This window comes from Trichosurus vulpecula, chromosome 1 (assembly GCF_011100635.1).
Source record: "Trichosurus vulpecula isolate mTriVul1 chromosome 1, mTriVul1.pri, whole genome shotgun sequence".
Taxonomy (NCBI): domain Eukaryota; kingdom Metazoa; phylum Chordata; class Mammalia; order Diprotodontia; family Phalangeridae; genus Trichosurus; species Trichosurus vulpecula.
Window position 1 is genome coordinate 173941843 of NC_050573.1, and position 72089 is coordinate 174013931.

Here is a 72089-nt window from a genome sequence, read left to right on the forward strand (position 1 = left end):
TCACTGAACCCAACAGTAGTATTACTTTTAGGAGTTTAGGAGAGGAAAGAGCAATGAGAATGGCACAAATTGAGGAGGTGGATAGTAGGGGCAGGAGGAGAGTTTCCAGAGAAGGTTATAAGTTAAGTTGTGGCATGTTCATAGAACAATAAAGAGACTGCTCTCTAATTGAAGTAGTCTGAGGGAACATAAGAAGAACTCTACTTATAAATCACTTAGAGGCTTTTAGTTTACTACTCAGATGCAATAGTGTGGTTAGCGGAAGGAACACTGACACCTGGGAATCAAGAGATCTAGATCCTAGTCAAAGACACAGAAAAGTAGTGACTAGCTTAAGGTCACACAGATGGTAAGTGGAAAACCAGGGCACTGCTTTGTTAATTAGAATAGAATTTAAATTATAACAAATACAATACCCATTGCCAGGTTACAGAAATTGTATCTAGAACAAAGAATACAGCTAGGTATTTGATAGTAAATTAGGAAGTTAAAAGTCCTTTGAACCCAGTAGAAAAAGAGGTGAGTTGTTATGTACCCACCACCATGAACAGCTTTCCTTCTCCAATGTTTTTAATCGTTTTGTGTCCCATTGCTAATTTTTGATTATGTTTGGGGTGAAAGGGAACAAAGTTGAAAGGTTCTGTTTGAGATCAAGACAAAAAAAAAAAGTAAATTTAGATGGAGCTCCTCCATTTTTCCTTTTCTTCTCCTTGTTTACAACACAAAAAGCATACAACCAAGTACTGTTGTTATACTTTTATTGCTATCTGCGCAAGAACAGTGAAAACGTTTATTAAATGGATTTAACACATCAAATGAATTGTAACCAGATCAAGATAATACTGTTACTCTTGCCATGTGCTAGCATGTAGAAATAGTTTTGCTATATAGAATCATTCTTTATAAGGGAATTTTGTATTTATTCACTGCCTCATGATACTAAGGTATCATTTTGTACCCTACATCAGTGGTGGCAGTTTTACACTTTTGAATTTAGATGGCAAATTTGATATGGACATCTTTAATCATGTGTGTGGGCTATAGCTTGTGTGTTAATAGTTCTATCTACAACAAAATATTTATCTTTAATCACAAAAGCATGAATCTTCTGAGTGTCAAACTTCATAAATCCTGAAAATCAATATTCATGTTACATATCAGTGTTTCCAAACAGGTACAGCTGCAAAGGACAAAAACATCTCTTTGCACAACTGAGATTTGTCTATTCGCAGTTTTAAAGAGAGCTGCACTCAATAAAATTAATTTTTTTTAAAAAAATTCTGAACTTAAACAAAACCAAGTCAAATAGGCATGTATACAAAGTAGAATAGAAAAAGGATTGTACATGAAACTGCAAATCTCTATTATGTAAAAGTGGCTTTTCCTTTTTAGTATGCATAAATTTTCAATATGTAATTTTCAAAGTTATCCTGCTTGTCAGCATTTCCTTCTGGCCTTCCGTCGGCTCTCTTTTGTGCATTAAAACAAAACAAAAAGCAAGACAAGACACTTCAAAGATCTCCTTTTGTTTCTTTTTCTTTTTAGCTACTCTCTTATTAGCTCCCCCCCACTTCCTTCTAGCTCACTTCTAAACTGAAACAAAAATAGAAAAAAAGAAAAACCAAACCCTTGTAACAAAAACAAAACAAAAAACTTGTAACAAATAGGCATTTTCAAGCAAAACAAATTTCCACATTAGCCAAGTCCAAAAATCTGTTGCATTCTGTACCTTGAGTACACTATCTCTCTGCCTCAAATAAATTACAAAATTAGCGAAACTGAAGTTTTCCCTTTCTGCACACCATTCATACTCAATGGTAATTCTACTCCATTTAGCCCAAATTGGAGCTGCCCAGTGCTCCCCTGTTTCTAACCCTTTCACCCTAGGAAAGTTGGAAACCTGAAAAGATATGATTTTGTTTATTTTCAGTCTGATCCTAATTCTGTAGCATTTAATCTCTTAAGGACTAACTAAATGATAAATGGTCAAAGGATATGAACCAGCAGTTTTCAGATGAAATCAAAGGTATCTATAGTCATATGAAGAAGTACTCTCAGTCATTTTTGATTAGAGAAATGCAAATTAAAATAACTCTGAGGTACCACCTCACATCTATCAGACTGACTAATATAACAAAAAAGGAAAACGATAAATGTTGGAGAGGATGTGGGAAAATTGGGCCAACAATGCCCTATTGGTGGAGCTGTGAACTGATCCCACCCTTCTGTACAACAATTTGGAATTATGCCAATAGGGCTATAAAACTATGCATACCCTTCCTTTGCTCCAGCAATACCACTTCTAGGTCAATAAAAGAGACATTTTAGTAACCAGTTTATTGTATACTTGGAGCATAGTTCCATGGTAAACAAAAAACAATAGGCCATAAGTAGCATTTTCAAAAACTCTTATATAGGACAAAGCAGAATGGATATAATTAGAATTTCTACGGAAGGCAAAGGAGAAGGTAGAGGTTTATATATCAAAGAACCAATAACAGAAGGGGAAGATCTATGTAAGCTAAAATAATAAACTGATCAGCAAATACTGGGTTTAACTGGAATTTGTGGACAGAGCAGGAACTAACCAGATAGCACCAGAACTAGAGTCAATTTCTCAGATTAAGTAAATGGGGGCAATAAAGTTGAGCCCAAAATTATTTTCTTATTAACCTCTTAATTATCTAAGATAAAGTTTGATGTTTCTGATAAATTCTGCAAGCTTAAGCTTGTGATGTAACTTTCTCGAGAAAACTGTGACAATATTAAAATTCTCTTACCACATTTATTATTGCACATTAGTGTTCTATCACATTCATATACTGTAATTTTTCAACCATTCTTCAGTCACCGAGTCTTTGTTTCCCTAGCAGAGGGTAATCAGTTTTTGATTCAGAGGATCTCAGTTCAAATTCCACTTCTGACACTACCCATGTGACCTTGGGCAAGTCACATCAGTTCACTGGGCTTCAATTTCCCCATCTGTAAAAATGAGGGAATTGAATTAAAAGACTTCTGAGGTCCCTTCCAGCCTTTGAACTCTGATCTTTTTGTTTGTGCAACCTTATTTTGGCACTTTTAACCCTTTCCACGTCCTGAATATGTCTTAAAAAATTTGTTTGAGGGTATGTATTGTGTTGGTTGTCTTATTTTCTTCAATTAATTCAGGTATTCTTTAATTCATCTAGCATTATTCTACACAGGTGTATCCTGAACCCAGTTTCTGGAGCTTTTCCCAGGTGCCAAAATTGCTAATTATGGTTGTAGAATTCATTGTTGTGATCATTCCACCCCCAACACTTTCTAGAAGCTGATACTGACTATTCTATTAGGGTGAGCATTCTGACAGAAATTAGCTTACAGTCAAAAACGTTCCTTCTGTTCAAGGCACTTTGAAAGGAATAGGGTTGGAATACTCCAATAAAGGTCCTACTTCTAAGATATATAGAGAGCTAATTCATATTTATAAGAATAAAAGCCATTCCCCAGTGATAAAGGATATGAATAAACAGTTTTCAAAAGATAAAAATCCAAGCCATCTAGAGTTATATGAAAAAATGTTCTAAATCATAATTAATTAGAGAAATGCAAATTAAAACAACTCCTACCTCACAACTATCAGACTGGCAAAGATGACAAGACTGGAAAACAACAAAGGTTGGGGGAGGAGCATTGCTGCAGGAAAAGAGGCAAATTAATGCACTGTTGGTAGAGCTGTCAATTGGTATAGCTATTCTGGATAGGAATTTGGAACTGCACTCAAAATGTCACTATATTGTGCATAACTTTTGACCCAGAAATACCTCAGCAAGGTCTATACTTCAAAGAAATCTAAGAATGAAGAAAATTACCTATATATAGACATTTATGGCAGATATTTTTACAGTGGCAAAGAATTGGAAACTAAGGGAGTGCTATAAATTGGGGAATGGATGAACAATTTATGATATGTGAATATAAAGGAATACTATTGTGCTGCAAGACATGATGAAGGAGACAGTTTCAAAGAATCGTGAGAAGACTTGTATGAATTAACATAGAATGAAATGAGTAGAACCAGAACAATTTTTGTAATAATAATGTTGTAAAGACAAATTTAAAAGGTTTGGGAATTCTAATCAACCTAATGACCAATTGCAATTCCAGAGGATTTAAAATAAAACATGCTCCCCACTTCCTGACAAAGGCAATGAACTCAGAATGCAAATGGAAGCATTTTTTTTTTTCCTTTTGGACATGACTGATGAGGGATTTTGTTTTGCTTTACTATACATGTTTGTTACAGGGTTTTTGCTTCTTTCTCTTTTGGGAAGGGGCTGGCAGGAGGGAAATTATTTAAAAATATAAAATTAATTAAATTAATTTAATTTTTATTAATTAAAAATAAAATTTAATTTGAAAAAATGAAAGTTACAAAATTGCAAAAAAACAAGCATGGCAAAGAAGAGAAATGAGAAGAGAGCCCCACTCCACTCTCTTGCAGAGGTTAAAGGTCCATGAGAGTCATTAAATTTCAGACTTTTTCAATGTATCAATCAGCTTTACTGATTTTATCTTTTTTCCATAAAAATATTATTTATTATATAAGATAGCCCAGAGGAGAGGTACTGGGGGGCATTTTGGTAATGTAAAAACAGAAGATAATCAATAAAGTTTATTTTGGACCTTTCTTTACATCACCAACCCCTTGGTGATCAATTGATATACCATGTATAAACCTTAATACACTACATAAATGTTAGTTTCAGAGGCTGTTGTCATTCGGTTTTTTCTCTTAAAGACCAGCCTTAATCCCAAATCACTCTGGTCCCAGACCAAGCCCTACTTGGTCACTGTGGGGTCCCTAATTGGCTCAGAATGAATGTAAATAACAATTATTTTGGTTTTGGCCAGAAACCCTCTGGGTCTTCCACTCCCAGATCTATTTTTTTTTTAAAGAGGCCATTCTTTATCTCATTTTATTAAGCCTTAATCACTGAATGGGTGTTGCCTCAGTCAAACTAAGACTTGTTAAAGACCTTAGGTTGAAAAGGCCAAGGTCCCCCACTGCATCCATGGCCATCTCCAGTTGTCTTGATCAATATCTGGTCACTGGACCCAGATGGCTCTGGAGGTGAAAGTGAGGCTGGTGACTTTGCACTGCCCTCCTTCCCTTAAATCCAATTCACTTGTATGTCGTGGCATCACTTCCCTGATGTCATGGTCCTCTGAATGAAGGACAGAAAGGAAAATGTTAGCTATTGTTGTTGTTGTTGTATTGGGGGTATATACCTAGGTGAGATCTCAGGGTCAGAGGTTATGGATATTTTAATCACTTTCTTAGCATAATTCTAAAATCCTTTCCAAAATATTTCATACCAATTTACAGCTCCATTAACAGTATATTAGTATGTTTGACTTTCCACAATCCCTATAATGTTGACTGTTTCCATCTTTTGACATGTTTCATATACCATTTTAAAAAATATTACATATCCCCTAGTACTTTTGAAGAGAGGATGGAATTGTGTCTTAAATAAAACCAAGAAAATAAGTCTAGCATTGAGACTCCTCAGCTAGACCCCCACATAAAAAACTTAAAAGTAGGCATTAAGAAGATTCAGTGTCTTAACTTGTAACCTTTGCTGGGAAGCTAATATTTAAACTTCATCAGACCATAAAGCAGTTGCAAAATTGTGAATTAGTCATTTTACATTTCATCTTGCAATGGCACTATCCAACCCTTCCTAGTTTTACTTGTCTGCTGGTAAAATGGGTAAAATTCCTCTTGTTGGTGGCTATCCTCTCCAGTGCAGGCGTTTTCTCTTGCATCAGTCACCTCCACTTTGGGCAACACCTCCACTGCCTTCCTAGTGAACCCTACTGCCACTACACTCTCGGAGCTCTAGACCTTTTAAATTCACAAGGTTACTTCCTGGACACATACATCTCAAGGTTGTTGCTTGGTCATACTCAAGAAAGGATATGCAAGGCAATGGCAGTCATATGTTTATGATTTTATTGAAACAGGAGTTGGGGGGAGGTAGGATTCAATTTCATCTTGAACCCAGAAAGGAAAACTCCCATACCAGGAATTTACCACAGATAGCGTGGTCACAAATGATGATTTAGTTAAAAGACCTAAGAAACTAATCAAGACAATCACTAACTCAGTAATGAAGTAGCACGTAAGATAAATCCACAAAAGTTATCAACATTTCTGTACAGTACTTACAAAAAGAGGAAGAAATGATAGGAGAAATTCCATTCAAAAGAAGTAAAAAATGTATAATATCTTTGGGAGTTAACCCATGAAAATGCCCTTAAGATATATAGGTAGGACTACAAAATACTCTTTAGAGAAATAAAGGATAACAAACAATTTAAGAGAGATTTGTTATTCATGGTTAGGCTAATCAAGTATAATAAAGAAGAACCCATTTAGATTTTTGTACAGACTTAACGCTATGCTAAACTTATCAAAGAGATACATTACAGAACTAGAACACTGACAGCAAAATTCATTTGGAAGGGAAAAAATCCAAGAATTTCAAGGAAAATAATTTTTTAAAGCAGGAAAGAAGGGAGTCTACTATTACTAGATGTCAAGTTTTATTGCATAACAATAATCACCAAAATAATTTGGTACTAGTTAAAAAAAAAACAGAAAAGGAGAGCAAAGGAGCAGACTAGATAAGTAATACCTAAATATAAACAAATATAAGTGGATGAGTTACCCAAGAATACAAACTACTGGGGTAAGGATTCAGAATGCTATACCATATATTGCAATAAGGTCCACATGGATAATTTTATTTAATGCAACAGTCAGTCAATCAGCTAGTCAATAAATATTTATTAAGCACCAGCTAGATATTATGCTATGCGTTGGATACAAAGAAAGATGAGAAACTGTCCCTGCTCTTAAGGAGCTCACAATCTAATGGAGAAGACAACATGCACGTAACTATGTACAAACAAGCTATAACAAGACAAATTAGAAATACTAAAGAGAGAGGCACTAGAATTAAGTGGAATTGGGAACAAACATTTGTTAAAAGCCTAATATGTTCCAAGCACTAGGAATACAAAGACAGAAATGAAACTCAAAGAGCTTACATTATACAACATGCACAGATACAAATATATGAACTTTATAAAGAGCAAATAGAATCACCTAGAGTTATGCTACAAAAAAGATGGAAGACTAGACATTTTCTCTGATCCTCACAACCTTCAAATATTTCTAAAATAGGAATTCTATGCAAAAGACAAAGCCACTTCAGATTTACCTTTAGGATCTAGGCTACTACGAACCCTAATGTTAAAAATCCAATAAATCCAATCTCTAATCCCTAATATTCATTCATCATTCACTCCATCACTGTCCACCACACTTTGGCAGGGCTACAGAAGCCAACCCACAGACTTGCAATAAAACTCACATCTACCTACCCCCTACTCCTCATGTGTCCTAGTGCTACTGAATCAAAAGGCAGAAGCTTGCTTTGGCATGGACTGTAATTCTCTGTATTGCAATAGTGCTAGCAAACTGAGGAAGAGAAAACTGGGCTGGGTTGCCACAGTGTGTATGGATCCACCAGGCCTGCCAGGCACTGGGCCCAGCATCCAGCCAGGGCTGTACCCCCAGAAATCACTTGGGGCAGAAATGAGACCAGTAAAATGTGAATTGCGCAGCATAGGAGAAAGCTGAGACAGCTTTGAATGGAACCAACATCAAAGAGGAAAAAGTAAAAAAGTGAGCAATATGGGGATATATGGGGAAAAGAAGCCCCTGAAATTACCTAAGATCTGAGGAGGAATAAAACTCAATTAAAGACTTTGAAGATAAGCAGATAAACCAACAGGTAAGATAATGATTATAGAAGGGAATTTGGCCTCCAGATTAACTGAGTCCAAACATCTACAATTAAATATTAACAAGACAAAGGAAAATTAATCAACACCAGGTGAGACAGAGGACCATGTGTATTACCAAGTCAGCATGGAAGTACAGCAGGATATCCCTGAGTGATTTAAAAGAGAAATGAGAATTGTGAAAGCAAAATTTATGGTCTGCACAGTGGAAAAAACTTGAATCCATCATTGTGAGTTTCACCAAAGAAACAAAACTGAGAATAACTGAATGGTAATGAAAATACATAGAAATGAAAGACAATCTAGAAGAAGAAAAGAGAAAAGCAATGAAGTGTTAAAAAAAATCACCATAAAATCAAAGCATATTGATCTTGAAGAGAGGATACAAAGAGACAACTTAAGGATTATAGGTCTCCCACAAAAATATGACAAATCAAAATACTTGAGCACCATAATGCAAGAAATAATACAAGAAAATTGCTCCAAACTTCTAAACACAGAAAATAAAGCACCAAATGAAAGAATCCACAGGTTGCCTCTATGAAAAAACAAACAAAAAATGCTGCAAACTCTAAGACATACATTAATTAAATTCACTATCTAAGGACAAACAACAAATTCTTCAAGTGACCTTCAAATCTAAAGGAAAGGAAATTTGTATAACATGACACTATTTTGCACCCACCACACACTGCAGGAAGGAATAGAATAATGTGTTCCAAAGAACAAAATATCTCAGTACACAACCCAAGGTGACATACTCTACAAATCTGAGTCTAACAACGAAAAAAAATGAAAGTTCAACGAAAAAGAGGCATTCAACACAGTACTAGAAAGAGAAACAAGTCTTGAACAAATTATTTGTTTTGCAAATATTCTAGATTACAGAAATACAAGAAAAGTAAACAAATATGGCAACCAAGGAAAATAACAAAAAGTAAGAGAGATCATTAAGAGATTTCTTTCTAAAAGTACAAAAAGAAACAAGGGTGATGGCAGAAGGTAAACAGAAGTGTTGGTGGAGAAGCAGGCCTGAAAAATCACAAATTCAATCTCCCAGCACCCGGCATATAGACGTCAGTGTTTTTGAGGGAATAAATTACAGAATGGGAAGGTACATATAAGGGGTGAAAGGAAGAAGATGGACAGGAATATGTGACATAACATAATCAAGTCAAAAGGTGAAAATGACAACTCCTGTATTTTCTCAAGAAGAAGAAAGCCTATAAGGAGAATTGGTGAGGAGGCAAAAAGAGGGATTGAAACAGGAAGAAAGCAAGGAGAAAATCTTTTCAATGGTGGGGAGGGGTATGACTGATGAACACTGCCATGGAGGAGAGTAATATTCTATAAAGGGATATGAGGACCTTATAATAGGTTTAATCTGCAGGGACTTGCTTCTTAGACCATTCATTCTGCCTCTGGAGAATGGGGATCAGAATGGGGGGACAGGAGCTGCCTTTTCTCAATTTTTATCTTCTCTGACTCTGCTGCTTTTGCCATTGTTAATCACTTTCTTTTCTTTGATACTCTCTTCTTTCTAGATTTTTATGACATGATTCTCTCCTGGTTCTCCTCTCCACCTGATCTCTCCTTTGTTGGATTTTTATCCAAGCCTGGTAACTGTGGGGATCTTTCAGGACTTGGTCCTGGACCCTTTTCTCTCTGTATACTATTTCAATTAGTAATCTCATCAGTTCCTATGGATTCGGTTATTTCTATGCTGATGATTTTCAACTCCACCTATTTATCAACTGCTGACTTCCATTTCCTTTCTGCTAACTGCCAGTTAGATATCTTGAACTGCATGTCCAGTAGACATCTTAAACTCAACATGTCCAAAACTGAATTGTCTTTCCTCTAAACTTCCCTTTCTTCCTAATTACTGCTAAGGATACCACCATCCTCCCACTTGCCAATGCTCAAAACCTAGATGCCAATCTTGACTCCTCTCACCACCTCCCTGTTATATCCAATGTTGCCAAGTCCTGCCAATTTTAGCTTTATACCATCTTTCAAATATGCCCCTTTCTCTCCTCTGAAACTGCCACCATGCTAAAGCAGCTGTTATCATCTCATGCCTAAACTACTGTAATAGCCTGCTGGTTGGTTTTTCCCCACTTCAGTCTGTCTTTCCACTCAGTTGCCAAAGCAGTATCCCTGAAGCGTGGATCTGGTCATATCACTCTTCCCTCCCTTACTCAATAAACTCCTGTCGCTCCCCATACCTTCAGGATTAAAAATAAAATCCTTTTTGACATTTAAAGTCCTTTATAATCTGTCCTTGTACCACTTGTTTACCTTGTACTAACTTTGTATTGTTTGTTGTAAAGGATGTTTGTTTGTACCCTTCCCCCTTTGGGGGACTCTTTTGGGTAAGGAAGAGAACAGAATACATTGGGAAATGAAGGTGGTATAAAAACAAAAGAAATCAGTAAGAATTTTTTTTTTAAGAAAAAGATTAATCTTCCTTAAGCACAGATTTGTTTCTCTAACTTTAATTCTTGATGTCTTCTAATGGCTCTGTACTATACTTATGCGAAAAAGTTTCAACATCTAAGCTTGGCATTTAAAGTCCCACAAACTAGTGACTTCTTACCTTTCTGGCCTCATTTCTCATATTATTCACCAAATCAAACTGGACTATTCAAGGTCCCCTCTATGTGCCCCAAGCATTTTCTACCTCTGTGCTTTTGCTGATCTATAAAGTGAAGGAGTTGAATTAAATATCCTTCTAACTCTTAATTCAATGACAGTAGGCTCTCCACCTGTTGCAATTCTACCCATCATTTAAAAGACCAGTTCAAATACCACCTTCTTTATGTAACTCCATCCTACTCCTACATCCTAACATCCTATTCCACCTGATGCCCTGTCATATAAAGGCTTCCCCTTAATTAGACCTCACATAGTATTTTGTACCTGTTACCATTGTTTTAGAGTTGTATGTTTCTCTCCTATGTTATAAGTTGTATATTTCTCCACTATGTTATAAGCTCCATGAAGTGAATTGTTTTAGCTAATTTGCCTAACCCGGCATAATGTTCAACACATATTAAACATCTAATATTTGTTGACTATTGCTGAATACAGCTAGGCATAGATACATTGAAACATATTACTTTTCTTTTGCTAGATTTCATGAAAATTATTATTTTACATATGAACTTGATTCATTTTTATATTAATCATTGGTAAGTGGGCATAAGCACTAAACCAGTGCCAAGATTTAAGTTAAATCAAATGAGGTTAACTTGACTTACATTAGAAGAATGTAGTGGTGATGAACTGGGAGATATAAAACACCTCATGCCTTTTAGTACTTTTTAGCTAATAAAATATCTTAAAAGTTTTGAGAATTTCCTTTTGTAAAGGCTAGATGTATTAGGTATTATTTTTTCATGTATTATATTTTAAAACATAACTAAAACAGGCATTCTTCATCTTTCTAGCCAGAAGCTGCTAATATTAAGCCTTAGATGCTGGAGCAGGAATTTAACCTTTTTTGTGTCATGGACTCTTTTGGCAATCTGGTGAAGTGAATGGACCTCTTCTTAGGAAATGTTCTAAAATTCATAAAATGAAACACACAGGATTACCAAAGAAACCATTTATATTGAAATAATTATCGAAATATTACAATACAAGTTGGTGGATCCCAGATTAACTTTTGATTTAGAGCTTCTAGCCTTGGTTAACTTCAGGAGTAGGTACTTTCAAGTTTGATCACATTGTCTGAAACACAGAAAACACTGGACAAAGAATGAAATCTGGCAGCAGCCAATAAACACCTCATTCTAGTGTAATGGGATCAAGGTTGGAAATTAAAGGGAAAACTAGGGGGTAGAGGAGAGTTTCTTAAAGTCTGAAAGGACAAGAAAATAGTGGAGGCTTAAGAGGTTTCATCCTGTCCATTAAATTAGGGGATAGCTGTCCATCCTGTCCATTAAATTAGGGGATAGTTCATTCATCCTGTTCATTAAATAAAAAAATATCACTAGGTCAGTATGATTCCATGTACTAATGACTTAACTTTCTGAGAATGCAGCTCATGTTTACACAATTTTATTTAGTAAAAGGTATGCCTGTTTTATCTAAAACCAAACATTTTATCAGGGCTAGTAAAAGTTGGGTCATCTATAACTTTACTGGCATTTATATAACAGATGACCAGGATGAACCGCAGGACAGTGAAATCCCTTCTAAATCATTTTAGATTTAATTCTAGTTAGTATAGTTTATGTTGCTAGTACCCTAAGCCTTTGAAAATCTATATGGGGGTCCTCTATTTCAAAATTAGAAGCACCATTCCCCAAAGAAATGTTAAATGATGGTTGGGCACCACAAACATATTTTAATCTGTTTAATTTATTAAAGTTTTACTAAATACAAAGCATGGTATAACTCCCTAATAAAACTAAATTAGGTATTTATTTCAAAGTTACAAAATTTTTAAAGTAACCAAAATTATATTCCTCGGTGTTACTTTATAAAAGTGTGTGTGTGTGTGTGTGTGTGTGTGTGTGTGTGTGTGTGAAGCTTAGGAACCATGACAAGGATTATGAGAAGAATGTGTGATTGAGGATGTGTCAATGTTACAGATGGAGACAAAGAAAATTAAAACATGGTCTCTTGTCCACATGGAGCTCATAACTTGTGCAAATAGAGGGAAAGAGGAGGGAGATACGACATCTGTATCTGTACATCTCTGTGACAGAGAAGAGAAATACTAAGTGATATGAGATGTCTAAAGAATTAAATAATTTCTGGCTGCTGAGGAGAATCAGAGTAAACTTCATAGAGGTGAGTATTAGAAATGGGCCTTAAAGCAAGTCTTTCAATAGACAACAGATATGTGTTTCAATTGGTCAGGACTGGGAATCATTGGAGAGGAGGGAGAATCTGGTGGGGAGGACAGTTAGGAAATGAGCTCAGGTGGGTGATAATAAGGGTCTTTACCTAGATGGTGGCATAAAGAAAGGAGTGGATAAAACCAAGGAAAACTGCATAAGTGAAATGAACAAATCAAGTGCCAAGGATAGCCAATTTATAATGTAGCCTAAATATATACACTATCAAGAGCAGCAGAGAATCTAAACACAACTTATAACAATGTTTCTAGGGAAATGCATTTCAATTTGGGGAATGGGTGAAACAATCGAATTTAGCTGGTTGCAACCCTATGAGTGGGAGGAGAGGTTTTTCTTCTGAGTTAAAAACATCACTTCCTCAATTTGGGGTACAGATGGTTGGAAGTTATACAGTGAAAAAGTGAGTGTGGTGGGGCAGAAAATTGAAGACTGGGCACCAATATTTGTTGTGACCATAATGTAATAAGACTTCAGTTTCTGGTTTAAATGTCATTTTAGAAAATTCAACGTTCCAGATTAGGGGTTCTTAACTCATGGTACATGGACCTAAAGAGATTAGAGCCAGGCTGTCCAACCTTAGGTTTTTATTGAAACAACAGACAATACATTTTGATTTGCCACTTTAGTGAGAGCTTTGTGGTAGCTCAGCTTCCTTTACTAAAGCATTTATGTAAATCTCTATGCTTGTAGGTGGGTGCATAAATAGCACTGCAGGCCAGCCCAGCTGAATGCGCCTGCCTTCAGGCTGTATTTTGGACAGCCCTGGATTGGAGGATTGATTTTCGGGGAGGGGGCTTGTTTCAACAATCTGGCTAGTAGCTGTTGTGTAAGACCAACACAACCCCAACAACAAGCACTCGGCAAAAGCACAAGTTCTTTTGATCTGCTTAACTAAGGAAAGCTACGTGAAGGGGTTGAGAAGCTTACTTTAATTCAGCGTACAAATATCATTCACTTAGTTCAGCACCCTGAACTTCGGCACAAATACAAACAAATTACAAACATCAACAGGCAGATCTTGTCTGATTCAAATCCCAATACTTAGTTACCAGAGTTTAACAAAGTCTCAGCATCCGGGTTTACAAGCTGGAGGGCCCTTAGCTACAGCTGCCCGTAGTCTGCATCAGCACACCAGCACGAGTGAGAGCCCTGAGCAAATGGCTCTGTCTTCTCTTCTTATCATCATCAAATCATCTGAATGACCAGAACTTAGGCTGCTATGATTGGCTCTTGAGTTAGCCCCTCCCCTTCGGACCCTGGGAGATTCACATCCACATAGGTTAGGTTAACACCTAATAGGGGTTAGAGCCTGGGGCTTAGCACTTAGTAAGACTCAATGAAATACACTGAATTATTCAAAAGAAACAAAGCCAAACTCTTCAAGGGCACTTGTTGAACTAAGTGCTAAGAGCCCATTTTGCTTACCAACACAGGGCTGTAAAGTTGGGTAAGGAAAAAACTACATCCTTATTTTGACTAACCTCTAAATGAAATCTATTATTTCCTTCAATTATCCTGCAAAGGAATTGATATACTTCATCAGACTGCTAAGGGGGTCTATGAGAGAAAAAAGATTAAGAATTCCCATTCTAGATAGTTAGCAGCAATACAATTGAAGGATCATTAGGAATTCTATCATGATATCTCTTGAATACTTCTCATATTATTGTAACAGTAGTCAAAACATTAAGTAACACTGAACAAGAGCCCAAATGCCACTATTTTGAAAAGGAGACTTTCTGTTAATATAGGTTCAGATATATAGACATGTACTGATGACCTCCTTTTGTATTTCTGTTATACCAACTTAAGAAGTACACACAAGTGATGTGACTTGGTTGAGAAAATTCAGTATTCATTATATCTTAAATCAGGGCTGTCCAAAATACGGCCGGCCACATGCAGCCCACAGTGTAATTTTATGCGGCCCATCTGTGGGTTTTAATTTTCAAGAGCAAAAAAATAAAATAATAATTTGCATGGGATGTGTATTAAATTTTTTAATTCCGACACTAATAAATAATCTCATTGATGTTAATTTTCTTTGGTGTTTGTAAGCAGTATAAGGAACGGAACATATCACACGGAATTTTCAACGGATCTGTGGGACGCATTCGGTCTGTATGTTGCATACTAGTCAGTATGCACCTACATTTATACTGTTGTGTTGTTCCTTTGTTGTTTTGTGTTTTTGGTGCCTTCGCCTGCGTATTGATGATGCACGGTTCACCCACTTTCTATTAGTGTACTGTATTTTTTTATTCTGGGTACCGCCCTCGAATAATTATTTTATTTTAATGCGGCCCTAAGATAACCTAAGGTTGGAGAGCCCTGTCCTAAATCAGTGAGGAACCTCCTGGTATTAGCCTTCTCTCTTTACTCATTGCATTTTATTGAACGCAACAACAAAAAAAATCCATTGACTCAAGAGAATATATATCACTCCACTTCCCCTAAGGGCAATTCAGTTCTTAATTTCACCCCAATGAATACTGACTGCAGAAAAGAAACAAAAAAGACTTTTTCAACCATATTTACTACATCACATAAATATTTTCAAACAAATAAATCTCTTCCCTTTTGCTATCCTTGGCACAATTTATTAAAGTTTTATAGTAAACAAACTAGTGTAAACATTCATGGATAAAAAAAATGAAATTTTAAATATGGTACAGAGGTCAATAAATAGCTAAACAGGAGCAAATACTAAAATCACTGTAGATTTTTTTTACACTAAGATTGAGTCACTGATTTGAACTTTGTCAAAATAAATTTCACCTACAAAACAAAGCAATTTAGAACTCAATTTTGATTCAAATTTTTAAAAACTACAGTTGCATTTTTACATTAAAAAGCTGCAAAGTAAACTCTAAAGAATAAACTAAAAATTTAGACATACTTTTACACATTATCAAAAGTTCTTCTAGCCTGCAAAGGACTGGATATTTAAGTTAATTACAAGGTCCAGAATTCCATTTCCTTTAAGCAATTTTCAGTTACTCTTCTGTATGGCATGGAAATCTTCATGATATTCTAATGAGTATTAGTATAAAGTCTGTTCTTGATAAAAACAACACTAGACAGATGTTGCCTGATGCCTGGATAATGCTGAATGTGAGAAAACCAGCGAGACATATTCATATATTTCTCCTTTTCTTGAAAAGTAAGGTCAACCTAAAACCAAACAGACATTACATAAGCTCAGTTAATTTTAGAGTAAGAGACAGAAAGCTGCAAAGACCTGTTCTCTGAGGCCACCACTGAGAGCATGGGCTTTCTTTTTCTTGTTCAGTTCAAAGCCAAAGTCTGATGCAAGGAGGCTCATCAACTGCCAGCTTGTATCAAAGTCATGTCCTGAGATGATCTGGAAGCTCTAAGAGCTCTTGGAAGAGGTGAGATTCCCGAGGAAAAGGGAGCTCACGAAGGACCAGGACACAATTGATTTCCCCGGTGTTTCTGGCAAACTTAATATAAGCAGGTTAAACTCCGAAAATATTATCTAACAAGAGAGTAAAGTACAACAATCCAGAGAGAAATGTTCACTTCAATTAAAGTCAACAGTTTGCCATAGCACTCAACTCAGAAGAAACTGGTGTTGGAACCAGTTGTTAATGTCAAATGAAAGATGCTAAATGATAGAACAAACTATTTCTAGCAGTGAAGAACTCAAATTAAAGTACAATTGAATACATTTTATCAAATAGGACAAGAATATTGCAGTTTTTTTCTCCTTTTCTAAATAAGATTGTAAGGATTGAAAGAATTCTTAATAATTTTCTTTTATCTCTGGGAACTAACACAGTGTAACACAGAAGGCAATTAACATTTTGAATTGAAAAATGCTTCTGAATCTGATTCAAATAGACTCATGCAATAAAAAGTGGGACGGGGAGATAGTTGTGGGTGCAAACCCTTGTTATTTTAAAGCAGCATGGCTAAGTAAGTACTGAGTTCAAATTCAAACAAGGGACTTTGAGGGTTTTCCTTGAGAAAATGTTTGAGTTAATCTTTATGAGTTATAAGGTTGGGTAAAGACAGAAAGGCAGTAACTCACAAACCACAAGCATGAGGGGCAGAGCTAGTTTCCTCCCACAGTTTAATCAACAAACATTTGATTCACTAGTACCATCTGTGGAAATATGAAATTTGGTATCCTGTCTGAAGAATCAGATAAACAAAATGTTCTCCAAGAACGGTGTAAACATGGGCAATACCGTGTGTAGCTAATAGCATATTCTTGGTTCCACAACTAACTGGTAAGATTGAAGCACATTTCAAAGGTCCTTTCTATTGGCTATCAGTCTTCATTTTTAAAGAAAGAGAAAACAAAACGAATTTGAGGCTCATGGAAGTCCTCTCTTCTTATAGGGCTTCAAAAGCAAAGCTACAAAAGATTTCTCCACCTGTTTGTGCCAGTAGAATTATACACAGCAAACTACACTTGCTAAGAATTTTTTTATAAAATGCAATTATTTCTCTCTCTCTTTTTATTTTTTTTGCTTTTTGGCAGGGCAATTGGGGTTAAGTGACTTGCCCAAGGTCACACAGTACATATGTCAAGTGTCTGAGGCTGGATCTGAACTCAGGGCCTCCTGACTCCAGGGCCACTGCTCTACTCACTTCACCACCTCGCTGCTCCTAAAATGTAATTCTCAATAAGAGTTAACAGACTAAATTCATGATTACATAGATATTAGTTAAGTGTTATTCCTAACTCAGTTATAGATTATCAAATAACAGGCTGCCTTTTACTTTTCTATTGAGTGTTACAAAATCCCTCACACATTGTAGGTTACAAGATTGTTAAATATTGAAATGTGATTGTAAAATCTCTCATATATGAACTCACCTAGGAACTGAAAAGCAGAACTACGGGAAAATTTGGAAAACTTTTCCTGATTTTTGGTTTTCCATGTGCAGATGCACATTGAGTAGTGAAATTGTGTTTAGAAAGGCTTCTTAACTTCCAAAAAAGGGATGTAAAATTAAAATTGATATTTATTTCAGCAATTTAGCAGTTCTGGCAGATAGAACTATCTCTAAGTTTCAACCAAACTTGAATCTGACAATATGTTTAATAGGCCAGGTGTTTAAATGATTCCCCAAATTTGGCCAGTTAACTTACAATTTAGAGTTCTCTAGTGTCTTTTAGAAGAGGTTTAACATATTTTTTGACCTCTACTCACTTTCCTACACCTTATTTTGAATAAAATTTTCTAGTGAAGTTGATACTCAGTGACAAATGCTATTCAGAATGTTTTCCCAAAAAAATGAGTAAGAACAAACGTTACAATTAATCATCAACAAAACACTGTAAAGAAAAATAAGTCAGTTTCCTTTTTCTTTAGCTATTCTGTAATCAAAAGCTATTCTTTGGATTGGACTTGAACATTAAACTAAAGAGAGTTGCCAAAGTATTTTCTAAAGAGAAAACTTGGTTGATAAACCATACATTCAGAATACGAGTCACAGGAAATGTCACTGTTGCCTGACACTTAACAACCAAGTGGAAACAAATCTTAACATTACTGAGCAAAATCAAGGTAGCAAGCTCTCACACCAATCAGCTTGTCCCAAGATAAAAATTTCATATATTGGGTCTCAAGAGTAAAGGTTACAAACAGACCTGAAGTACCAAAAAAAATTTCAGAAAGGCTTTTGCTGCCACTTCTCTTTTGTTTTTCTGGTTTGATTTATCTGCTTGTCCCATGAATCTGAGAAAAGTGAACATTGCGATGGACCATAATTTGTTCTCCTATTAATGTCTGTTATATAGACATTAAACAGGAGGTTACTGTAAATAAGATATTTAGCTGAGTCCAATTTTAAACACATGAAAACCTACAACTTTCTTAATGGGATTCCCTGGGCTTTCACCTTAGAACAACAGTTTTATACTTTGTCTTTTTAGCAGGATTAGTTTTTAATAGTAAATTTAATCTATTGTTTTTAATTACCATTTCATCATTGTTATTTGACTGTAAGCCAACATGTCTATATATGATAACTTGGCAGGCTGCTCCTAATCCTTCCATGTTATTTACAACAGCACCCTGCAATTATTTTCAACTTTAAAGGCGCTAAGATTGTAATCTTATTTACCATTTTCCCACAAATGTGAAAAAAAAAATCTTCAAATGACCACATTAGGATGAAATGCTATCTGGCTTCTTATATGAGCTTGTATGGTCTTTGCTACACTCTGCTATGGCTTTTATGGGTAGTGCTCCTGGATTCTTTTTACAGATTCTCTCTTAAAAGTCTATATACTTATTTCTGTTCTAAGTTCCAATCCAAATTTTAGTCAATCTTGTATTGTTATAAAGGGTAGGAATTATCTTTCCACCTGGATCACCAGCTACCTGATACTACTTCACTGCAAGAAGTAACATTTCTTTCTTCTGATTGGAAAAGATAATGTTTCATCCTAGCAAATGTGTCTTTCTAAAAATATTTCTGCCTTCTGACTAGTCAAGTGGAATGAAAAAGATTTAGAAGAGAAGGGAATTAAAAGCCTGTAGGGAATTTCTTCAGCCTCGCTAGAAGAGGACAGTGATCGGAATGATTCTACAACCTGAAGTACTTATAGTCATAGCTGCGAGGTTTATTTGGTGTTTTGCCACTGGGTCTCCCTTTTTTGCTTAGGTTGGAAGTGCAGTGGTTACTTACAGGACAGTAACTGATAGACAAGTTTGGCCCAGTAGTCATTTGTGACTTGATTCAGTTTACCTTTACTCAAGCAGCCTACTACTGGGCAATAGGGAGTGGGCCCACACTGTCTCTCCACCCCAAAGGACTCACTATATTGGTGACAGCTGATCTGCTTTAGCTCACTGCAGCTCAGAAGCTCCTCACCTCAAGGGATCCAACAGCCTCAGGGATAACAAGTGTGTACCACTATTCCCATCTGTAAGGGCTTCTGCTATCAAACTGACCTGAATGTGAAATTCCCCTTTCTGATCAAAATTGTCTATCCTTCCACTTCTTACTCCTCACTCTTCTCAAATCTAAGGGTTAGGCTCATAGCCCTTGACTGCTTATCCACTGGGCAACTGGCTTTTGTTTTTGTATCCCCCAACATTTGGCATGGTACATGGTATGCCTTTGATAAGTGCTTGTTGATTCACTGACTTGTTTTGTTTGGTGCTAGCAGGTAGAACAAGGAAGGAGCAATAGGCAGATGAAGGAAAGAGGTAAATTTAGCCTTGATATCAGGAAAAACTTTCTAACAATTAGACTTGCCCAAAACTGTAATGGGTGACCTCCCATTCTTGGAGGTCTTCAGACAGAGGCTGATAACTGATTACTTGATGGATTTGTAGCGAATCAGTCAATAAGCATTTATTAAGCACCTACTAAAGTAAGAGGCACTCGCTAAGTGTTGGGGATACTCTGCCCCAAACTTGCCACTACTGCCCATCCCATAACTTTTTACTGGCTCAGTGACACCACACGCAATCTCATGGTTCTCCTCTTTTCTCCCTAACCATTCCCTTTCTCTTTTTCTCTCTTCATTTTCATCTTCCTCCTTCCTCTTAAAGAAAGGGGTGCCCCTAAGATTCTGTCCTGGTTCCCTCTCCCTCCCTCCCTTTGCTCTGTGGATGATTATGGCAATAACCTCTGAACTTGTCCTTCTGAGTCCAGTCTATTCCTTTTCACATCATTGTCCGAGTAACGTTCCTAATGCACTGTTATGATTAAAAAAAAGCCTCTGTGGCTTCCCATTTCCTGATTCTAGTAATTCAAGATGCTTTATTAGAAGCTGGCCCCAATTTGCCTTTCCTGCAATTCATCTTTATACTATATTTTAGAGTAAAACAGACATACTCCACCTCATTTTCTTCCTTCCTGCTCCTGTTTCTGTGACTTTGCTCAAATATCATCCATGTTTAGAAGTGATTCCTTCCCACATCGACAGAGGTAGTTAGATGATACAGTGGATACAATGCTGGACCTGAAGTCAGGAAGACCTGAGTTCAAATCCCACATCAGACATCTATGATCTGTGTGATCCTGGACAACTTACTTATTAACTATCTGCCTCAGTTTCTTTAGCTGTAAAATGGGGATGACAATAGCACCTATCACACAGAGCTGTTGTAAAGACCCAATGTGATAATATTTGTAAAATGCTTAGCATAGTGCCTGGTACATAGTAGGTGCTTAATAAATCCTTGTTCCTTTCCTTTTCCCCACTGTAGTCTTTCCCTTTCTTTAAGGTCCAACTAAGGAACCACCTCTCTCACTTCTGTAGCAAATGTGTCAGATCTACATTTGCACTGCCAGTACCTCACAGTACTTCAGGATAAGTATTTAATACATGTTCAATTGAAACTATGGTTATTATTGGAAATCTTTATTTTCTTTAGAACTAAACAAATTAAATTATACAAGAATAGTTAGGGATTTATATAGTGCCTTAATATTTGCAAAACACTCTATAAATATTATTTCACTTTATCCTCACAGCTACCTTGGGAAGTAGGTGTTACTATTATCCCCATTTTACAGATGAGGAAACTAATGTTGAAAGAGTGACTTGCCTGGGATCACAAAGCGATTAACTGCTGGAGGCAGGATTTGAATTCAGCTCTTCTTGACTCCACGTCCAGCCCTCTAAGATGCCTCAAATATAATCAAAGTTCCTAATTTTATAAATGATGGAGCAAAGGACCAGAGAAGTTAAATGACTCATTTGTGGTCACATAACTTTTGAGCAGCAGGTCCAGGCCTAGAAATCAGTTTCCTGACTCCTGGGTTAAGACTATGTCTACCATACCATGCTATGACCCCCTGTAATGGTAATGTAAATTTGAAGATCTTTCCCACCCATTAATGGGCCCAGGCTTATGTCACAGGAAACCTAAGTCATGTGGCAGGAGGAGCTTGCTGAACAAGTGGAATAGGAAAGGGTGGAGCAGAAAAAGCTCAGGGCGAGTTAGAGCTGAGGGAAGAGGACACAGGCAAAGAGAGAGCTAGGATTTGTGAGTGTCTGTGGGAAGGCCCCAGCAGGGGGAAGGCTAATGGGATGGCCAGGCTCCCTGCTGTGACACTGTGTCTTATGAAGTGGGCTTACTGGTTCTGGGATTTGGCTGCTGCTTGAATGGACTGGATTTACTGGCTTTGGGATTTGGTTCTCTGGTGTCTGAATAAATGTTTTACTTCTTCTACCTTTTATATGAAGAGTCTTTTATATTTTGCAAAACAGTAATTACACAGGCAACTATCATCAATGTTGTGATTACTGCCTTGCTGATATACCTTTCAAAAGAAGTATTCTACTCAAGGGGAGGCAGAATAGTAATCAGGGTTAGAGTAATCGAGGATTGATAAGTTAAGCATTAATGAGGTGAAGAAGGTCCTAAAACATATGTAGGTATTTGTATTTCTTTAAATCTTACTCTGATGTGCCTTGTATTTTAACATAATTAGTACCAATCAAGAATAATTAGGTTTAACTCTAAGAGTTACATTTTAATTTTTTTATAAATGTGTAATTACATAAGAAAGTATCCTAAGCTCTTATCTTCTTATTTATTCTTCAAACTAATCACTTTTATTATTCCTAATCTACATAAAATGGTCCTTAAACTATTATCACAGATGATATTAAGTACAAATTTGCCACTAATATAAGGCATGAACTACAAAAATCTCAGCTATACTAAAACATAATTTTATAAAGTGGCTTTGGCAAACAGTCACAAAATGGTAGTACTTGTTTCTAACAGAGTCCACCTTACGGAATTCCATCAAGGTGAAACACTACAAGATTGTTTACTGCCCAGGGCCCTCCCCCCCAAATCATACAGAAACATTTCAATGGCAAAGTCTTTATCAGCCTCTAAGGCTTTTTCTTTAAAATGAAATGGAAGTTACACAACTTAATTTTAGAGGTAGTTTGGTTAAGAGAGAAGCAATGGTAGACAATAGGCTCTGGTCCTGGCACTTTCTGTGTGACCATGTGACCACTTAACCTCTTCTGAACCCCATCTGCAATGAGGAAAATAATATGTGTACTGTTTATCTCCAAGGATGGTTGTGATGAAACCTTAAAGCTCTGGATTAATATATGAACTTTATTTTAAAGTATAAAGTACTCAGTACACACTCAACCAGGAAAAGGATAAAAAGAATCTTTTCAGTGTGACATTCTCTTCCAATTAAAATCAATTATTGCTCAAGTCTGAGTTTCAATCAGAATGAAGGTTTCTTCAATTCTGAAAAGCTGGCATCTTTATAGTCTCAAACACAATTTTACTGTTTTAAATTCTTAATCCTTATAGCCAAAACTCTAGCCTATTTATCTTGTCTACTACTTAAGGAATTAATTGGGAGCTGTCAACAATGAGACTTCTCTCAGATGCCCAAGATAAAACAATTTTTACAGGTTTCTTCTAGATTCCTTGTTTCTTTCCTCTATTAACATAATGTTTGTTTTGACCATAAATTAGTACTTTTGTTGGTCTGTACACTGTTTCATGTGCTGTTGCTTTCACACTGAGTTTATAATAGCCCTCTGGGAAAAAGTCCATGCCTTACACTTTGTTCCATTGTCTGTCCATCATGCTGGGTAGTTGCTAATACTCAGTAAACTGAATTTTGCTATCACTATAAATCATGAAAATAAATATCAAGGACCTATGACTTTATCAGTAGGGGAACCTTTTACTAATTCAAATTTCTTAATGGACAATCTTAACGAACTGCCTGATGGTGAGATACACTGCCAACACTGCTAGGTCTTTCTAACTCTGTGGCTAGCACTCTAACCACTACACCACTGTCCCTCACTTGTAACTAGTGGGAGAAAACTTGAGTTCACTCAACACTGTATAAGGTACTACTCTAAACACTGATACAAAGATGCAAAATACCTAAGTCCTACTAAAATACTAAGCCCTACCTAAGTTACTTATAGAGCTGGCCAATTATCTGATCTCTCTGTACTAAAATCAACGAACTACTGAATTTTAGAGTTCCACTCCTCACACTGTGGATTTCTCCATGCCAACGTCAGCAACCACCCTGTACAAAAGATGACAACTCTTCTGACTGGTGAGTCCCTATCCCAGACCTACATTCAATGAAGCAGCTAAGCCAAGATCACTTTGCTCCTGGCACATAGTGCCTAATAAGGAAAATGAAGCCTCAAAGAAATAATCGATGAATTAAGCTCACATAGCTAGTTTCTGCAGAGCTGGGACTAAAATTAGGATACTGCACTTTTAAAAGGTACATAAATCTGAACTCTTTTGTTCCAAGTAGTGACAAGCACTGCAAGGAGATTAAGTTCACAAAGTACAGTAATTATTAGCCTTATACCTTGATCAAGATACTCACTGAGCCTCAGTTTCCCCATGTGTAAAGTGGGGCTATCATCACCCTTGCCTACTTACATATGTTCATGAGGAGCATATGAGATAAAGTGGAAGAAAACATTTCTAAGTGTATGGTTTAAGGCTCTACACAAATGGTATCATCTTCTCCATAAATGTAACTTTTTTCTTTTTTTTTTTTTATGGCAGCTGGTGGTATAGTGGATAGAGTACTGGGTCTGGAGTCAGGAAGACTTGAGTTTAACTCTGACATCAGACACTAACTACTGTGTGGCCCTAGGGAAGGCACTTAATCTCTGCCTGCTTCAATTTCTACAAGTGTAAAATGAGGATAATTAGCAACATCTACCTCGAAGGACTGTTGTGAGGATCAAATGAGATGTTTGTGCAAACATTCTCCTTTCATTTTTCTTGCAAAAATTAATCCTGTTGTTACAACAAATTCAACTGACAAATACTAACATTAAAAAAATCATTTCTCATTTCAAAATTATGTTAAGCATTCGAAAAGTTTAGGAAATACTTACTATGAAACGATGAAGTCCATAGTACAATAAAATATCTGCTACAGTAAAATTATTACCAGCAAAGTAGACTTTATCTTCAAGATATGAGTTAAGATCCTAAAAGAAAATATTAACAAATTACCAACAAGAGCAGCAGTCTGACAACACACTGATCACTCTTAATGACTTAGGAAGACCATGTTTTCTAAAATTCAACTTGACATCCATCTTCGACCTTAACAAAAATAGTAGAAATTTGTGAACTGTATGCCCACCAACCTTTTAGTTTTGACTAACTTAAAAAGAAACAGACACTAGCAAATACTTTTAATTTCCCCCTAACACATGAACAAAGTTTATTTTATAAACAAAGGCTCATTAAAAATAATCCAAGGAAAATCTTTCCTGAATGCCCTTATCCATGCCAATGCTATAGACACTGTCAGTAAATGACATGTTGGGTTCCTCCAATAATGCTGATTGCCTTGGTGTGACAGAGGCATATACTCTTGTTCTGTTCCTCGCTAGACACCCATGGCATACTGATCAGTGTTAAAGTGACAACCATGGGAAAAGCTGAAGATCTTTTTATTTCTAGAACTCTTAAAACTCCCAGCTTAAAAAACATGGTTTTACTAGGCATTAAGACTCCCAGTATCACAGAAAAACAGGATCACAGATGGAAATGACCTCAGAAGCTACCTCATCCAACTCCTTCATTTTACAAAAGAAGAAACAAAGGCCCAGTGACTTGCCAAGGGTCATAAAAATAGTGTCTGAGGTGGATTTTGCATTTAGATCTTCTAATGCCAGAACTAGTGCTCTTCGGAAAAGATTTTAAGTATCTTCCCAGAAAAGAAAAATAAATCCCACAAAGTAGAAGATGCATTTATACAACACCCTAATTAAATTTAAGATACTAAAATCAAAATTTGCTTCTCTTTATGTTGCTAATTTCATGTGTTCTGTTCCTTTTGTTAACTTTGTGCCTGAACAAATTCTACATATTTTCAGAGATGTAACAAACTACAAAATATTGACTTCAATTATGGCTTCAGAAAGATAAAGCTTTGGGATTTAAGGCATTTCTATATCTTCATGTGTGATTCCTCTACATTTCTTTTACCTAAAATATCCCTTTGAAATCTAGAACAAGACATTATAAATATGAAGAGAAATGTCATTTTTAATGCCTTGCTCCTTTGGGTAAGGAGATGTTTATGCCCTTGATTTTGTCAAGATACTGACAGGATAGAGTTGGGGAAAGGGTTTGGTGGTAATCCATTATCAGACAGCATATAAAAAATCAGTAATAAAAGCTCTTTATAACATTTTATCCAATAGAAGCAAGGCATACAGGACACCCCCAAGGTCAATGAAGACCACAGTATTTTGTGAAAGATCTTCAGTAACAGAAACTACCCATGTAGTTTTCTTTAATCTTGAGAGAAATCTCTAAAAGAAACCCTTGAGAAATTTGTAGCCTATTTGTACAACATTTCTAAAAAGTACATTAATATGTTGTCATTACACTTGCTATTCTGTGATACTGGGAGTTTTAATGCCTAGTGAAAACTACCCACATTTTGTGTATAAGCTTTTAACAGAGGAGGGTCTACATAATACCTGTAGAAGGTACATTGTGATATAATGTACTTTTTTCAGATATAAAAACTACCTCAAGATTAGTAGGGTATATGCTTTGGGTGGGTTTTAAAGGAGTATTCAAATAACAAACAGTAGTGATATCATTGTTATCATCATAATATAGCAAAAGCTAGTATTTATGTATTGCTTACTATATGCTAAATGCCTCACAAATATTGTCTCCCAATAACCCTGGGAGGTAGATGCTATTATTATCCCTATCTTTCAGCTAAGGAACTGAAGTACATGTGATTTGTACAGTCACACAGCTGTTAAGCATCTGAGGTCAGGTCCTCCTGACTAGAGGTCCAGGGCTCTATCCACTGCACCACCAAGCTGCTTCTAGTTAATGCAGATTAGTAAGTACAGAGCAGTCTATGAATTGAGATGTGTTAAACCTTACATACTTGTACCCAGTTTGACTAATGAAAAGTTGGCTTTTCAGGTTATATACAGTATGCTGAAATATGGGCATAGTAGTAATAAAAAATAAGTTATACATGTATATCCAAGAATATAACATCACCACATGTAAGTGCAAAATATTTTGTATTTCATTTTCAAGAATTAAAAGTCTGCTAATGGAACAAATTCATTATATGCAGAAACAGAGTATACAAGTTTAGAATTTCATTTAAGTATTTTAAAAGGCATTAAATTCAGAAAATGAGGGCACATGACTACTGATTACAAAAAGGATAAATTCCAACGTTAGTCAATAGCCAGCATAAAAGAAAACAAGTGTAACCTGAGTATGTGTGCATGGGGAGATGTATACAGGTATGTTTTGACTCAGCAATACATACCTTTCAGAAGTCTCCTAATCAAACACCATTTCCAGTTTTCACAATGCTTCTATTTAAATGCCTTACTACATAACATTTTGTAAAATGAACAAAACATTTGTGTTTAAAACACAATAGTTAGGATCTTGGTTCATTGATTTTGCCAATATATAAACAGGAACTAATTAGTTGGAAGGGTTATTTCATAGCATTCTCTGTTTCTAAGTTAAACCATGAGTTGTTTAAAAATCCCCATTTATTCTAACGGACAAAGAAATGGTGGATACCTTCAATATACTTCGGATATCTTCCTTGTTGGAGTGTCCATCAATGCGAGTTACTTTGTATTCTAACCACTGCTGAACGAGTGCCTTCTCTTCTGCTGTGTTTCCTAGAAGATGCTCTTTGTTGGCCTGCTTGACCAGATGAGCCGCAATAGTAGCCGAGCCTGTTAAACTTGGCCCATTGTTCGTCTGAAGGACTGGAATCTGAAAGGGAAAATAAAAATCCTTCACATAAACTCCACGAAGTTATTATGACTAAATACTTAATTCTTCCTTTCAAGTACCCAGAAACCGCTGCCATTTAAAGCTAATGATAGTGCTTTGCATAACTTCCTCATTTTGAGCCTCACAACTCTCCAGTATTCATTGTTTTACTCATAAGGAACTGGAGGCATGGAGACACTGGTTTGGTAACTTGCTTGTGGCCACGGTCTAAGCAGGTTTTTCTTGAAGCAAATTTTCCTCATAAATTGAAAAAATATGATAAAAGCATGGAGAAACTAAGTCATTAACATTTTGATAGTGAAACTAAAACCCTAAATTTCATCTCAGTTTCACAAACATTTAAGGGTCTCCAGTACACAAAGTACTGTAGTATGTCGGATACCAAGCTGGGTACAGATCCTACCCTAGGAAAGTCCATAATCTAAAAATGGGGAAAAGACCTGTACGTGAATAAGCATGATACAATGAAGTGTGATAAGTGTGAATGAAAGGTCCAAGATGATAAAAATTAGACATCATTTTAGCTAAGAGGGAAGAAGCTCAGGGAAGGCTTCATGGAGAAAGTGGCCCTTAAGATGGACTTTAAAGAGAGGGACTGAAACAGATGGAAATGGGAAGGTAGGCTGGACTGGGGCTGGCATAAGCAAAAGCATAAAGATGGGAAAGGATAGGACAAGAACATGGAGAAGAGAAGTCAGATGGAACAGAGCTGGAAAGGTAAGCTGTAGCAGAACTGTGGACAGTGTTGAAGCCTAGGAGCAGAACTTTATTTAAAAGCTAATAGGGTAAAGCTAGTAAAGGTTTTTGAGTAGGGGAGTTATATGATTACTTGGGCAGAAGCATTTGGAACCTAGGAAGCCATTAAAATAGTTTAGGAGGGAAGAGATGAGGTCCTAAACTACAGGACTACAGTGAGAACAGGAGGATTGGCTGGATGCAAATACATGCCATGAAGGTGGAATCCTTGATCTCTCTGCAACCCTATATACTCTTTTGAGTATCTCATGAAAGACCTTTATAAAGAAGTCACACTATTATTTTAAGCCCTGTGATTTTATCAGCTTGGGGAAAACAAACTATTGGGCGTAAAGACTTAGCAGTTAAATCCCAGAAAGTTGCTTATGCATACTGATGTGAAGTAATGAAATTATGCTCAAAACAGCTAGTGGTATATGAAGGCGGCTTTTGAACCCAGATCTTTCTGGCTCTAAAGCCAACACACTACTCCCTTACCACATACTACCTCCATTTAATATTCTTATAATGTCACGCAATTATACATAGCGTAGATACATTATAGACCATGAACTTCGTGAGGGTAGGGACTGTTTTGTCTTTGTATCCCCAGTGTCTAGCACAGTTTCCTGGCACAGAGTAGTTGATTATTATAAAAAATGAACTCTGTGTTGTGGAACTGGGCTAGGCACTCACTGGGGGTACAAAGACATCAAGTATATCTACAGGGGAAAAGGATAACAAATGTAGAAAAGTACTGGACTTGGGTTTGACACCTACACAAGTCACTTATCCCTTTCCAGTTTTGTTTTGTATCTATGCAATGATAGCTTTAGACTAATGACCTTTGAGCTTTTTAGTTTTTTCAATCTATGATCCTAGGACTCCCAGCACTCACTTTACACATTATAAAATAATTAAAAACTGAGTTCTGGAGAAATGAAATAACTTAGTGAAGATCACAAAGCCAGATAAGTGGCGATCTGAGATTAGAACCTATATCTCAGGATGAAATATGTTTTTTTCCTATTTAATATTTTATTTTTCCCAATTACATGAAAAAAAAAACTTTTGACATTCTTTTTTTCCCCCAAGTTTTGAGTTCTAAATTCCCTCCCCCTCAATGAGAAGCCAAGCAATTTGACATGGGCTATACATGTGTAGTCATGCAAAGCATATTTCTGTGTAAGACATTCTGTAAAAGAAAAGACGAACACAAAAAACCCTAAGAAAAAATAAAGAAAGTAAAGAAAAAGTATCTTTGACCTGCATTCAGGCTCTACTAGTTCTTTCTCCGGGAGGTGGACAGCACCTTTCATCCTAAGTCCTATAGAATTGTCTTGGATCATTGTTATAGCTGAGAAGAGCTGTTATTCATGGTAGATCATCATACAATACTGCTGTTACTGCATATAATGTTCTCCTAGTTTTGCTATTTCACTCTGCATCAGTTCATGTCTTTCCATGTTTTTCTGAGAGCATCCTACTATTCATTTCTTAGAGCACAATACTATTCCATTACAATCACATAAACAACTTCAGACATTCTCCAAATGATGGATATCCCCTCCATTTCCAATTCTTTGCCACCACTAAAAGCGCTGCTATAAATATATCTGTACAACACACAGGTCCTTTTCTTTTTTTTCTCTTTGGGATACAGACCTAGTAGTGATATTGCTAGGTCAAAGGGTATGCATAGTTTTAAAGCCCTTTGGGTATAGCTCCCAATTGCTCTCAAGAATGGTTAATCAGTATACAAATTCACCAATAGCACATTAGTGTTTTAGTTTTTCCACATCCCCTCCAACAGTTGTCATTTTCCTTTTCTGTCATATTAGTCAATCGGATAGGTGTGAGGTAGTAGCTCAGAGTTGTTTTAATTTGCATTTCTCTCATCAATAGCGATTTAGGGCATTTTTTTATATGACTATTGATAGGTTTGACTGCTTTGTGTGAAAAGTGGCTGTTCATATCCTTTGACAATGTAAGGATTTAATGTTTTTAAAGCCACTGCTAAAAAACAAAAACCCCTCAAAACCACAGAACCACCCCCCCCCCTCACATCAGCACAGCTGAACAAAACACATTCCCATATTGGTCACACTCAAAACCGCATTTCTTACTTTGCATATTAGTCTATCACCTCTGTCAGGAGGTGGGCATATTCTTTATCAGTCCTTCTGAATCATGAATTCAGAGTTCTCAAGTCTTCCAAAAGTGTCCTCTTTTCTAATACGGGTGTTACAGTACAAACTGCTCTCCTGGCTCTACTCACTTCACTGAATCAGTTCCTAAGTCTGCGTGGGTCTTCCTCCTTTCTGACAACACTATCTGGATTCCACTACATTCACATACACACTTTGTTCAGCTATTCCCCAAGTGACTGGGCATCCCGTTTCCAGCTGTGCGCCACCACAAAGCTGCTATGAATCTGTGTACGTAGTAGTCCATTCACGTTAGTTCTTCTTAGTCCGTTGCTTTTTACACTAAAGCAAGCTTTGAGCAACTCTACCATCGTGCAGACGAAAGAGAAGAGGGTCCAATACTTCCCCCCTCTTCCCGGGAGCATTCTAATTCCCAAAATGTAATAGAGGATCCCTCTCCCCTGTTGTAATCCCGCCTGAGATACTTAGTTGTGTGACCCTGAGCAAATCACTCAACCTAGCTCGGCCTCACTGTGCTCACCTACAAAATGGGTATTAACAGCACCCTACCTCATAGGGTTTGTCGTGAGGATCAAGAGATTTTATATATTTCGCTTTTAAAACCTTAGAGCTCTATAAAAATGCTGTTACTATATAATTACGGCAAGCTTAGGGCCCACTTCTATTTAACCAGGGGAGGGTAATCAATGTCCTCTTTTTTTTTCCTCCAAAAGAAGGAAATGTCTTAAATGAGATAGCAAATAAAAGATGGGGGGGGGGGGAGGTGGATTTTCAGCCATAAAAGAGGCTTAAAAACTTGTCTGGATACAAAGTTCACCGCCTCCCCGGTCTACAGATGAGGGAGGCACCCCTCCCCCGTTCCCTCTCATTTTCCCAGATTCGGGTGAGGAACAGCTGCAGGTCAGTCCCCTCCATTCCAGCCAGGTTAAGGATCCCCGGGGGGCGGGGGTGGGAGGCTAGACGAGGGAAAGGAGAGGGAGGGGAAGGGGAGGGGGAGGGAACACGCGCCGCTCTCCACACACACGTGCGGACCCCGGCTCGCTCCAGGAAGCAGCATGTTCCCGGCCGCCCCTGGCGCCCTCCCATCCCTTCGTCAGAACCGGCCGCGCGCTCACACCCCTTCTTCCCCCTCGCGCTGCCTCACCTGGCGCTCTCCTTGAGCGCTATACTTGTTCCCTCTTCTCAAGCCCAGCAACTTCTCCAGCAACGTCAGGTCCTCCGCCGCCGCCATCTTTGTGGTCTTAACAGAGGAGAAGGAGCGGGGCACGGAACACGACGAAATTCCGCATTGAAGGTGACGTAAGGCACGCCGCCCAAGCGCCATCAGCCATTGGCTGGACGGAGGGGGGCGTGTGGGACGTGCCTTCGCGGAGGAGGCGGAGCGAAGGATCTGGGCGGGGCCGAGGTACCGGCCACGTGGGTTTCAGCTTGGGGTTCTTCCGGAGCTTTTCTGTGAAGAGAAGCAGATGTAATGGAGGCGCTGGGGCGCTGGTTGGGGAGGCGTGACGGTGGCACTAGGGTGAGGGAAGACCGGATAGCAGCGCCCTCTTATAGGGGAGCACTGCACGAGGGGTGCCCCCACGAGAAATCCCCCCTTCCTCTGAGGAGCTGTCGAAGACTTGAGGGTACAAATCATCAGGCTGGTGGTGGACCCCGGGTCACGAGGCCTGAGAATGATTCGATTGAGAATTATTCTCTTATGGCTTCCGGAGTGAAAGACAAAATCTTCATCCTTCCAGTTTGGCTCTGATTGGCCAATCTTCCAGTCTTATTTCATATTCCTACCCTTCCTGGCCTGTTAAGTTTTTCCTTCTTATGGCAATCTCCAGCCTCCAAGCCTTTACACAAGTTGCCATTCCCTTTTGGAATGTATTCATTCTACCTCTGCCTCTTAGGACTCCTAGCTTCCTTAAGGGTCCAGCTCTGTTACCACCCTTGACACTTGCCTTTCTTGATGCTTCTAGTTTTTAAGTGATTTTGCTCCCTTTTGAAATCATTTTGTATATGTTTTGTATTTATTTGTATATGAGTTTCATAGAAGACAAGGGCTATTTATATTTCACTTTGTACCCTCACTTTTGTCACTGTTTTGTGCATAGTAGGGAAGTTAGGTCAACAAGCATTTATTAAGTGCCTACTATGTGCCAGGCACTTTGCTAAGCCCTTTACGAATATTATCCCACTTGATTCTCACAAGGATCCAGTGATGTGGTTTATTATCCTCATTTTACAGTTGAGGAAACAGGCAAACAGGTTAAGTGGTTTGCCCATAATAATGTGTAGTAAGTCTCCAAAGCCAAATTTGAATACTGGTCTTCCTGATTCTAGGCCCAGAGCTCTATCCACTGTACCACCTAACTGCCCCTGTCCCTAATGAGCTTACATTCCAATGAGTGAAAGGTGGAGGCCTATTGGGAAAGCATATACATAGCTACAGCAGTAGCAGCAGCAGCTCCTACTTTGGGAACTCCTAGCCCAGGGACAGCAAGGGGTCAGACAGATGGTCAGAAAGAGATTACAGGGACCCATTGCTGGCGCTGGGTACAGCTAGCACTCATTGGCAACCCTATTATCCGTACTTGGTTCTGGGCCATAGTTCCAGGGCAGAGAAGAGCACTTGTGGTTGGTCACAAGGGAGCAGGACCCTTCCTAGGGAAAGAACTGAGCTCAGACTAGGAGAGCAGTGATCACACCTTTGCCCTGATCAGATCACCTTGGAAGCACTGAAAACTTTCAGACTGCCCAGAACTAACTCCGAAAAAAATAGCATGAAAAAGCCTGAAGCCTAAGGAAGTGCCTCCACACCCTCAGATGAGCAGAGCCCAACCTCAACATAAAGTTCAGAGTGAAAAAATAGGCTAGAAAAATGAACAAACAACAACAACAAAAAGAATGACCATAAAAAGCTACTACTGTGTCAGGGAAGACTAAGACATAAACTCAAAAGAAGGCAACACAAAAACAGCTATAACTGAAGCCTCAAAGAAGAATGCTAATTGCACACAAGGCCAACAATATTCCTAGAAGAATTAGAGAAAGAGATAAGAATAGTAGAGGAAAAATTGGAAAAATAAATGAGAATGATGCAAGAAAATTATGAAAAGAAAATTAACAGCTTGGTAAAAGAGGCACCAAAAAAAAAAAAAGAGAGAGAGAAAGGGAGAATGGGTTGGGAATTGATTGATAACTGCCACCAGGATCTAGCTGGAATGATATCTATGGATAGTGTGAACCTTGAAGGTGGAGAGATTGCTGAGGTGGCAGAGACAGGGTCTGGTAGTAACAATGGGGAAAAAGGAATATGACTATTTTTTCTGGTCCCATGTTGTGGGGGAGTGGTGGTGGTGGTGTAATGAGGACTAAAGAAGGTTGCCAAGGATGCAGTGTCTTCAAGAGGAAACTGAGTATGGATGTTAGAAGATGAGAGTAGTAGACAAGGATAAGTTCTAAGATGAAGACAATTTTGTTAACAATAGGGTTCTAAAGGGCAGAGTTAAATGGTGATGGGGGACTTCTTTTAAAGACAACTGAGTGGGTGGACCTTTTGGGACCAGCGATTAATCATCATAGTGTCCAGTGATCAGGACCATGGAAAGCACCAAGAGACTTTCACTGTGCATATTCTTTAGTAAGATGTGTGAGCCCTGGAAGGGACCAAAGCACATTTTTCCGCTTTGTAGGAAGTATTTTAGCTAGAATGTGTCATTTGGAGTGGTCAGGGCTCAGGCTTAGCTCCACACATGATGCTCCATGTTCCCATGCGTGCTCCATGGTGTGTGCTGAAATCCAATCCTTGCTGCATAAAGGATTTTGCAAAACAGGGGATTTTATAAAATGTCTGTTTTTATTTCCACTACACCAGACAACCTCCAATTACTATAATCTTGAGCAATTGGGTGAAAAGCTATTTGTAAATGATACTGTTATCAATTGATATTATTATTAACTGAAATCATATTGTGTTATTACTGTTTGTTTTTATTGGTAATTTGGAGAAGCTAACTTATCACATCAACTTTCATAGCAGAAGAATTAGGAAATCCAAGTAGCAATCTAAATGGCACCCAAGTAATTGGCTTGTCTTTCTGATTGCATAGTATTTCATATTTCATTTTTCTCATACACAGTTCTTCATAATTCCAGTAGGTGGTACACTTGAATCATAGCAGCTGCTGTTAAAATTTGATATTTAAAGTGAATATAGGCTCCATTTTCTCTTCAAGCCCAGGAGGTTGTTACATTTATGTTTTTCTTCTTTCCTTCTGCCTTCAGTCATGATTAGGACTAATGGCAACTTTAGGACCTCTGTAACAAGGAAAATAAAATGCGTATATGTTTATAGTGTACAGAATTAAAAACTAGGAGTCAGGATACTTAGGTTCTATTTCCAGGTCTGTCACTAATCACGTGTCAATTTAGACAAGTCTTTTAATGTCTTTGATTTTCGGTTTTCCCATTTACAAAATCAGGGAGATGCACAAGATGATCTTGAAGTCCCCCCCCCCCCACTCTAAAATTCTGTAATTCAGTATGTCCAACAGGAAGTAGGCATAATTTTTGTTCTTTGGGAGAGATAGCTGGGGGGAAATCGGCATAGTTCTCTTGTAGTCAGATGATGCATGCATCCCCTTGAGCATTCTTCCTCAGAATGCTGTGCAAACCAGCCAGATAGACAATTTGTCATGGGGAGGGACAGTCATCCCCTTTGCTCCCCCATTGTACTGTGAGAACATGGTTATTTATCACTTTATCACTCTGTTTTCCCTATGCACAGTGAGAATCAAGCTACTTAATTCCAAATGAACAGAATATGTGAGGGAGGAGGGTGAGAAAGTGTACTTTGCTGAAAGGAATCAATGTCCTGTCCATTTGATGTGGAGGAATCTATATCAAGACCCTCACTCACAATGAAAATATCTTGATAAATTGATTCTGTCAAATGGAACGCTGCTCTAATCTGCTGTTATCATAGTCAAGTTTTAAATCCACAGTACCTTAGGTTATAAATTAAATGTCAAAAAGAATTAATTTGGCATATGAAACATGAACTAGAGGACTGTCCTTTGGAGAAGACCTGACAGCTTTATGTATGTCATATTGTCATCTGCTAAAATGAGCTGTACATGGTAGAAATTCTTATTGTGTAAGACTGCTTTTAGTATCTGGTTAATTTTTAGTTCTAAAAGAGTAAAACTTTCAATAGCTTAAAAAAACCCACTTCCATTTAAGTTGTATTAACTATGTGGTATACAGAGCCATTATTAGAAATTTGGTACTTAGAACAAATAAATGCAGATAATACTTAAGGGAGACTTTTTAGGGGAACAAGACTTTCACTGGGTGAGGGGGAGGGGAAGAGAGAGAAACTGAAGGACATACTAAGGCTAACACTATGGAGGCCACCACTGGGGGAAAGAGCAGGTTAGGGATAAGAGAGGATTTTACCTATTAAGTATGAAGCTCTTGGGATCCCACCTTGGCCATCTCCCAGAGCTACTGTCATAGTGCAGAATTCAGTATTCCCTGGTTCGGTGTGTTTGTAGCAGAGAAGAAGCAGTCTAACCCATGAAGATTCTAACTTCTAACTCATTCCCACAGACCCTCTCTCCTCCCAGCTCCAAAGAGGAGAAAAGGCTGGGGGAATAGAGGTTGTCTGTGGAAGTGGACAAAAGCATTGGGATGGTAATCTCCTGAGATTTAAATATAACCCTGGAATGTGTGGCATCAATCTGGCCACTGGGCCTCTGAGGACAGGGGCAATCTGTCAGGAGTTGGCTGCCCAGAGCTAGGCAGAGGGCATGAGGTGGTTTTGTATTAGATGTGGTGGTTCTGTGGAATGGGGCAAGCAAAGGACCTCAAGATGTAAGAGGACCACCAGGAGAAAGAAATTAATCTCCCTTGTGAGACATACTGGGGTAAAGCCCTGGTTACCCCACCCTACTTGTGGCTCTGGTGGCATATAAAGTAAATGCAGGTGATAAATATGCTTTCTGTGTACCTGTAGGGTTTGTGATTTCAACTGTGTGATTACTCCATCCACTGATGTAGGTCTCAACTTCTCTGTGACTTAATAGATAGTCTTTGAGTGGTACTGTAGCCACATAATCCATTTCTTAGAGTCAGTCTGCTCTACCTTCAGTAGTGCAAGGGCACTTCATATAGTAGATGGTTAATAAATAAATACTTGTTGAATTAATTACTTAATTCAGTAAAAGTTGCCACTGGTGTTTTACAGAAATGCTAAAGTATTTACTAACATTTTTAGTAAAAAAACAATTACTGTGCCTGTGTTATTTTACCAAATTACACACTTCATTTTGCTAGTATAAAAACAATTTGGTTTGGAAAAACTGATGGAATACAGCAGGAAATTCCATGGAAGTTAGATATAAAGCTAACTTCAGAGTTTTGAACCTATGGACAACATTTTAGTTTACATTTAAAGTTTGTTGTTTGCTACTGAATACCAGTGCATTAAACTGCAGTCATGTTATTTATGACTCGTGTAATTATATTTTAATTTGTGCATTACATGGCAAAAACAGAAATAATGGATGGAAGTTGCAGACTTAAATTTAGGTTCCAAGTAAGGGGGGCGGTGCGGCAAGGAGAGCTTTCTAACGATTAGATCTGTCCAAAAGTGGAATGGGTTGCCTCAGGAGGTAGTGGTTTTCTTCTCACTAGGAGTCTTCGGGCAAAAACTGGGTAACTAATAGTCAGTTATATTGTGTACACTAGAGAGGCTCTGAGGTCTTTTCCAGTCCTGAGACTATGAATAGCATAATGGCCATAGTCCAGAAAGAAAAGTTTTCTAGGAGGAAAGTTCTAGAACTTTTATAGTTTGAAGATCATAGTACTTTGCCTATATTATCCCAATTCACTCTCGCAACAACCCCATGAGAGTTTCTGCTATGTGCCTCTCCATGTGCTAGGAGTGTGGAGAAAAAGTGAGGGCAATATACAAACCAGTGGTTTTAGTAGTATTTGAGGAGTGGCTAACATGCTGGATAGGGAGAGCTACTGGTTTAGTTCAACATTTAGCCTGTCTACTATAGATCTTTTACGGATCTGGCTACAATTGGCCTACATTGCATTGTGCCATGGTAATAACTGTGGGGGTAACATTAAGATATAAGATACTTGAGAAGGATAGGCTACTGTTGATTACTGGTAAATTAATCAGGATTGCTGAGATGGTACCTTTAAGTGGTTTGCCTTGTTTGAAAAAAAAAAGTTATTCAGATAACCTTTGACATGATACTTGGACCTACTCAGGCATCTTGTAATCTACCCTGTTGCTGAACCCTTTTCCTCGTAAGGCATAGCTTCCCTCCAGACCAGCCTGTAGAGACCATATCCCACTTTCCTGAGGTAGTTAATCCATTCAGTTTTGAAAATCTACTGTTTCTTTAGGTGAATGAGTACAAACTCACATGACCTGTTAAAGCTAGTCAGTGCCATCCTTTGCTTCTCATTCTATCCAGCTAATCATAAGGAAAATAGTGCCTATCGAGGCATCTTATCATCTGCCCAGTACAACCATTACTATTGGAAAGGGTGTAACAACTGCTTTGTAGTTCCACTTGTGATGTCTGTGACTTCTCAGATGAAAATTTCCCTGGCCTGGTACATGGTAGGCACTTAATAAATGTTTATTGACTGACTCCTTCCTCCCTTCCTTCCTTCCTTGAATGACAACTGAAGGTTGCTGAGCTGGAACTGAATGCCGATCTTTTTCTCTCCTTTGTCTTGAAAGTGAGAGAGCTATATTGAGTTTCCTTCTGAGAGCTATATAGGGAGAAGGGTGGTTTGCTGCTTCTTCATCCAGTCACGTGGTAGTTTTAAGCACATGCCTACCTTGATGAGATTGTACCTGGTTTGGAGCCACCTTTCTTTTATGTTTCTTTTCTTCAGTTGGTGACTCAGCAGAAACTTCTATGTAGAGGGCAATGATCTTGTGAATTTGGAAGACCTAGAAGTCCTACCAAAGATCTCATCAGTTGTCAGATGGTGGCAGAAGCATATACCAGAGTGCTTGATCTTGTTTGATGCATTTGCATCGGGAGTGGAGAGACATCAGGAATGACAGTCACTTGAGAAGATTGCTTTAGGGAGCAGGACCTCTCATGACCCTTTGAAAAGTGCTGGCTATGGACTTAACTGAAAGATAGACTCTTGGATCTCAGCTGGGCTGCCTGTCTAGCAGGGAACTACATATAAGAGGAATTTGGTGAGTAGTCTACAAAGGAAGAGAGAGATTCCCAATGCCATGAGTTGCAAGGTATCCCTTTGATCCACAAGTGCCTCACTACCTTTGTGCTTTAAGTTGAGCCAATTCTCCCCTGGGTGCTTGTGTATATGAAGAGAGTATGCCCCAGGTTTGAGGGGAATGTTTTATACCACTTGTTCTTGCTATGTTTTCTTAGTTGATCCCTTTTCTGAAAGCTAATGAAGCTAAACTGGTGATTGTTAAAGGAGAACACACCAATGGGAGCTCAAGAGCTACACTACAAGAAGTACAGCCCCTCCAGGCTTCAGGGAGATGAAAATTAGCTCTTATCTCACAAAAAAAACCTGCTTCAGGGAGATGAAAATTAGCTCTTATCTCACAAAAAAAACCTGCACTGTACCTTAATAATATTTCTCTAAGCACTACCCTTGCTGTTCAAATGGAAACAATTCAGTTTTCTGGCGTGGCACTAGTAGACTGTCCAGGTTTCAGAGGCATACAATGATGAGGTAAGCATAATGGCTCTGTAGACTTTCAGCTTGGCAGGCGGGCTAATTTGAATTGTCTCAAGAAGATTCTGAAGATCACCTGGCAAGATAAGGTACTGGACACTGAGGTCCTCTCTCAAGCTGAGCTGCCAAGCATTCATACTTTGCTACAGCAAGCACAACTCTGATGAGCTGTTTGAATACCAAATGTACATTTGCCTAAGTGACTGTTTTACAGAGAACTCACACAAGATGCTCACCTGGTAGTCAGAAGAAGTGATGCAAGGATACTCTCAAGGTCTCTCTGAAGAACTTTGGAATCGATTGTGAAGCATAGTAGACACTGGAAAAGGACCACCCAGCATGGCATGCCCACATCAAAGAAGGTGCTCTGCTCTGTTAGTGCAGCAGAATTGCAGTAGTTCAAAAGAAATGTGAGATACGTAAATTTAGAGACCTCTCCACTCCAAATGTTCATGTGGACTATTTGTACCTGACCTGTGGTAGAGTCTTCCAAGCTCATATTGGTCAGATCAGCCACAGTTGGACACACTGTACCTTGACCCCAGCATAGTGATACCATTTTGGTCCTCTTCAAGAAGGAAAGACAACAACTAGTCAACCAACTTTTGCTATAGAAACCACCTTAAATAAGTAAAATAACTTGATCTTCTCTACGACTCTCAATAAAATAATTGGCCTTCTTTAAAGCCTAATCCACATGTCTTCTGTTGTAGGACCATAACAATCAAGATCAGTGGTTGGTTTATTAGTAGAAAACTCCAGGTTCTCCTCCTGGGACACATGAATTATTTCAGTGGAGTTGAGAGTGCTTCACCTTTTAGCTCACCAAGAGTCACTGCTCATCAGTGGCTGCTTGATCTCCAGCAGCTACTGTTTGGCAAGAAGCTTGTTCAGAGAAAAGAATACATTAAGACATGCTGTCAGCACTTGAGGTGGACTCTGGTGGCTCATCCTCAACAGAATACTCCTCGATTGGCCTTGGGGGGCACGATAACAGTCAGTCATAGACCTTAGTGTCAGACTATAAGATGATGCTCTTAGCAGTGCCCTTAAAGTGGCATTTCAGCCTGTTGCCATTGTATGGGGGGCACTGCTTCTCAAATATAATTAGAACCCTCTCTACATACATGCAAAGTAAGTGGAGTATGCCAGCCTCTCACATGGCAAGATTTTAGTGGTGCCATAATGACCTTGCCTTCCCTCTAAGTATCTCTTCCAACTCTCCATTTCTGTAGTTCTTTCATCTGCTACGACTAGACCTGAAGTTATAACCACTGAAGTCACTTCTTGAGTTTAAACAACAAAGAAAAGATATCTCCAAAAGGTTATTGTTCAAATGCACTTATGTCATCTAGGAGGAACAAGGGAATGATGGGGAGGTATAATGTTGTCGTGCAGCTGTTTCATCCCTGTCCACCTCTTTGTGACCTCATGTTGGAGTTTTCTTGGCAAAGATACTGCAGTGGCTTGCCATTTCCTTCTCTAGCTCATTTTACAGATGAAGAAACTGAGGCAAACAAAGTTAAGTGACTTGCCCAGGGTCACACAGCTAATAAATATCTAAGGCCAGATTTGAACTCAGGAAGATGAGTCTTCCTGTTTTCAGGCCTGGCACTCTATCCATTGCAAAATCTAGCTGCTCTGGGCATAACATTAGCTGCTAATAAACATTAATTGCCTATTAGCTGCTAGTAAAGATCAGCCAGTTATTACTTAGGAAAGTATGACCATAATGTGTTAGGAAAGAATATAACTATTTCTGCAGTAAAAGGGCAGGGCAGGAGAGGTAAGGAACAGAATGGATGACTATCTGGCAAGGGAAGGTCCAGATATGATGGTGCAGTGGGAATGCTGAGTGTAGTTGGGAGATAGCATGAGATCGTTGAATTACAAAAGTGGGTAGTGTGTTGTTAGGCCTGTGATGAAGTGGCATAAGTCTTATACTTTTTTCTTATAATTTTGATTCTTCTGAGATGGTAGCATTCCATTATTTGCAATTATAGAACATCACTAGGATAATGTTTATGTTAAAGATATCTCTGGTAGCGAGAAGATTAGGGTCATTGAAAAAGATCTGGGGGTTTAGTGGACTGAAAGGTCAATGATGCAATGATGCAGTATGATGTCAGTCAAAAAAAGCTAATGAAACATTGGGCTACCTTCAGATAAATTGTTTCTAGGAATAGGAATGTTATAGTCTCACTCTGTTCTGTCCTCATCAGATCTCATCCAGAGCAATGTGTTCACTTCTGGATGCCACAGTTTAAGAAGGACATTGATAATTGGGAGACTATCAAGGGTAAGAAGAATGGTGAAGGGACATGAGTTCATATCTTAACAGTATTGGTTGAAGAACTGGGCATGTTTGGCCTGGAGAAGAGAAGCCTCAAGAGCAGACATGTTAATTGTCTTAATGTATTTGAAGCGTTGTCATGAAAGGATCAGACTTGTGCTGTTTGACCCCAGAAGACAGAACCAGGAGCAATGGGAGTGGGGGAGATCTGCAAAAAGGCAAATTTATATTTTGATGCTAGGAAAAATTTTCCAACAACTTCAGCTGTCTAAAAGTGAAATGGGCTGCCTTGGGAGGTGTTGGGTTTCACCTCCTTGGAGGTCTTCAGGAAGAGGCTGGTCAGGCATTTATTAAGTATATTGTAGTGGGGATTCCTTTCATATGTTGGTTGGGCTAGATAGAAAATGTCTGAGGTCATCTCTCTCTCAAATTCTGTAATTCTGTGAAAGTACTGTGCAGTTTCCCAGTTTGATCTTTTTCTCTCAGCTCATTGTACATCTAGTGCTTGTCCACGGTATTGGTAATGATGGTCTAACCCATTTGACCCTTTGGTAAAGTTTGGGTAATATATTTTCACCTACTTAGTTTTTATAGTCAGGATAGTTAGGCCAGTGACTTTTGATTTTTTGTAGATTTTACTGAGATTTACTTTGTAATATTTTGGGATGTGATACAATTAATGTGTTATTTACAAATAGGAATATTTAGAGAATCTTGCCTTCAATGTAGATCAGGAAAGTACCTTAGAGATCACTGAGTCCAACTTTCTCATTTCGAAGATGGGGAAATGGAGGCTCAAGGAGGTTAAGTGATTTGCTCACAGTCACAAAACCAGTAAATGTCAGAAGTGGTATTTGAAACTTAGTCTTTTTTTTTCCAGTTCTCTTTCCATTTTACTATATTGAATCCTTTTTTTTGTTTGGATTCTGCACAGGAATGACACTGGCAAATACATTGATTGAACATATTTCCTTGATTTATACCTAGCTTGATCACTGAACAAAATCATCCCTGTAGTCATATTTGTAAGAAGGCATGCCCACATGGGTTGTCAAAATGTGTAGACATGGATTGTGGGTAGCATGGATAGATAGAATCTGAAGCCTGGCCTTGCTCTGTGGAGAAAAGAAGAATGAACAGTTATGCTACCTGGAGGGAAGGGACAGATAGGCCCTAGGAATACTGCCAAGGCTGAACATTCTTTTCACCGGTTACCAAGAGAAGTATTGGGATATAAGTACATCTATCTGCCTCCTTTCAGATATCTCTGATGTAAGGATGTAAGTCTGGGTTCAAAAGGAAAGCTGTTTCCCTGATCGTTCTGAAGGTCATTCTAAATTTATACTCAGTAATTTAGCTCCTTCCCATCAAATTGTGAATCAAATTGTTTGCATAAAAGACCATCAGAAGTAGTGAATAGCTGGTAAGCCCATTTATCCAAGCCAGTAGTAAGAAGAAATTGGAGAAATTATGCAGATTACAATGTGCCAATGGATATACAAGAAGGAATGATCCTTTAGTTGGAAGCAAGATGAGATCTCAGCTCAAAGCAAGGGAGAAAGAATACTCAGAGAAGGAAAATTCTAGCAGCCTCTATAAGTTCTAGCTTTTTTTTTTCAACTAGAATTTCAGCCAAATACAGCTGCTTGATAGTGTCAGCTTCCTCTGCATGTCTGCCATTTACAAAGTCTTTCTCTATTTCCTGAGTATCCTCTTTCCAACTATCTCTTACCAAAGTGTCTGGAACCAACTTAGTCTCTTAAGCAGATATGAACTGTTACATTCAACCTTCTCTCCACCAATCTGGGGTTATTTTCTTCAATATACAAAGCAACACATAAAATGCCCTAGATGTGGGTGAAAGCTGGGTTACTTATCTTTAACAGGGTCTTGCATAATTTTAACTTACACATGGAAGCGCCATGGTTGAGGAGAGCCCTGAGGAGGTCTACGTTTTGAAAATCAATAAACAATAAACACAGTAAACTCAAATTCTCTATATTTCTCAGTCAATTGTATATTATAGGAATAGAGTCTGCTGTAGAATCACTCAATCTAATCAACAAGAATTTAGAAATGTCATTGATAGGAATACAGAGGATAGTAGAGGGGAAGGATTAGGGGGAATAAAAGATGTTCATTTTTGGACAGGTTAAATTTGAGATGTCTCTGGGGTATCTAATTTTAAATGTCTAATAGGCAGTTGGTGATATGGGCCTGAAGCTTAAGTGAGAGACTAAAATATATAGATCTATGAGAAATATCTATATGTATATATGCACATGTATATACATATATACATACATATGTTTATGCATATATATATATATACATGCATGTACATATTTCTCCCTCTAGAGCTGTATGAAGATATTGTTGGGGAAACTTTCTCCACTAATTGACAATAATTCTGGAACCTAAGAGTCCTTAGACAGTTGCCTGGGGCATTGAGAAGTTAAGTCACTTGCTAAGGTCCCCCAGCTTGTATATTTTAGAGGAGGCATTTGAACCTACGTTTACCTGATGCTAAGGTTGGTTCTGTATCCACAAAGCTATGCTACCTCTCCCTACATACACAAATATGTTTGTATATAGTACCACATGGAACAATGGAAAAGGCACTGGATTTGGAATTAGAGGACCTGGGTTTTAATTCCTGGAGCTACTTGCTATCTACTGCAAGTCACTTAACTTCTCTCCACCTATTTCTTCATTTGTAAAATAAGGTGTTTGGACAAAATGGCCTTCAAACATCCCTTCTTGCTCTAAATTTGAGATCCTGTTGTTCTCTGTTATATATCTTTAGTTACTGTATTCTGATCCATCTTCTGGATTTAGGAAGCAGAATAAGGCATAGAAGGTGAAAAGACTTCTGTGTTATTATTGGTGAAGGTAGGAGAAGCAAGGGTAGCAATTTATCTGAGACAAGTACTATCCAGCCCTTGTTCTTTTTTCCTCCTTTTTTGACATTGAATAAATAGTTTGGAATGCTTGGTTGCTTTTCTTAAGTCTTTTTTAAAGGAAGGTAGTCTTGTATGTATGTTGTTTGGAGGATGCTATTGTCCTTCCCAAGCTTTTATTGTTGTCTCCTTTGTATTCCACCTGGTAGCAGATGCAGTTGTTTTCCTGTTTCTCTTTTGAGTTGGGGTTAGTAGGGGTGTAAAAGCTTTATGCATGAGAGGGAGGTTGTAGCTCTTACAACAGATCAATGACATTTTGAAAAATTTGCTTCTAAAATTACTTGAGCACACAATTTGAGGCACTGTAATTGGTTTTTACTCCACAGGGGCCTACATGAGGTCCAGGTAATAGTTTATAAAATAAACACAAAGATCGTTTGAAATTCAGACTGATTTTCTATCTTTTTTTTTTTTTTGAAGAGGAGGAGTGGTGGGGCAAGGGGTGGTGGGGAGAAGGAAGAAACCTTTGAAAACACTTTCATTTAAGACCAGTTCCTGCCAGCAAGGGAAATTTAATCCACTCAAACCACCAAACCATTGACTGTACAGTACATTTATTCATTAAAGTAATCAATCAACAGAAATAGGGCTTTCTTATATATATATAAAACATATATTAAATGACAAAAATGATGAGTTCATAAAAATGTCTAGGCATTTTCACCCCTACTATCCCTTTTCTTAGGTCAGCCGTCTGAAATTGTATTATTCTGTGTGGGATTCCCACTTAGACTGGCTTTCTCCATTTTGTTTATGTGTGACTATCCCTACCTTCCTGGAGTTCCTGTCTCTTTATTTTCCTTTCCTTCTTCCCCCCTCTCCAGTCCAGTGAGAAGATGGGGTAGGCTACCTCATATATGTAGAAGCCTTAGGAATTGGAAGTAAGAGAAGTAAGCCAGAGAAACCATCGAATACTAGAGGAATCAATCCTGCCTGATCTTTAGCATCAAGCACAAAAACGACATCTTTGAATTTTGGGCGCTGGTATGCTGGGCTGTAGCCTGTATGTTAATGCATTCATAGATCAGTTCTGGCAACTGCTAGTGTTGCAGTTTGCTGCTGCCTACAAGTGTGTCATGATCTATGCTTATTATCCCTAGTGCAGCCAGCTTTCCTATATCACGAAGATCACTTGCAAGAAAAGAAAGTCACTCATGGCCCTTGCCTATCATAAGTAGATGATAAGAAAAATCAACCAAGCTGCTATCATTTTTTCTGTCCTATAAATAATGTAGATGGTTTGCTTAGATTTTTTTTAATACAGGGTTGACATGGAAAAATACCAGTTCTACATTTCAAGTAGAAAGGAAATGTTAATGTGGAACACTGCAAGGATTTGGATGTATTTGAAAGAATTGAACTGATATTCATTTGGTCTCTTAGAGGTCAAGTTATTTCTCGTTTTAATACTTGAGCTGGAAATTCTGTCTCTGAAATGCCCATACTCTTCCCTTTGGTAATTGAAAATGCTCCTTTAGGATTCTGGAGTCACTGGACTGGATGGAACCATGAGAACTCATTTAATCGATTCCCTTCCTTCAGACAGGGCCATGCATAAACAGTTTTAGATTGATGAGAGTCAATTTCATTCTTTTACATATCCAAAGAACAATCCCACAATCTGTTTCAATGTGTGACCACACTCGTTGGCTTACTCTTTCAGTTCCTCTTTTATACAAATGCATACTGGACTTTTGCTAGGAGGAGCAATGCCACAAAATAGATAGAATGTTAGACTTAGAATGACTCTGGCAATTCACTGAACTCCTTTCAGCCTCAGTTTCCTCCTCTGTGCAATGGGGTTAATAATTGTACTTCTTTCACAGGGTTATTGTGATGATATAAAACACTTTGCAAAACTCTGGTTGTTATCATTCAGTCGTTTTTCAGTAGGGTCCGACTTTTGGAGACCCCATTTGGGGTTTTCTTGGCAAAGATACTGGAGTGATTTGCCATTTGCTTCTCCAGTTCATTTTACAGATAAGGGAACTGAGGCAAATAGGCTTCAGTGACTTGCCCAGAGTCCCACAGTTAGTGTCTGAGCCAGATTTGAACTCAGGCCTTCCTGACTTTAGGCTGCTGCTTTTTCCACTGTGCCACCTCTGTCCTGTTTCAAAGCTCAAATGGCTACATAAATATTAGCAATTATTAATATTGTTATTATACAAAATCTGCCTTTGACACATGCTAGCTTTGTGAGCACCGAGATATCACTTGATTTTTCTGAGTCTCAGTTTCCTCATCCATAAAATGAGGTTCACATTTATATATATATATATATATATTTATATATATGGCTTTAAGGTTTGCAAAATGCTTTACATTTAATCCTCAAAACTTTGTGAAATAGATGCTATCCTCATTTTACAGATAAGGAAATTGAAGGTCAAAAATTTTTATTTACTTGCCCAGGGTCATATGAGTACTGGAGGAAGGATCTAAACCTAAATCTTCCTGTCTCTAGGACCAGCTCTACTATATTGCTCTCATCATGAGATACTTACTCTTTGATCCTTTATGCAAGTACACTGGGCCATTGCTAGGAGGACCAATGTGGTAAAATGAATAAAGTGCTAGGCTTGGAGGGACCCTGGGCAGATTACTTAGCCCTCAGCTTCAATTTTCTCATCTGTATAATGGGGATAATTATTGTATTTGCCTCATAGGGTTGTTCCGAGGCTCAAATGAGGTAATGTATGAAACTGATGTACAGACTTTAAAGTATAATATAAATGTTTATTATTATTGTTGTTATTATTAGCATTCCCATAATCTCCAATATTATGCAAAAGGCTATGGCTGAAAGTGCTGAAAATGTAGTCTATGTTGCCAGTATAGGTTCTCCATGTGCCCCTTAGTAACAGTAGTAATAATAAGGATAATAATTGGCATTTACATAGTCCTTTAAAGCTTGAAAAACTTACAGTACAATATCTCATAATAACACTTTGAGGTAAATATTGCTGGTCATAACATTCCCATCTTATAGGTGAGGCTAAATGAGGTTAACTGAAATACGCACTGTCACACAGTAACTTTGGTGCTGGTATGTAACATAAATATAGTGAACACCATCTATAGCACCATCATTATTATGTGTAGCATTTCTTATTCCCTATACAGAGGTGGTTGGTGGCAAAGTGATAGAGTGCTTGGCCTGGAGTCAGGAAAGCCCAAGTTCAAATCCAGCCTCAGATATTTACTGGCTATGTGTTCCTGCATCAGTCATTTAACCTCCATTTGCCTCGGTTTTATCAACCATAGCTAATATACTACATAGTACCTACTTCATAGAGTTGTTGTGGGGGTCAAATGACATGATATTATTTAAAAAATAAAGGGTCTAGCATAGTACTCAGCATATATTAGGGCTATGTAAATGCTTTTTGCCTTCCCTTCCTTTCCCCTGAATAAGAAAAGAATTGAAAAGCTAGATTTCCTCATTTAGAAATGGCTTGAAAATTTTAGACCTTATGTTCAAAACATGTTACCTGCATCCCAGAAGGCACTGCTCTCACCCTAAGGGCCTTCTGGGCTTAAGGGAACTGAGTTCTGTCCTGGGGAGCTTAACCCCAAAGAGAAGGGATCAGACTTTTTTCACCCTCTCTGACTCATCATGATCTCACCTAGAATTATTCCAAGAAAACTTTCTTAAACATTGCTTAGCTTTGATTCATAACTAGACAAATTACTTCTTGTACAAAGTAGTATGAGACAGTTCTTTATTTCTTCTACTACAAAAGAAATGTTTAAAACACAGAAATATCGTAAGCTGCCATTGACAAATACTTAAAACATGAAGTGACTTGTTGCTCCTAACATACTTTCCTGGGAGACTTAAGGACTCTCAGGAGCTCATAAACTGGTAAGAAAAAAAAAAAACAAACCCCAAACCAAAGACATGTTGGTTAGTTACGTTTACTCTCCTAGGAGATAAACTTGGGAAACTTGTAGAATTGCTGATGAGATTCTACTTTTCTTTCAGTCTTCATTGCCTGAGCAATCTCAAGGTCCAGAACTTCAGGCCATTAGGGTGTGTGTTCATGGGGCTTGTGGTGACCTAAGGATCTTCTCCCCCAAGAAGGGTGCAGTTGAAAAGCACATACTGTTGCCTGTCAGCGCTCAGTAAGTCCTGAGCTCACCAGGAAGTCACCATGGCTAGAAATATTCATCTCAGGATTAGTGTTTGGTCACCTAGATACTCAGGGAAAGATCCATGAAGTACATGTACTCATTGCATGTACTCAATTAGTCAATCAATCAATTATCAAAAAGCATTTATTAAACACCTATTGTATGTTGGGCACTGTGCTAAGCAGGAGATACAGTGAAAGGCAAAAGACAGTCCCTGCTTTCAAAGAGTTCATAGTGTAATGGGGAAATAACATACAGATGTGATAGGTACAAACAAGATATATCTATAGCCATATATCACATACATTATATATATGTACATGTGTGTATGTATATATATATATATACACATATATATATAATCCACCCATCCATATATATATATACAGAACTTACCTATATGTCCTATCTATCTGTCTAGTAAATTGGATTAAGGGGAACTAGGAAAGACTTCTTGCAGAAGATTGTGGGTGGGATGGAAGGGGATAGGGACTTTAAGATCTGAGATTTGAAGGAAGCCAGGGAAGCTAGGATGCAGAAATGAGTTGAGAGAAAATTCTAGGCATGGGGGGAGGCGGTGCGGGGGCAGCCAGTGAAAATGCACCAAGTTGGGTAATGGAGTGTCTTGTATAAGGAATGATAAGGAGGCCAGTGTCACTGGACTGCAGGGATGAGTAAATTGTAAGAAGACTGAAAAGGTAAGAAGGGGCCAATTGTAAAGGCATTTGAACTCAAACAGAGGATTTTGTATTTGATCTTGGAGGTGCTAGGTAGCTACTGGATTTATTGAATAAGGGGATAACATGGTCAGGCCTGCACTTAAAGAAACAAGCACAACCGATAAATACATCAAATAAATCTGAAAAGATATATAATGTGCCATACTTATTGACCTTTTACGTCTGGACAAGAGTGTGGGAGGAGGAGGAGGTCTTCTATCTCTTCTTTGGGACCATTTTGAAACATTCGATTTCAACTGTTTTGTGGTTGCTGTTCTTTCCATTTACAGTGTTGTAATCATTGCGCATATTTGTTTTCTTGGCTCTGCTTACTTCATTCTGTATCAGTTCAAGTAAATCTTTGCATGATTCTCTGTATTTATTATATTCTTATAGCACAGTGATATTCCATTACATTCATGTACCACAGTTTGTTTAGCCATTCCCCAGTTGATGGGCTCCTATTTTGTTTCCATTTCATAACATAAAACATGTTACTATAAAAATTTTTGTTGGAACATTACATGTATTTTCAGATTTATTTGATGTATTGATCAGTTTTGCTGATTTCTTTCCTTTTATTAATTGTCATATGAGATGGCTCTCTGGGAGGGGGAGGCATTATAGAGGGAAATATAGGTTATATAAAAACCAAAGATCAATAAAATTTTGTTTTAAAAAAAGTAACCTCAACACTAAAAAATAAAACCCTACAAAAATGAGATAATCTAAAATGTTTTGTTTCATCTGTTTTAGCCTAAAAATCATTCTGTCTAATCTTCCACTTTAATTACTATATTTGTAACATTATAGTACAGTGTTGGGGAAAGAGGACTGGATTTGGAGTTAAGAAGATCTGTGTTTGTACTCACCTCCAACTTTAATAAGTGGCCTGACTTTGGGAATATTACTTCCCTGAGTGTGAGTTTCTTTAGCTCTAAAATAGAGAAAATTGTATCCTTCTCCTTTTCTCCCTCCCCAGCATTGTTGTAGGGAAAGTGGTTTGTCAATCTTAAAATGCTAGCCTTTGAGTCTCTCTGAATCCCATCTTTACAGAATCCTAGAAATTGAGTGTAGAAACAACCTCAGGGCCGTCTAATCCAATGCATACACAAATGTATGACATACCTTGCAAGTAAGTAGTCATTCAGCCTCTGCTTGAAGACCTTCAAGGAAGGGGAGCCCATTGGCTCTCAAGGCAGCTCATTCCACTTCTGAACAGTTTCAGTCGTTAGGAAGTTTTCACTGACATCAAGCCTAAATCTGCCTGTTTGCAGGTTCCCCTCATTGCTCCTAGTTTAGCCCTCCGTGGCCAAGCAGAATAATTGTAATCCCCTCCTCCCCATGACAGCCATTCATATGCTTGAAAGACAGCTGTCATTTCCCACCTGAGTCTCCTTATCCCCAGGCTAAATCCTAGGTGATAAAAAATGAGGCTTTAAGCTTGAGAAAATAGCCTCTGATTATTTTTTGATATTCTTATGAAGACTTAGGCCGATTTTAGGGACTAGAATCTAAACTGCCCATAATTTCTTTTTCCTCCATTGCCCTATGACTACTGCCACCAAAGGCATGGGCAGAGGAAGCAAAAGAAGATGAAAGAAATCAATTTTCAGGTGAGAGGTAGAAATTCCACAGATGGAATAAGTAACTTTAATTTTTGTTATAAATTTTGAGTTGTGAAAATGAAAATCACTTTCTTCCATAAGTGAAATAAATCACAACTGGGTAAGATTTTTTTTTTTAAAGCACAGTCAGCCAATATGATAAACTCTCAACTAGTAAGGGCCTTCTTGGAATTTGTTGTACTCTTTCTGAGCCTAATTACGACCAATAGTCAGCTAGGTGATATAGTGGATAATATGGATTCTATTTGAGGTCAAATGTGGCCTCAGATACTATCTAGCTGTGTGAACATGGGTAAATTTGGCTCAGTTTCCTCATCTGTAAAATGAAGACATAATAGCATTTAACTTCATCTCAGGAGCAAACCAGATAACAGTATTTTTAAGCCTTAAAGGAGGGGTGGGAAACTTGCGGCCTCAAGGCTACGTATAGCCCGCTAGGTCCTCAAGTACAGCCCTTTGACTGAATCCAAACTTCACAGAACAAATCCTTTTATTATTAAATTGTGTTATTTATTTAATATAATAATATGTTTATTATTAAGCTATTATTAATAAAATAATGTTTTTTGTTATTAAAATATTTATTATTATTAAACTTGATAATAAAAGGATTTTTTCTGTGAGGTTTGGATTCAGTCAAAGGGCCGCACTTGAGGACCTGGAGGGCCACGTGTGGCCTGGATGCTGCAGGTTCCCCACCTGCCTTAAAGTACTACATAAATGCTAGCTGTTGCAGTCATTATTAGTAGTAGAGAAGCACAATTCTGAATACATAGTAGACATTCAATAAATGCTTATTGACTCAATAACAGTTGATTCAGTGTAGATTATCTATGGTAATTGTCATTGGGAATAGCATAAGGAATGGAAATCCAAAGCAATCATTATCTAATATTTTCAAGAACCACACCTTCCATTCGTCCCCCCACCCCCGTATCAGAAAAATGGATTCACTTATTTTATCTTCTTTTACTTCCTCTACTTCTTCCTTTGGTGGGATTTCATGATAAAAAATAGTGAGATGTTCTGAAATATAATCATAGAGCTAAAGAACAGCATAGGAGCATAGATTTAAGGTGGAAAGGAACCTCAGAAGTCATCTGGTCAACCTCAATTTTGAAACCCAGAAAAGTTTAGTCATTTGTTCAGAGCCACTCAAGTCAGTAAATAGCAGAGTTGCGATTTAACCACAGCTCCTCTGATTCAAAGTTCAGCATTCTCCCTGCTATGTCATGATATCTAAAAACTGTGGGCTGCAAAAAATATCCAATCTGCAATAAAAAGCACTGAGGCAGAGCTCTGAGTCAACAACCATTTATTAAAGGCACATGGCCCACTTTAATGAATGGGACCTCAGATCTTCCTCATGATTTGAGATGCCGCCTTTCTCCAGGGCCTTGATAGTGCTTGATACGCAGACGATACAGATGAAGCAGAGTAAAATACAGAATCTCATTGGTTGATAGACCTATATACCTTGTCTCCCCAGACTTATACCTTGACTCTCCAAAAGAGTGATGCTTCTTCATGGGTAGTCACAGGATGGGCAAGGCAAAGGTCATCTCCACTAAATGGTCATAGGATAGATGCCGCCTCATGTTGGGCAAAAGAGAGTGAAGACAAAGAGAATACATGAGAATAGAAAGATTGATTTTCATGGAAAAATTTCCCAGAAGGCTCTTTCTAAATTGGGAGTTTATTATATTGATTGATATCATGGTTGTATGTGTGTGTGTGTGTGTGTATGTGTTTGTATGTGTTTTAAATTAAATATCAGTCATCCAATTTAGTAAACATTTATTAAGGACCTACTATATGCATGGCACTGTGTCAAGCACTGGAAATACAATTAATAAAAAGAAAGATAGTCTTTGCTCTTAAGGAGCTTACAATCTAAAGTGAGAGACAACACACAAAAGTAGTCAGGACATCAGAGTGGGGTGAGGGGGGTGTACCTGCAGGTATCTTGTTCCTTGGGTTTGAAACCAGGGAGTGAAGCGGGTTCAAAGTGGACTGAACTGAGAGTCCAATTTCTGCCCAATTTCTATTATACAGTAAGGCATTGGGAGGAGTTTGATATTCCTCTCTCTCCAGCCCTCCAAACAGAAGGAAGAGCCAGCTTAGGGAGGTGGTGTCTATCCAGGCTTGAGTTAGCAACACGGTAGTGAGATTTAGAAGTGAAATCATGTCTAGGTTTGGTTTTTTGTTCTTATTTGTGGAGGAAGATGATTTTCATTTTCACGATTACAACTTAAAGCAAAAATAAAGCCCTTTGTCTCTTCCACTAATAGCAAAGGACTTAGATAGCTGCAAACTAGATAAGTCATCCTTAAATTACTTAATATTAAACTTATATGTTAATACAGGCACTTAAATACTTCTAGGTGGTGCAGTGGATAGAGTGCTGGGCCCAGAGTCAGGAAGATTCTGTATTTTACTCTGCCTCATCCCTATCAAATCTTATATCAAATCTGACCTCAGATACCTACTAGCTATGGGACCCTGGGCAAGTCATTTAACTCTGTTTGCCTCAGTTTTCTCATCTGTAAAATGAGCTAGAGAAGGAAATAGCAAAGCATTCTAGTATGTTTGCCAAGAAAACCTCAAATGGGGTCACAAAGAGTCAGACATGACTGAAACAACCGAACAACAAGAACATTTCTAAGTTTTTAACACTTTTAAAGTTTATAGCACCCTACCCTTTATATTTACTAGTTTAATATTGGTCTTCTTTTTGCTACATATATAATAATGTTACCATATGCCAAAGTTATATTAAAAAATAGGAATCACTCTAAATATACAATAAAAGAAGCCTGTAAAGAAGACATTGATTTGATTTCTTTTTGATCACTGCTGCTTTTATTTTTGTCGTGGTCCAGTTTCTTAAACCCTTAAGCTTTGATAATTCACATGGTTGCATTAATATCCACACGGAACCATTCAGAGTCATTGTAGACCTATAGACTTTTAGGCTAGTAAGGGATCTGATAGACTGTCTAGTACATCGGACACTTGAGCAGGAATAACCTCTGAAATATCTCTGAAAAGAAGATATGCAATTTCTATTTGGAGACCACAGAGGCACCCATTCTCATTTTAGATAGCTCCAATTCTTAGGACATTTTCTCTTGGAGCTACCTTAAATCTACCTCTCTTCAGTTTCTATTGAATGTTTTTTTTATTCTGACCCTGGTCCAAACACCCAGAGCTGAGCACGGTAGAACTTTTCTCTCTCTCATTCTCAGTCCAAATGTTTCCATTAATACAATGTAAAATATTATTAGCATTTTTGGCTATCATATTACACTGCTCACTCGTATCTAGTTTTATGATGTACTAAAACCTCTAAGGACTTTTCACATGAACTGCTGCTAAGCCATATCTCCTCACATCCTAAACCTTTGGAGTTAATTTTTTGAATACAAATGTAGAACTTTCCATTGATTACTTTTCAATTTCATCTCATTAGATTTAGCCTATTATTCTAGCCTTAAGATCTTTTTGAATCCTGGTCCTATCAGCCAACTTGTTGACTATCTCGAACTTCATGTCATCTCTGAACATCAATCAGTTTGGTAAAAATTCCATGTGATTTTAATTGATAAAATATTTAACAGGTCAGGGCAGAGGGCGTTCCATTAGAAACCTTGTAAGTTGATTTGCTTTGTTACTTTTCGCCCTTTGGGTCCTTGGATCATTCAACTAGTACTGAATCCACCTTCTAAGACAGTCATCTAGTTCAGGCTTAAACTTTTTCTCTTGTGACCCTTTTGGTACTTCTTAAACTGTGGGTCGCAATCCCATATGGTTTAAAAAGCACTGAAGTTCACATCTTTTTTAAAAAATTAATTTATTTTTAGTTTCCAACATTTACTTCCATAAGCTTTTGAGTTCTAAATTTTCTCCCCCTTCTCTCTCTCCAAGATGGTGTGCAATTAAACATATTTTCACATTAGTCATGTAGTAAAGAAGAATTAGAACCGATGGCCATGAGAAAGAAGGAACAAAAAAAAGAGAGCAAATAGTATGCTTTGATCTGCATTCAGACTCCAAAGTTCTTTCTCTGGTTGTGGATAGCATTTTCCATCATGAGTCTTTTGGAATTGTTTTAGATCCTTGCATTGCTGAGAAGAGCTAAGTCCATCAAAGTTAATCATTGTACCATGTTGCTATTACTGTGTACGAGGTTCTCCTGGTTCTGCTCATGAAGTTCACATCTTTCCATATTGTCCACAACATCATGAAAGATTTTGTAAACTGCTTCACTTGTAATTCAACCCTGTGAATCCAGAAAATGCTCTAACTTTTAATGTGGTATCAAATCTATTCAGCGAATTGAAATGCATTCATGAGACATGGAATCTATGAATTCCGTTCAGTCTTACTATACCTGATGCCTTTTGAAAGTTTATATTGCAATGAAACATTAGGGACTTCATTTCCCAGAACTGTTTCTAAGTTTGCATTTACAAGTGGTAAGCATTCTATTCTCATATGTGCAAATTTAAAGAAAACATTAAAGCCATTTTGGATATTTGACCCAGGGGCAGGATTTGGAAAAAAAAACAACAACCTTTTTCTAGTTCACCATTAACTAGTGTAGTTTTTAATTTTAACCATGGAATATGGTTTCTCCCATGGCTACCTCAGAGGCATCTTGTTAGAACAGAGCATAGTGTGGGAAAAGAGAACATTGACTTAATCAGTTTAATAATAAATCATATTCATATAGCCCATTGGAGTTTACAAAAATTTTCTTCACAATAGCCTGGTAAGCAGATAGTGCAAGTACTGCCATCCCTATTTTACAGAATGGGAAATTGAGAAACAGAGAGGTTAAGTGACTTGGTACAGAATCTGGCACATAGTAAGCACTTGATAAATATTAATATTAATTTATTGGCCAGGGTTACACATTAAGTTTCAGAACCAGGTTTGGAACCCAATCAATGTCTCTGGATTCTAAATCTATTAATTCTCTACACCGCATTGCTTATCTTGACTGTATAGTTTCATATATTCTCTATTTTTTGTTTGTTTTTTGGTGAGGCGGTTGGGATTAAGTGACTTGCTTAGGGTCACACAGCTAGTAAGTGCCTGCATACATTCTCTATTGTGATGATTAAAAAGGTTAGAGAGACATAGTTTCTGGGTAATTCAGTTATTTTATTAATAAGGCCAACAAGTAATTAATAAAAGGTTGGTTATTTTTCTGTCTCTCTTAGACCAAAGACAATCATGGCAATGGGCTCATAGCTCATATACCCTTGAAAGAGTAGATTTTCAATGAGGGGCAAGTGACATCATGTCATCTTTGGACAGAGAAACTAGCTCAGACCTCCCCCCCTTTCCTGCCTTGGGCTATCTAGACAAGGATCTGTCTCCACCCAATCTGGGGTAGAGCACAATGAGCTTTCCCACTTTAAATTAAATTCCTTGTAAGGTTGGGTGGGGTCTGACCAAGATGAGGACAGTTAATTCAATCTCATTAGCAGTTATGTCCTTCAGGAGACTGAACTTTTAAAGGACTTTAGAAGAAGGGGAGAGCTCTGAATCTCCCCCTAAATTATTGTTTATTAATAATAATTTCTCACACTATTGAAAGGCAGTAATTGTAATCAGGTACATATGTGAGCTCCTGGTTATGTTCAGCATTTTTCTTACTAAGGGTATGGGCAGGGCTGATTCTAGCAGTTTGCCTTTCAGGTCCTTCCATTCTGCCTTTTCAATGTCCTCCTTCTCCCCTGCATGAGGATAGCCAGTGCCCTCCTCTTTTCCCCTCCCCAGTGTGGGACTCTCTCTTTATGGGTGGAGATAAATGCCCTGCTGCATGTGAGGAGTTGGGTGGAGTTGGTGAGAGGCCAGCCACCTCCAGTTTTCACCCTTCCCCTTTATGAGACTCTTGAGGGTCAGCCCTCTTTGCCATTGTGTCAATACCAGTCTTCTTTAGGACTCTTCCAGGGGCTTCTGGATTCTAGCTTCCAGAGGGATGATAGAAGAGACCAACCCCACTTCAGGTTGCTGAACGGAAAGACTCTGGGAAGACATGTGATGATCTATAATGTCCCTATTCTCTGCTTGCTTCTCTAGAGACTTCGGGGATTTTCATCTTAGCTGAAAGCTAAAACACTCAGTTGGGTTGTTATCTTACTCCCAAAGGAGTTCCTTGACCCCGTTTTGTCTGGTATGTATTCTCCTATGTATACCTTCTCTGATTTCTGTTTTGTTACTGATTTGGATAAGTGGATTTCTTTACTATTCTCTATGTGTGTTAATTGTCAAACTGGCATTTCATGGAAAAACGGTCAAGCCTAGTATGTAGAGCTTGGAGGCTTCCTTCCCCCCCAAAATGAAAAAGGCATCAGAAGTTAGGTAGAAACGGATCACATCTCCTAGACTCACAGCCTTTAAGGGTAAGGATCTATTTCTAGCCCAGTATCCCCTGTCTCAGAAAAGATTGGTGGCCTCCGGCCCCACCTTCCTGCTTCCTGCTTCCTCTATTCCTGGGAATAAAAATCTCGCTTAGAGGAGGGTGGGAGAAGAGAGTAGAGATATTTGTTCTGCCTCTCTTTGAGCCACACACAAGGACAGCCCTCTTTGTTACACACCCCTGCTCTAGACCTCCTAAACAATCCCCCAGCAAGGCTTTCCTAGCTAATTCCTTGACAGCCCTACTCTCCTTCTTGGTGACCATGGATAGCACTGGTTTTAACCCAATATGGGACAATGGAAAGGGCAGTGGATTTGAAATGAGAGAGATGGTACAAATTTTACCTTTGTCACTGACTACTGTGTGAACTTGAGCAAGTCATTTAACCTTTCTGGGCCCTTATCTCTAAAATGAGGAGCTTGGATTAGACGATGTTATGGTAATTAGGGTGGGACTTTTTTTGCTGTTCTCTTTTGGAATGCTAAGGCAATCAAGTGCCTTTAATGAGTCTTGCCTTTGTTTGAATGGGGCAGGTAAAGTGGAACCCTTTTGTCTTTTTTTTTTTTGGATACTCCAATTTTTATTGTGTTCAGTGGACTAATTTTCTGCCTTTCTTTTTTTTTTTTCTTTTTAGTTTACAACACATGGTTCTACATAATTTTGAGTTCCAGATTTTCTCCCCTCCCTCCCCCCTCTCTCCCCAAGACAGCATGGAATCTCATATAACTACCATGTATAACTTCTCATTGAATTAATTTATACACTAGTCAAGTTGTGGAGAAGAATTATGACCAATGGAATGAATCATGAGAAAGAAGAAACAGAACCAAAAAAAAAAAGACTCAAAAACAAAAACAAAAGAGAAGAAAAAAAGGTGAGCATGTAGTGTGCCTCAATCTGCATTCAAACTTCACAGTTCTTTCTCTGGATGTAGATAGCATTCTCCATCGTGAGTCCCTTGGAGTTGTCCTTGCACCTTGTGTTGCTGAGAAGAGCGAAGTCTGTCAGGGTTAGTCCTCACGGAATCCATATGTCTGTGGTTGTGTACAATGTTCTCCTGGCTCTGCTCCGCTCACTCAGCATTATGTCGTGTAGGTTTTTCCAGGTTGTTTTGAAGTCTGTATCATCCCCATTTCTTATGGCACAATAGTATTCCATTACCTTCATATACCACAGCTTGTTCAACCATTCCCCAATTGATGGGCATCCCTTTGATTTCCAATTCTTGGCTACCACAAAAAGAGCCGCTATAAATATCTTTGTACATATGGGTCCCTTTCTCTCTTGTGTGATTTCTTTGGGATGCAAGTAGTATTGCTGGGTCAAAGGGTATGAACATTCCTATGGCCCTTTGGGTGTAGTTCCAAATTACTCTCCAAAATGGCTGGATCACCCTTTTGTCTTTGGTTTTGGAGTGTTTCTCAGCACTGAGGTAATCAAGTGCCTTTGATGAGTCTTGCCTTTCAAATGTAATGGCAAGCAAAGTGGGACCCTTTTGTTATCTTTGTTTTGGAGTGCTTCTCAGCACTAAGGCAATAGGGAGTCATTGATTGCAAGCAAGTATATGATGTGGTGCTAATGATTGAAGAACTTTCCTGTATTCCAAATGCTAAGTAGGCCCTGAGCCATCAGGGTCTTGAACAGCTTATATGTGCTGGAAGGTTAGCATTTCACCTTTGGGGGCACACTCATTGGAAGAATGTTGGTGATTTGGCCAGACGAGACTCTGAGTAGCTGTTGGAGCCCCCCTGGCTTTGAAAAACCCAGATGTTGTTGCTTCTCTGTCTGGTAACTATGTATGTATTGCTTTGAATAGACTGGTTTGTGTTATGTTGCTGTTTATATAATTTCTGCTTATAATTTCTGTTTGTGTTTTCTATGAAATTGAGGGTGCTGACTTTTCCCCCTGAACTAAGTGAATGATATATGTATGTTTAATTAAAGTGAGATTGTAAACCCCTTAAAGTTGCTTTCCTTAGAAAAGTAGATCAAAGAACCTGTGCTAGCAGCTTCCCTGTGTGCTTTTGTTCTTGACCTTTTACCTCCACAGGAGCTGCTAGCTGCATTGTTCTTACAGATGACCACTGAATTTCTTTCCATTTTGAAATCTATTTGTGGGGAGATAAAGGACCCTGGAATAATAAAAAAAACACCACTGGTCCAATCACATTTCATGTTTTTAAGTTCAAAATTTTAAAATTAAAAAAATAACACAAATTCTACCCTTTCTTTGAAGCTTAACTCAAGTTCCACCTCTTTCATGAAGCCTTCCTTGATAATTCCAGCCTACATTTTCCATCTGCTCTGAGCTTGGCTAGCATTTATATTTGGAATTACCACAGTTCAGCATTTAACTATATATACTGTCAAATTGTTTTCTAATTGTTTTTTTGTGTGCTAATCTCAGTTCTCCAACTGGTTTGAAAGATTCTCGAAGAATGTATGTTTCTTATACTTGTTCGGTATCTCCAGCACAGTACTCCCCAGAGTACAGAGTGCATATTAGGCATTCAATCAGTGTTTATCAATGGAATGATAACTGCCCCCCCCCCCCAAAAAAAGGACTGAGGAATAAAAAACTACCAGCCTCTTTTAGCTAAGAGGCCTGGTCTATTTCGTCTCATATAAAAGGTTGCAGCCTCCTCCTTCTAGAAACTTTCTCTATTCATACAGCAGCTGGTGGAATTTATGTACACAACTTTCTAGGAGATAAATGACACTTGTGTGTCAGAAAGCCCAATTTTTTTTCTACCATACCACATTACCTTTTTGACATACCAGTGTCATTTATCTCCTAGAAACTTGTGTACATAAATTCCACCATCTCCTAAAAGGGGGTAGGGGTGGGAGTGGGAGAAACCCACCACAATCCTTTATACATAGTCACAATCACAAAAAATTCCCACATTAGTCATGTCCAAAAATGTATGTCATATTGTGGATGAGTCTATTATCTCTTTGTTGGGAGGTAGGTAGCATGGTTCTTCATTGATCCTCTTGAATAGTTATATATCCATATCCTATGAATTTGGATGAGTCATTTAAAGCTTTACACAGTCTGGATCCAACTTACCTTCTAGACTTATTTCACTCTAATCTACTTCACACACTCCTTATTCTAGCCAACTGGTAATGCAAGCTCACTATATTTTGATCATATCCTGTGTCTGTCATCTGATCTGGAGTGGGGGTGGAGACTGAACCCCAAAATCCTCCCTTATATGCATATAATCCTATTTTAGACTTTTTTCTGGTTCTGCTGATTTTACTGTGTCAGTTGATATAAATCTTGCCATATCTTCTTCATATCATTCAGTCAGAATTTCTTAAAGATTGGGTTCTTTTTCCATCGCTGTATCCCCTGATGCCCAGGACAGTGAAATGAATGAATAAAAATGCATGCATAACCTCTATGAGCTTCAGTTTCATCATCTTTAAAATGGGACTAGTAATACTCATGCTACCTTCCCCCCATAAATGTTGTGAGGCAAGTGAATTGTAAACTGTAAAAGCATGCACTCTGTGGTGCAAATCATTTAGTGAACAGTTAGAAAATAACTCATTTTGATCAGCTATTCACCCAGGCTGTTTTCTGCCAACTGACCAGCTGAGGTCACTATGGGACTGTGAATAGAGGACTTTCTCGTCTCTTAGAATTCAGAAAACCAGAACGTTGTTGTTAGAGAAGAGGAAATGATCCTCTCCCTTCCAGCTCCCCCTGGCCTGTATAGTTTATAAAATTGAGAACTAACTGACGGATATAATTTTGATGGAGATTTACCTGTAGGCAAGACTGCAATCAAACCCATACTGTTAAGGAGAGGGTGAGTGAGATAATGAATATGATTGTCTGAGCTTAGCAAAAGGATAGAGTCAAGCTAATAATACATCAATTTCCTTTTTTTTTTTTGCTCTGATGTGCCCTCATTTCTATCTTGTTATGTACATGGTATTTCCAGACGATAAAAGACTGGTTAATCTGTTAGTGGATTATCCAGATCTCTGATTTTTCATCTTCCTTTCCTCTACCTACTTTTTGTCTATTTTAACTATTTGTTACAGCTTCTACCAAAGGAAAAGTGGGGCTCAAATCTGTTGGGTGACTCTCTTTTTAGCTTCTTCAACTTCAAAAGATCTTTGGTTTCATCCACTGATATACCTCCTAAGTCCTCAGTACTTTAGTAGTCTATTTCCTGAGCTGCCATGGCAATGAACAAAATGAATCAATGAATAAACAAAGGATCACATGATTGAATGAATTGATGAAAATAATTTTTAAGAACATCATGATTGAGTAGCCATCTCTCTTTTGCTTTTCCAAACTGAGCCAGGATAGGCCATTGAGGACATTTCATTTCTGGGCTTTTACTCCAAAGTATTTCCACTCACTATGACCTTTCAGAGCTTTTTCTTTATTGGAATAGTCCCTAAGAACCTAGAATCACCTGTATGTCTTGAATGAAGCTTTGGAATAGGACTTTAGTGAAGGCCCTATGTAAGTGGAGATAGGGTAGCACAGTGGAAAGAACCCTTGCTCTGGAATCAGAAGGCATGGGTTTGAATCCTGACTCTGCTATTCTGCTGTAAGATAATTAACTTCTCAGTTCTAAAGATCTGCAATTTTAAAATGATAGATTTGGACCAAATGATCCCTACCTATTCTAAATCTATAATCCATTTTAGAAACCAAAAAACAATTTGATAGGGGAGAAGGCTGAAGTTAATTCCTAAGCTGGGATTTGGGAATTATCTATAGATTTAATAAGTTACAGTCAGGTCTCAAGCCCTCACAGCACTGAGCAAGTCTTATGTGTCAGAAAGGAAATGTTTGCTGACAGCATGAGGGGCAGAGCTAGAACATTTAGTGCTAATAGCAACAACTTCAGTCTGGGATGCTCAAGGCAGTTCATAATTTACTGTATTGTATAGTCCTAGTCCATAATTGCAGGGTGACTGCCCCAGTGTCCAATGTTTCTAATGGTAAGTGCATTCACATCGTGTCATTCAAGTCAGTTACTTTTCCAATAAACAAACCCTCTTTCCCCTGGGTTCTTGTCCTCTAGCCTCAGCTTGTTAAGGAAATAGCAAGACAGGGAGCTTACCTTATCATGTGAATAGGTCCTGGAGGGTTTGGGACTACCTTAATGAAGTACACAGCATGCACATCATTCTGTTAGGCTTTGACTGACATACAGCCCCGGACTGGGCAATGAGACCATAACATAAAAATGTGGAAGCAAGTGCCTACAGACTTAGCTCTGTCTGAAGGGAGGATATGTTTGTATCTTAGAGGACTCATTCATCTTCCCACAGGTCCAGGACACATAGGAGGAGAGACAGAAAACCCAGGTCGGTAATGAGTAGCACAAGTTAAAAATTAAAGATGTTGAGCCAAAAGACCTCTTCACATACATTATAGCTATATATTACCTTACACCATTGCCACAAAAACTCCAGAGTTGGCCATGTCCAGTAAGGTACTAAACCCATTATTTCACAGGCAGAGGGAACTCTCTCAGCCAATGCAAAATGGATCCTTTTCTGTAACTTATAGTCTTAGAGACTTATTGGGACAGATGCCATCCTTTCCCCTACTCTGAGCTCTGATGAAGAGCAAATGAAAGAGCAGCTAGGGAAAACTCTGTGAACAGAGACAGGTTGTATGGTGCAGGAGAGAGAACTAGATGTGAAAACAGAGCATTATCAGGCTTCAAGGCCTAGCCATGATACTGCTGACTATCTGTGAGACTTTGGTCATTACTTAACCATTTTCTACTCTATAAAATTAGGAGGTTTAAGCAGATCATCATTAAGGCCCCTTTTAGCTTTAAATCCTGTGGCCCACAAAAGTTAAAAGGAGTATCATTGAGAATTCCAGAAGGAAAAATAAAAGGATGCAGAGGGAGTAAAATGAGAAGAGTGTGAAATTTAATGTCACAAGAAGCAGCCCCTGGATCCTATTTTCCCCACTGGTTTCTGTCTCTTTCCTCTATAACCATCAATAAAAGGTACTGGATTGGAGATCTTGGAAAAATTCTTTATCCATGATTTTAAACCCCACTGAAGGAAATGTTTGGTGCTTAGTGACCTGGATTACACATCTCTGAATACTTTGGAAAATTATTTAGGAATCAGTAGTTCTTTCATGAACAGGACTTGCTCTTGGCAAAATTATGAAGGAGTTAGTTTGTTTTCTGCCTCTCAGACTTCCTCTTGGATTTTTCCTCTCTTACTGTTGCCCTTTCTACATAAAACAGGCACTCAGTGACTTCACATCTTTTCCCCTTCTCCTACTAAAACCTGCCTTTAGGAAGGGATCAAATACTTCTTCCTGTTCCTAAATGGGTGACTTCCTCAGAATTGCTGAGTTTTGTTGTTGTTTTGTTTGTTTTTTGCATTTCCACTGGGATAAAGTAATACACTCCTCATTTTAGTATTTAAAGCCTTTAACAACCTACCTTTGTAGGTTCTTATATATTACTCCCCTTCACACAGTCTACATGGTCCAGACAAATTGGTTTTCTTGTTCTCCCTAGAACATACGCACTTCTCACTTCTATCTCTTAAAATTCCTAGTTTACTTCAAAGCTTAGCTCAAATGCCCATTTCCTAATTCCCCCTAGTTTCTTCGGCTGCCCAAATTCCCTTGTCTTTATTTTTGTATGCATTTTATTTGTTTCCTTATATTTATATGTAATGGGGACCAACTAATTAGGGCTCAGTCTTGGGAGAATGCACAGGGAACCCAGTGTGGATAGTTAGTGATCTTGCATGCACATATTCCTAATGGTAGAGAATGGAGAGGCCTGGCTATCCTCTTCAGAAAGTAGGTATTCCATGACTTTTTCCTTCCCACTTACTGTGCAACTGAAGAAAAGGTCTTTTGGTTGGCAGCTGAGCTGAAACTGAGAATGCCTATTCAAACTCCAATAGAAATAAATTACTCTTTCTCTGTAAGGTATAATGATGACTCTCCAAGTGTCAGAGGGCTGATGGGGGAATGAATGCTCTGCCAGGGGAACACCTGACCTCCTAGGCAAGCCTTTGTCTGGGGTAGGTTTGTCTCCTCTTTGGGTCTTCTTTCCTTGTTACAGGAAAGAAAATGATCCAGTTTCTTATTCAGGGCCTTTTGTATCCTTGCTTAGTTCTAGTGCAGCAAGCCAACCAAAAAACCTTTCTTTATGACACAGTAAACAGATAGCAAACAATTAGAGAATACTTGTGTATGCCCTGAATTGGAGAGCCTGAGGTGGCCCCTTTACTTCAAATCATTGAATACTTCCAGAAGGAGGCTCACCAAACATCCACATGTGAGGCCTTCATTGGCCTGTTTACCTTTACAGGACCATGCTATCTCCCTCTCCAGAATGTAAGTTTATTTTTGTCTTTGTATCTCCAGTGACTGGTTCATAATAGGTGTTTATAAATCCTTGTGAATCGATCAGTTGATTGAATCTCAGAACAAAACCCCGAAAAGTAAGTAGAATTTCAGTCATTAGCCATGGGGTCAGGGAGGTAGTGTGTGTGTGGTTGGGGGGGGTGCTTTTGAGCCCCAGAAATCAGACTTCTTAGATGGTTACTTTTGTTTTGGTATATAAATGTTATCACTATTATTATGACAAGGTTTACCCTGCTCGAGAGAAAGTATACTTAATTTCATTTCAATTCTATAAATGATTGTGCAATACTTAATCCCTCTCCAACTCTAGCACATTTTTAGGGAAAAGTCACACCCTTTTCTTCTGTAACTGGGCACAGTGGGGGCCCTGCTATCTGTTGAGTTCCAGGGAATGATATATTATGCATTACGACTTGCAATACCACTCTCTCCTTACTCTCCCTCATTTCCCATTTTTAAACATGTAATAGATGATAAGATGATCTCTCTGTGTTAGGATATGAAGCTGCATTTTTAAAGCCTCACCCTGCTAACAATAAAGAGAGATTTATAACACATTTTCTCATATTTCATTTATGCCCAGTCTTATTCCTATTATCATGTACTGTAATTCATTTTATTTAAGTGAAAAATATTGCTATTTCATAGATGCAAACATAAAAGAGATTTTTCTAATTTAAAAGAATTTTTCCTATCTCTTTCTCATTTTTTTTATTGGATGTTAACACCAGTCTGCATGATTCTAGCCACCAGGCAATGTCTGCCACACAGAGAGAAGAACAGTGACTTATATTTATGTTATAGCACAGACTTGGTTAATATTGTCTGCACAACTGTGTGTTTGTCACGAGGTGAGCCAAATGTGATGTGAGGTTTGGGGAGAGAATGTACTGCACAGTGAACTACCACCAAATACAATTACTTTAAATTTAACCAGAAGTTTAATCAATAAAAATATCAGCATTAAATTTGCTGGGCTCTCTTGTCTTGTAAGGCGGCTGCCTCTTTTCCCTGGTTCTGCTTTTCCAATGTCTCCTATCATCCACAGAGTGGTAGGCAGTCTCCTGTAGTGCTGTTTATGGCTCCAGGCTTATAGCTTTCACTTTCAGATAACTTAGAATTATAAGTGAGTTATATGCATGTGTGGCCCTCTGTTTTACTCACAGCCTGGTGCATTGGAAAGAAGGTTGAATTTGAGGTCAGAGACTTGGGTTTGAAATCTCATCCCTTCCACTTACTACTTCTGTGACCTTGGGTAAGTCACGTGTTTTTCTGGGCCTCAGTTTCCTTATCTTTAAAATGAGGGGATTGGTCTACACAGTTCCTTCCAGCTCTAAATATACTATTAAAAGAAGATGGGTATGGGGAAGAAATACTCACCTTCTCTAGTACCAGTCGGTACTTTAATAAATATTTATAGCCTTAAATTGTAAGGGCCAAGAGAATGTGCTAGTGTGCTAGTAAATGTTTAACAACTAGCTCTCTGAAAAAGATATTTTGCAAGACACACTTTTATGTTTAATCTGCATCTGCTTACATTTTCTCCTTCATTGTTTTGTCTAGACAATCAACAAAACAATAAATCAAGCCTTGATTTGTAGTCTTTGCTGATTTCTGAGGTTGCCCTGAAAATTTAACAATAGACTTCTAGAACCAGTTTGATCTGGCTTTAGCATTCCTGGAAGATGGGTTCCAGATTTTTCCATTCCTCTGAAATCCAAAGGGCTTCACAGCCTGAACTTTGAATTGGGAGTATCATTAATACATAATTCAGATATCCTCTCACAGAACACTGATCATATTTCAGAACTTCCACACATCTGTTTCATTGTGTATTATAGTCCTTGTATATGTAATTTCTTGTATTATTAAGCTCATTCTTTGGGTAGCCATATGGTGTTTGGACAGACTTGTTAGAATTGTCCAATGAGAATTAGGCCATTTGTGGTGATATAAGGGAATGCTGTAGTAATAGCTCACATTTATATGATGCTTTAAGATTTACAAACTGTTTAATAAACATTATCTCATCTGATGCTCACCACAAATGTCTTAAATAAAGGCTGTAATCCTCTACCAGAGGATATTTATTATTTCCACCACTATGACATTGGAAAGGTCATTGGGCTTGGAGAGACCTGAGTTCAAATCCTTACCAGCTCTGGGAGCAGGGACAAGTCATTTTACTTCTCTGAGCATCAGCTTCCTCATCTGTAAAATGGGAATGTTAATAGTTGTGTAGATACCATTAGATTGTAACCTCCTTGAGGGCAGGGCTGTCTTTTTTTTATCAGTAATCTTTGTGGTTTTTTTTAATAATAAATTTGTTTATTTTTAGTTTTCAACATTCACTTACATACATTTTAAATTTTCTTCCCCTCCTTCCTCTCCCCCCTCCTCAAGACAGCGTGCAATCCAATATAGGCTCTACATATACATTCCTATTAAGCATATTTTCTGTTAGTCATGTTGTATAGAATTAGAATGAATGGGAGGAACCATGAGAAAGAAAACAAAACAAAAAAAGAAAATAGTCTGCTTCAATCTGCATTCAGGCTCCATAGTTCTTTCTCTGGATGTGGATGGCATTTTCCATCATGAGTCTTTCGGAATTGTTTTAGGTCCTTGCATTGCTAAGAAGAGCTAAGTCTATCAAAGTCAGTCATCGCACAATGTGGCTTTTACTGTGTACAATGTTCTTCTGGTTCTGCTCACTTCACTCAGCAGCAGTTTATTTAAGTCCTTCCAGGTTTTTCTGAAGCCTGCCTGCTCATCATTTCTTACAGTATGATCATATTCCATTACATTCATATACTGCAACTTGTTCAGCCATTCCCCAATTGATGGGCATACCTTCAATTTCCACCTCTTAGCCACCACAAAAAGAGCTGCTATAAATATTTTTGTATGTGTGGGTCCTTTTCCCATTTGTACAATCTCTTTGGGATACAGCCCCAGAAGTGGTATTGCTGGGTCAAAGGGTATGCACATTTTTATGGGTGGGTAGGGGCTGTCTTTTGCCTCTTTTTGTATCTCCTGTGATTAGGACAGTGCCTAGAACATAGTAGGGTCTTAATAAATGTTAATTGATTGATAGGCTTCTGGAAAGGATCCAATGAGATAATGTATATAATGTACTTGGCAAACTGTAAAGCACTATAGGTTATCTATATGTCATTTTCTAGTTTGAGTGTACTTTTTGAGGAGTTTGGGTTCTTCTCTATGGGTGCTCCTCTGGTCTCCACAGGGAAAATTTTCTTTCAAGTCTAATTCTGTAAGTATGAAACATATCATTGCTTCAGTAAAATCTCATTTTCATGGAATGGATTGGAATCCAAAGTCATTCTCACAAATTAGATTTTCTAGAAAAAAATCAGAAGTTGGCAATTTACACTTAAAGTTTTATTGAAAAAATACTCTTCAGTTTGACAAATAATGGGAGATAATCTCATTGTCCCTCCTTTTAAATGAATTAAGACATACCAAACCTCTAAGCAATGAAATAAAAGGCTCATAAACAGCATTCATGTATATTTTTACTAAGCAGTCATCTTTATTCTATGAAACAAACCATTTCCATTAAAATAGTGCTGTGTCCAAATGGGATTTTACCTTCTTTCAGTTTTCCAGATGGGAATAGGGATGGAGGACACAGGATCTGAGGGGCTGTGCCCCGTCAAGTTCTATGTAGGAGCAGATCTTCTGACATTGATCACAATGACAAAATCTGAGGAAGATAAGGAAATCAAAGCATAATGAGAGTACAGTTAAGTCAATACAACACATTTATTTATTAAATGCCTACTGTGTTGCAAGGTACTGGGGTACATGCCGGGGATCCAAAGGTAAAGGTCAAACAATGACTCAGGAGGTCAACCCCTTAGATTTCTTCAGGATCCTGCACCTGCCCACCTTATCTACCAATCACCACCCCTCCCCTTTTTCAGCTTCCCATCTCAGTCCTCATTAAGCACAGCAGGAGATGAGCTAACTGATTCCCCCTTGCAGAAGAATTAACTTGTTACATTCCAGTAAATGAATAATTAGTTTGTCGTGAAATTTAGCAGCTGGATAGTTTGCCATAAGATGTTGATTATTTGCTGGTCATGCTCCAGGCACAAGCACTGATGTAATGCATGGGAGGAACCTGAGTAGGGTCTGTACATGCTTAAACTTCATAAATTTGACCTGGAGGTTTCTTTGGTAAAGGACTGTGGCATCAGGTTATCATCTATTTCAACTCAATCATCAGATCAGCTCAATCCACAAACACATGTCTTTTCTTTTGTAGGCACTATAGGTGTTTCATTCATGTTTATAGAATACCATTCCTGTAGCCTGGCCTGGCATTGTAATGGTGTACTTCAGTTGCATGTTATTAAAATTTTCATTATGTTTTCCATTAACCTTTAATAGGTGAGCTGTTCATAGTGGTGCTTCAGAGAGGCTTTATCCCCATTTTGTGCCCTCTCTGACCATTACTATATTTCCTTGTCCTGGATTTTTATCTCTAGAAAGGCTAATGGCATAGTTATTGTAAAAAGTGTGGCTAAGGAATACGGTCCTGTCTTTTGTTGTGCACAGAATTCCAACTGCGGGCTGCAGGAATCTTGAGCTCACAAAGCAAAGCCTGCAATATCGGGGCTTCTGAAATAGAAGAGACAGATCCTACATAGGAAGCCCAAACGCACTTGTTGTCCCTCTGTGGGAAGCACTCAGAAATGGAAATGATGAGGAGATCAGGAAAAGTACAGGGATGAAATTCAGAGACTAACTCTCTCCCATTATAGTCTTTGACTTGAAGAAATAGATAAAATAATCAAGCTATGAAAGGGAAATTCAGCAGCACCTGGAGAGTCCACCTCCAGGCTTTGCACAGGCTGTACTCCATGCCTGGAATACTCTCCCTTGTCACCTTTGCCCCTTGGATCTCCTGACTCCCTCTAAGGCTCAGCTCAGGCTCCACTTTCTTTAGGAAGCATTTCCTGGCTCCTCCAATTATTACATCATTACTCCCTTTTCCCCCTTCCTCTGCCGCAACATGCCTCTATTTACATATCAGTGGACTTAATCATATTACCCTAGTATAGGGGTTATTAACCTTTGTTGTATTATAAACTTTGCTGGCAGTCTGGTGAAATCTATGGATTTCTCAGAGTAATGTTCTTAAGTCAATGAAGTAAAATGCATAGGATTACAAAGAAACCAATTGCACTGAAATGGTTATTGAAAGTTCATGGATCCCGGGTTAAGAAACATTGTGCCTAGTAGAATGGAAGCTTCTTAAGTACAGGGATTGCTTCATTATTGTTATTTGTTATCTCCAGTGCCTAACACAACCCCTGGCACATCGCAGGAATGGATGCTTGTGACTGACTAATGGGTTACTTGCAAATAACATTGATTTGTATGGAAATATTACTAAGGTATCCTTTGTGTTGAGTGAGTGGAAGGGAAAGAAATAAAGAAGACACTGGCATTCACCATTGTTCCTGGGGGTGGGGGCAGGGGTGCGTAGGGAGTTTCCCACTCACTGTCACTTAGTATTTACTTAGCATTTGTGTAAACTTTAGAAATATTTGTCCTCTCCAAACCCTAGAATCACGTGACCATTCCCTTTATGGATGAAAAACCAAATGCCATGTCACTTAACTGAACCAGCCAAGATCACAGTTGCTTCATCCACTGTGCTATATAGCTCCAAAATACACGGGAGGTCTTTTCTAGATCATTAGATCCATGATACTATGTATGTGTAAGTTGTGGCTGATAGTAATAGAAGTATATGGAGTCCAGTTTAATACAACATTCACATGCACAGCATTGTTCTAGCCATGGCAGATGGGGAAGGGGGTTTACAAAGATAAAATGAAAAACAAAGATATACAACATTTAAGCAGAGAAAGATATTCTGATGTGTAAGGGTATCAAAGAATGAAAAAGCTTTGCTGGACATATACACACACACACACACACACATATGTGTATATATATATATATCCAGCAAAGCTTTTATATGCATATGTATTTATGTATATATGTGCATGTATGTATGTATATATGTATATGTATGTATGTATATGTGTGTGTATGTGTATACACATACACATATGTATACACACACACACACACACACACACACACACACACACATATATATATATATGAAGGTAGGAATACAGCTACATAGGAAGATTATGACCTTGCCCCCTGGGCTTAGTTTTGTGTTTCTGTGTCTCACCCCTTTACCACAAGTCATCAGTATGGGAGAGCAGAAGGGGTTTTGGATTTGAGAAGCTATGCGAACCCAGGAGGGCAACCTCTAGATTGGATCTTGATTAAATATAGTCTAGCAATTGGAGATTTATAGAGAGGCAAAGGAATTTGCACTTTAAGCTAGAGTGGGGTCTCTAATGTAGAGGCAAGCCCCTGTGATCAGGAAATATGGTTAAAAAAATAGATTAAGCCTGAAGCACTACCTAGCTGGGAATATCTCTAGAGATTTTGGCTTCTGGGGCAAAGAATCTTCTGCTGATGAAAAGCCTGTTTTTGCAGGAAGTCTGAAAGACTATTCCCAAAGGAAAAAAAGCCAAGAGTTCTTTTTGTTTGTTTGTTTGTTTTGTTTTCTAAGAAGGATTTTCACTAGTCTGATGTTTGAGTGTGTTAAGGGCTGCTTCTTTCTGAAAGAGCTATGGGGAGAATATGATGGAGCTAACTCATCATAAGGAAGAGATAATATTCTAGCTAAAGATTCTAACTGAAGTCACAAGCTGGAATCAATTAATCATTAAGAATTTATTAGGCATTTAATAAGGGCCAGGTAGTGTTAAGTGGTGAGCTTACAAAGACAAAAAGCAACACAATACCTGTCCTCAAGGTGTTTAAATTCTATTGGAGAAGAGAACATGTATATGTAAACTAGGTTTCCAGGTAAGCTTGGGGAATTTTGCATAATACTCTTAATTGGTAAAGAGAATGATGACTTAACACTGAGTCTGTGAAGGATGCAGTTGTTAGAGCTTTGGAGAGAGAACAGGTATAGTTCCAGACTCTTTGGGGGACAAATTGAAAGGAGGAGAGAGTTAAAAAAAGAAAGGACTTTGGAAGTAGAAATCATGTAGGGGAAGTTCCTGCCTACTTAAAAACTTTGAGGAATATCCCCTTGAATGAGACTGGATCCTCCCTCTCTCGGTTGAGAGAGATCTCAGCTTGGTCCTATCTAATAACCTTTTGCCTTTTTTGTGTATATTCTGATCTATAGAAACTTCTATTTTGGTTTACTGTGTTCTTGGATTTTTTTTTTTGCTTTTCATTATTTATAATGGGCTTTTAGCCCACTAGCATTTAATGGTGAGGGGCCAAAC

General features: G+C 38.2%; 1 protein-coding gene across 1 annotated transcript; it reads right to left on the reverse strand.

Moving 5' to 3' along the window:
• Positions 1-11785: 11785 nt before the first annotated feature.
• On the reverse strand, positions 11786-31696 carry EEF1E1 (eukaryotic translation elongation factor 1 epsilon 1). The gene is made up of 4 exons (XM_036741216.1): positions 31562-31696; positions 27293-27493; positions 24595-24690; positions 11786-15902 (listed from the first exon to the last, which is right to left on the reverse strand). Exons 1-4 carry the CDS (start codon positions 31646-31648, stop codon positions 15762-15764), a joined length of 525 nt encoding a protein of 174 aa, XP_036597111.1. The 5' UTR covers positions 31649-31696; the 3' UTR covers positions 11786-15761.
• Between the last annotated feature and the right edge of the window lie 40393 nt (positions 31697-72089).

Bases quoted from the DNA above. Each gene is read 5' to 3' on its own strand.
- EEF1E1 (XM_036741216.1), bottom strand. From the start codon at position 31,648: ATGGCGGCGGCGGAGGACCTGACGTTGCTGGAGAAGTTGCTGGGCTTG. The intron at 27,494-31,561 runs GTGAGGCAGCGC...TTTCCCTTTCAG, and splicing joins GCGCTCAAGGAGAGCGCCAG to ATTCCAGTCCTTCAGACGAA. The intron at 15,903-24,594 runs GTAAGTATTTCC...GTTTGGTTTTAG, and splicing joins ATGGACTTCATCGTTTCATA to GTTGACCTTACTTTTCAAGA.